At 37.9% G+C, this 72,089-nt stretch overlaps 1 protein-coding gene and 3 pseudogenes across 1 annotated transcript; all 4 read right to left on the reverse strand.

Annotated features, from left to right (window-relative positions):
• Positions 1-24: 24 nt before the first annotated feature.
• LOC126077017 (olfactory receptor 5V1) lies at positions 25-951 on the reverse strand. The gene has a single exon (XM_049885930.1). The coding sequence runs from the start codon at positions 949-951 to the stop codon at positions 25-27; it is 927 nt and encodes a 308-aa protein (XP_049741887.1).
• A 25,274-nt stretch (positions 952-26,225) lies between these two features.
• On the reverse strand, positions 26,226-27,167 carry LOC126065584 (olfactory receptor 5V1-like; annotated as a pseudogene).
• A 5,073-nt stretch (positions 27,168-32,240) lies between these two features.
• Positions 32,241-36,710, reverse strand: LOC126065637 (olfactory receptor 12D3-like; annotated as a pseudogene).
• Positions 36,711-47,360: 10,650 nt separating this feature from the next.
• Positions 47,361-48,367, reverse strand: LOC126065694 (olfactory receptor 5V1-like; annotated as a pseudogene).
• Between the last annotated feature and the right edge of the window lie 23,722 nt (positions 48,368-72,089).

Genomic DNA, 72,089 nt, shown 5'->3' on the forward strand with positions numbered 1-72,089 from the left:
ATATCAAAAGAGGGATGTTGATGGCTACCACTTCCTTCCCACGACTTTCACGGCCTCTTTGATGTCCTTATTCCTCAATGTGTAAATTATAGGGTTTAGCATGGGAGTTACAACACTGTACAATACTGAGATCAGCCTGTCTTTCTCTAATGAGTAAGATGAGATGGGCCGAGCATAGGTGAAGATGGCACTGCCATAGTAGAGAAGGACAATGACCAGATGGGAGGCACATGTAGAAAAGGCTTTTTTCCTCCCTTCTGATGATTGAATTTTCAAGATGGTAGAGATTATGTAAAGGTAGGAAAAGATGATACACAAGAAAGGAGTCCAACCAATGAAGACTCCAGTGGAAAGCAATGCCAGTTCATTGACAGATGTGTCCCCACAAGACAAAAGCAGCAAAGGCGGGATGTCACAGAAGAAATAATTAATCTGGTTGTTGTCACAGAAGGGCAGGTGGAATGTCAGTACTGTGTGCACCACTGAGTTGAGAAAACCACCAGTCCAGCATGAGGCTGCTAACTGGCTATATAGTACTTTGTTCATAATAACTGAATACCTTAAAGGTTTGCAGATTGCAATGTAACGATCATATGCCATTGCTGCCAGGAGGAGACACTCTGATCCTACAAAGAAAATGAATGCAAAAATTTGAACCACACATCCCCCATAGGAGATGCTTTTCTTCTGAGATAGGAGATGCACCATCATCTGGGGGACATTGGTGGTGGTGTAGCAGATGTCTAGAAAGGCCAAGTTCCGTAGAAAGTAATACATGGGAATGTGTAGGTGTGGATCAGCCCTAGTCACCAACATAATGAATATATTCCCTCCCAAAGTGCAGATATAAGTCAGAAAGAAGATGGTGAATAGTAAAAACTGTAATTCATTTAGGTTGCAGAATCCCAAGATGATGAATTCAGATAGAGCTGTTTGATTCTTTCCTTCCATGATGTTGCCTGGTTTCCTTTTGGGAACTGGGCAAAGGGAGGCACAGATTACAGTAATCATGTGCTGCAGTAGCAATGGTCTGAAAAACAAAAAAACAAAAATGTTAAAAACAAAAATCATCAGCATCTACATCAGATTCATACCCAGAGGAGCAGCACCCCTGCACAAACCACAGCTCCTACTTATCACCCATGTAGATGTAAATATAGCCAATGTTTCACCTCTCTTTCTCTTTCTCTCTCCCTTTTCCTATCCTGGCCTCTTTTCTGTGTAGCTATGTGAAATGGCTTTATAGAGGATAACATTGAGCTTTGCATAGAAGCATATTCGCTACGTATTTCCCTGAGTTTTTGTTCTTGCCCTCACTCTGACATTTCCAGGTTTTCCTGAATACTTCTCTGTTCAATCATGATAACTACAAGAATAGCATATCCCTGGTTCCCAGGCCAACCACTCTTAGTCACTTTACTTCAATAACAACTCATCAATATGGTCATTAGAATACTTAGTAACTTTCTTACTAAATCTTTGATAGCAAAGAGAATTGGGTCAAAAAGAATTTCACGAACTCAACGTGATCTACTATCTCAACTATCCTGAAAATTACGGAAACTCTGGTGTTATAGTGGTTAAAGAGCCACAGCTGCTAACAAAAAGGTTGGCAGTTTAAATCCACCAGGTGCTCCTTGGAAACCCTATGGGGCAGTTCTAGTCTGTCCTATGGGGTCGCTATGAGTTGGAATCAACTTCAACGGCAACAGGTTTGGAGCTTACATGTAAATCCCCAGTTCATTCTTTAGAGACGACTTTTCCAATTTCTAAATCGTTGGAAAAACAAAAGTTACCGTAGAGTCATCCTCTCACCCCCGGTTATAAATTACTTTAAAGTTGTTTTGAGAGATATGGTAGGCTCATATTTAAATGGATAAAAATGTATGGGGGCACTGTGTGACCTCTTATAACTTCACAAGGGAGAAGGAGAATCAAGATTAATGCCCAAGGCTGATTCCTATGAGGTGGAGTTCAGACATGCCTCCTATCTCCACCATCTTAACTAATTCTGACACCAACCGTCCCTTCCATGGCACTCTCTACTTCTCTGCTGGGTTCGGTAATTCATCGCAATGAATTACAGACCATACTCATGATTCTGGGCTTATTTGGGAAGTATCAAGTTACGGTTCATGCTCAGAAACACTCAAGGATACAGTTCTTCCATCAGGACAGCCTTTTCCCAGCCCTGTTTGCAAGCATGCCTCTCCCTGGCCCTAGACCTCTGCCCAAAAGCACTCAGCTTTCTTTCTCCACAGGCCAGAGAGCCCACTGCGCCATCTCCTGCTGCCGATTCTCTGCTGCTACTTTTCACTGCGTTTAGTGATAACAATTCTCTTTCTCTGTCTCCTGGTTCCAGGAGCTTCTCAGCTCAGGCATCCCAAGTCCAAAGGACGCTCTGTGACTTCTTCCTTGGTGGTGCTGGGTTCCTCCTCTCTTTCCTGCCTCTGGGGTGGTTCATTTCAAGCCTATTCGGATGGCAAAACCGACCAATCCCTTTGGGGGGCCACAATTTACATATCTACACAGTCCTGCCCAATTACTTGGGTGGGATTTATAAGACCAAGGCTAGAAAGACCACGTAAAAGCGATCCATCATCACACCGCAGATATTTCCCAACTCTATTGTCTTTGATTTTTTTTTTCTGATTAAAATTAATAGTGTTCATTTCAGAATGTTTGAAAAATATAAAATGAAAATGAGAACATTAAAAATCTTTAATATCTACACTAGAGAAAATGTTTACCTATGTTTTAGTGTATGTCTTTCTAATCAATTTTCTGTGCATATATATTCATATTGTGATCAAGTCCGATGGTGATTAAACACTCCTGAAACATAATCTTTGAGTTATATGCAATTCTTCATATGAACACAGCAAATCTTTCATATACCAGTAAAACCAGTTACCGTTGAGTTGATTGCAACTCATGGTAACCCATGTGTTTCAGAGTAGAGCTGTACTCCATATGGTTTTCAATGGCTGTTATTTTTTTGGAGGTAGATTGCCAAGTTTTCTTCTGAGGTCCCTCTGGCTGGGCTTGAACCTCCAAATTTCAGTTAGTAGCTGAGTGCTTAATTATCTGTGCCACTTTATCCCACCCTTATGGATCGATGTTTATGATGCCTTATTTATTAATTTTTGCTGCTATAAATATCAGTCAAAAGCATACTGAATTAGATTTCCTGAAATTTGGGTCAGGCGAGCTGTATTTTAATAAAATTTCTGAGAGACTCATACCAATAAAATTAGAGACCTACTGGTGTAGGCCATCAGTCTTTAAAACCCAAGAGCCATTTGGCTGATGGCTGGATTCAGTGTTTGTGTGGCCAAATCATTGTAAATGCTGCAAAAAAAGGCATGATAATCTTTGAGGACTTTCCAGGGAGCATCTCATTACTCTTTACATCAAAATCTTCTGAGATCAGTAATAATATTATATTCATTTTTCAGAGGAAAACACTGAGTCTCAGCTATAAAACATCTGGCAGAGTTTGACAGCCAGCAGGTAAAAAAGACAGCTTTATCCTCTCCGTGGGTAATATATTTTCTGTTGAGGGACTAAAAGTTTAATTTCTCTTAACTGATAACAATATACCGGTCCTAAATGATTTAGGCTCCAAAGACCAGATCCTTACGTGAAAATCAGCATTATGCGAATTAGGAGGATGACCACATCAGATCACAAAATGGAGGATGATGTATCATAACATAACTGCCAAATTAAGTCATTACATAACTGCCACATTACGTCATTACATAAGTGTCAAATTACATCATTACATAACTGCCAAACCACTGGGAATCATGGCCCAGCCAAGTTGACACATAACCTAAACCATCACAGCCAGCAGTACTTTTGATTTACACCTTGGCATTGTTACTGCCACACATACATCATTATAATGCACAATAGTCAGATAGTAGATTTTTTACTATTGTTGTAAATGCAAAATGTCGGATAATGAGAAAGTTGGTAAGTGAAGATTAGGTGTAGAATGCTCTTAAAAAAATACTTCTCTGATTTTTAATATAATTTTGGTTCATAAAATTGGATTATTTTTATTAGTTACAAACTTTTATGGCTTGTGTTCCTGTCTGTTAATGGCAAAGTGCTGTCCTTAAAATACTTTGAGAATGATTATTACTAAAAAATAGGTCTTGTACTTGAACGTGTTTGTTGGGACAATTGATTTCCAGTAGAGTTACTTATCTCCTGGCCCCGCTGTAGATAATATTATAATATTCTAGAGTTTTGTTCAAGTCAGGAAATAAAAATGCTTGATAAAATTAGAATGATTGTAGTGAAAATTCCTTGGTTTAAAATGCTGAAGTGCTAATTCAAGGAAAAAAAAAATTAGTTTTGTTACCTGGTGTTTGAGACATTATAAAAGCTAAAGAGGTAAATGAAACATGATTGAACAAATGAATGTGGGTAAGTTGTTCTGTACGCAGGTAAATAATATTCTTCATTGCATGCCCTCAGCTGCACACAAATATGCATTGGAATTCCAAATTTCGAAGAAGGTTTATTTATATCTTAATTGCTATCTTCTTTCCTTGTGAACTAGTGTGGATGCTTTCAGTGGAGAGAAGGGACATGTCAGAGAAAGATTTAAATTCTCTTAATAGGGTACTTACTAGAACCAAATGACTTCTCTGTTACAACTTTTATTCCACCAACAGAAGAATCCCCAAATCCTGTCCTTTAAACCATCTTTTTTCCCACTCCTAATTTTTTTACTTTTTTTAATGTTTCACTTCGCCTTCACTTTTTAAAAAATCTTTCCTTCTACTTTTGAAGAGGAATTAGTCCAACCCACTAACCTAACCCTTTCTACTCATTTTATCCAACAAAAATATTTTGAGAATTTCAATCAAAATCTTTCCTGAGAAAATATGAGTTCATCCAAAATGAATAGGAGTTAACTAAGCAAAAATGAGTTGGGTGCAGAAAGCTTTCTAGACAAAAAGGAGAGCTTGTGCAAATGTCCTGAGGTCAGAGGTAACATGAGACCTAAAAGGATGCCCAGGATCCTGGAATGCAAGGAGAAATGAGAGGAGGATTTTCTGGTTGGGCTGGAATCACTGAGGACCTAATAGTAATGGGAAGATATTGCAGGGATGTGAGATGTTCATGTTTGTATTCTAAAAAAAGTCTCTCTGGCAAATGTATGGACAATGAATTGGAAGAGAGCAAGATAAAACAAGCCCACTGTTCACTGTTTCGTTTGTTCACACCAGAAAAATGGTCTGGTAGTTTAGACTAGGGTCATGAGAGTTGGGTTGGAAAGAAAGGAAGGCATCCGAGAGAGATTAGGAGATACAACCTATACAATTTGGGTATGAAGTGACGGAAAGGGACATATTAAGATTAATAATTATCATTGTGGAGACAGGGTATCCAATTTTCTTGCCAGACTGTTCCTCATAAGGAAAGTTATCATATAAGTTATAGAATTCAGCTGACTCTTACAAGATCATACAATTAGCAAGTGTTGAAACTAAGAGCAAAAAAAATCCTCTTGTCTCCAAATCTACGACAATTATCTGTCAAACCAAACCCATTGCTGTCGAGTTGATTCCTACTCATAGAGACCCTATAGGACAGGGTAAAACTGCCCCATAGAGCTTCCAGGAAGCACCTAGTGGATTCAAACTGCCTACTGTTTGATTAGCAGCCGCAGCACTTAACCACTATGCCACCAGAGTTTCCCAATATCTGTCAGGTATACTCAAACTATTCTACGTGATTGATGGCTGCCTCTCATAGGCATAGCATTGTGCCAAACACAGACGAGACTACGAGTCATAATTCTCCGTGTGAAACACAGATCATTTCACACATAAATACAGAAAAACTATTCTTTCCTCTCCCTTACCCAACACCAGGAAACCTGATATAATAGAAGGAAAAAAAAAAAAGAAAATATTTTCAGGGACTTACATTATAGTAAGGTCTCCAGAATTGCTGTGACAGTCCCAGAAGGAAAGGCTCCCAGAAAATTAGGGGGAAGTTTGCCAAAAACCATTGTCATTGAGTCGATTCTAACTCATGGTGACTCCACGTGTTACAGAGTAAAACTAAGCTGTACAGGTTGTTTTGGATGTGATCTTTATGGAAGACTGCGAGGCCTTTATTCCACAACACCACTGGGTAGATTCAAACTGCCAACTTTAGGTCAGTAGCGGGATGAAAATCATTTTCATCATCCAGGGATCAGATCTAAAGGCCCCACTGACTCTTAATTAAAGCTGTTCTAAGGAAAACGGCCCTGGAAAATACAGAAAGTCTAAATTGCAATGATCCTCAAAAACGTATAATCCAATTCCTTACTTAAAACTGAAATTGCATAGCAAACATGTAAAATGAACATAAAAGGGTGCAGTAGCTACCATGCAAAGATATTAGATCCACATGAAAGACTAATTCTTGCAAGAAAGTCACACAAAATTGTTTCTGACACTATGTTCTGCAATCCAGTAGCATTTTAGTCTCTCTTTTTTAAAAACATATATAGAAAGAAATACTTTCTTTTATTTAATAAAGAATCAGCAAACTATCTGTATGAGATGAAATTGGCAACAACTTGAGAGGTTAGATAGAAAATTTAGGGGGCAGTCAGTTTACATTAAGGGGGAGAACAACTCAGAAAAACAGGGCGAGAATGGCTGCACAACCTGAGGAATGTAATCGATGTCACTGAATTGTACATGTAGAAATTGTTGAATTGGTGTATGCTCCGCTATATATTTTTAACAACAACAACAACAAAAAAAATTTTTTAAATAGAAAAAAAAGAATTAGCAAAACAGCTGATGACTGTTTTGAATATCAAAATTGCCTGCAGTGAAGGAAAATCCCTGGTTCACACATACTCAGCCTACCCCTGCCACCCAGAATGTGGAACAGACAGCTTCATTAACCCTTCCCCAGGAACCAAACAGGTCATTACAGTCCCCTCTCCCACTTACTTAGTTTCTCATCCAAAGAGCAAGACATAGAAAGTACATCTCCAAGAGCGATGGAACTACAGCAATTAAAAAATACTTACCTGTGATAGAAAATATAGCAAAAGAGCAGAAGTTACCATTCAGACACCTAAGCCTTGCTGTGGGTTTGCTTTTACGAACACAAGAAAGCAGCAGGTCCCTGGAGAATCTGTGTCTGCATCTCCCTGAGTGAGGGGCCTTCCAGCTAAGTGCCAAGGGTCTCCTCAAACCCTGAAGGCCAGTGCATGGGATTGAAGTAGGCAGTGACAATGCCTTCTGGATGCAGAAATTCCCATCTCGTGGGACTCTTCCCAGGGCCCTGAAGACACCCCACTGGGACCACTGAGCACAAGTCCTGACTTGCTACTTCTGAGTCCTGCCTCAGTCCCTGAGTATCGATTGTCCTCCAGTGGCTCATTTGCCATCACAGCTCTGCTTCAGGGAGTCTTGCATGGAATCTAAACTGCCCCAGATGAACCCTTCCTTCCTAGCCCAAATTGACCAATGAAAAGCATCCAGCAGTCCTCTAATTTCTTGCAGCTCTGCCATGTCAGGAAACCTTGTGGAATAGTGGTTAAGAGCTCCGGCTGCTAACCAAAAGGCCCGCAGTTCAAATCCACCAGGCATTCCTTGGAAACCCTAAGGGTCAGTTCTACTCTGTCCTATACGGTCGTTATGAGTCAGAATCGACTTGACGGCAAAGGGTTTGTTTTTTTGGTTTTTCTGCCTTGTCAGGGAATATCGGTCATTAGGCTCTAAAACTCCAGGGTAGACATCAAACTCTCTAACTGGTTCTCTCAGCTTAAGTTAAGGGCAAGGACCCTTATTTCCTTCTGGAGGTGGGGGAACTTTTGCAGCACACTAATACTCACCAAATAAATCTTCTTACACCACTTAATCAGCCCAATAAACGTCCACTTCTTTGAAAGCTCTGCTTAACTTGGTGACCCACCACCTTGCTTTGGATACAAATAATAGGCACATATGTTTGCTTCTAGCCTTTGAGGCCTCAGCTAGAACTGAAACACAATATTTTAACATTCTGTAAGATACACAATATTTTGAAGTGAGGGTTCTAAAAAGTTTTTTTTTTTAATAAAATTGTCTCAAGAATAAAAGTGCCTGGAGATTCTTTCTCTACCTGTCATCACTTTCATTCCCCTCTCCGTCTATGTGTTATGATCTTAAGCTATTTCAAATCAATTTAGTCTCTAATGCCACAGAATGATTTTAGAATATAATTCCATCATTCCTGAGTGCCATGCCATGTATCTAGAAGGTTTACCACTCTGGAAAGCTAATGAAAAATATAATATTTTTACAACTATCTGCCAGCCTGAAAGTGCCTGGGAGTCAGATGGGACTGTCTTAGTTATCCAGTGCTGCTAAAACAGAAATGCCTCAAGTGGATAGCTTTAACAAAAGTTTCTTCTCTCACAGCCTAGGAGGCGAGAAGCCCAATTTTGGGCTTCAGCTCCAGGGGAAGGCTTTCTCTCTGTCAGTTCTCAGGGAAGGTCCCTCTCATTAATCTTTCCCTGGTCTAGGAGCTTCTTAGTACAGGACCCCAGGTCCAAAGGACACACTCTGCTTCCATTTCTTCTTTCTTGGTGGTATAAGGTCCCTCTCTTCCCTACTTGATTAATTGAAGATACAAACTAGTTCTGTAGATTGAGTACTTCCTCATTAACATAACTGCTTCTAATCCTGCTTTGTTAACATCACAGAGTTTAGGATTTACAACACAGGATAATCACATCAGATTGTAAATGGTGGACAGCCACATAATACTGGGAATCGTGTCCTAGCCATGTTGACACACATTTTGGGGAGACACATTCAATCCATAACAGGGACCTCTCCAAAAGCAAATATTATGAGTTAGGGTAGATCAAAACCAGCTCTCAGCAAATTGTAAATTACACAAAGTTGATCTTCAAAGTCCTACCACCTTCCTCTATCGTATTTGTACCATCCTTTAAGTTTTTTTTCACTTTTTGTACACTGGGCCACATTTTACATAAAGGTTCCTTTTATACTACTAATCTTTGTGTTGCTTGATATGATCTAGTTTCCTAATTTTTGTCAATCTCATGAGTGTGAAGTTGTGGCTCATCATTGCTTCAGTTTGCATTACTTGGATTGTTAGAAATTTTGAATGTTTCCTCTCTAAGGAGATTTTTTCTCAGCCATTTGGGTATCTTTTTCTATTAATCTGCCTATATTTATGCAGACTTTGTTAAGTTTCTCGTGTTTTTCTTATTCATTTGCAGGAGTTACTTATTTATTGTAGACATCAATCATTACAAGCTTTGGTTTTACAAACGCCTTCTAGTAATCTGTATTTCAAAAAGAAATCCTTAATTGAAAAGAAATCCTTAATTTTGTCATGATACAATCCATAATTTCTTAGGTTTGGTGTTGTGTAGTTTCAGGTTTGTTTATGTAGCCTTTTCTCACTGGTAGATCACAAAGGTATTCTCTTACCCTCTTCTCTTAACTTTATAGTTTTCAATTTCGTTTCTAAAGGCATTTAGAGTTCACCTTTTTAAAAGGCGTAAGTTAGGAATTTAATTTTATTTTTTTGCCAAAATGTTGTAATCTGGTGGTTTGAAACTATCACTAAACATTCGCCATTCATTGTAGTGCCACACTTACCTAACATTAAATTTCCACGCAAATTCCATTCATAGGTTTTGTGATATATCTTAATGCCATTGAACAATTTCTTCCTTTTCTTTTCCAAAATTAGTATAGAAAATTATGAAAAATACTACTTTCATAGAATCTTTAACAGTTTGTCAAGTCCATTACATTGAATTTACAAATTATTTTGGGGAGAAATTGATACATTTTAATATCATCTCAACCAAAGGCATTGGATGGCTCTTCATTTGCCTAAATCTTTTAAGCCTTTTTAAAGAGTTTAACATTTTTTACATAGATATCTTATGTATATTTATTATATTAATTCCAGATATGATAAAGCTTTATTGTTTTGGTGAATTGTATCCTGTTCTACTACATCATTATCCAACAACTTTGGTGAGCAGTTTGCGTATTGGTTCTCTTTCTTTTTCTATACAAAGGCTCTGGATATACAGAGTTTTAGCATTTGCTTATTAACCATTACATCATATGTTTCTGTGTCTTACCTAGTAGGATTAACCAAGATTTGTGACCTACATTAAATGGTAACAGTGATAGTGGATACCCTTTTCTTATTTACGGTCTTAAAGGAGAATACATAAGTAGTTTTTTCATTATGGGTAACAATTGCCCTAATATTTTACATGTAACATCTAGTAACTCAACACAATTCTTATTTATTCCTATTTTCCTAGAGTTTTTGTAGTCATAAATACATATTGACCTTCATCAAGTGCTTTTTGTGACCAATGAGAAAAGCATAAGTTTTTTCCTAATTGTCTACTTGCAGTTAGGTGCTGTCAAGTTGTTTACAACTCATAGCAACCCCATGTGACAGAGTAGAACTGCCCCATAGGGTTTTCTTGGCTGTAATCTTTACAGAAGCAGGTCAAAAACTGGGTGGGTTTGAATTGCCAATCTTTCAATTACGAGCCGAATTCATAACCGTTTGCACTACTAGGGCTCCTTTATAATCTACAAATGTGTTAAATTATGTTGATAGGCTTTCTAATGTTGATTCAGGTTCACATTCCTTGTGTGAACGTTGTTGTTGTTATATTCTGTTGAGTTGGTTCTGACTTATAGTGACCTTATACATAACAGAATGAAATGTTGCCTGGGTCTCTGTCATCTTCACAATTGTTGCTATGTTTCAGCCCATTGTTGCAGCCACTGTGTCAGTCCATCTTGTCAAGGGTCTTCCTCTTTTTCACTGACCCTCTACTTTACCAAGCATGATGTCTTTCTTCAGGGACTGATCCCTCCTGAAAACATGTACGAAGTGAGTGAGACAGTCTTGCCATCCCTGCTTATGAGGAACATTCTGGCTGTACTTCTTCCAAGACAGATTTATTCATTCTTCTGGCAGTCCATGGCGTATTGAATATTCTTCACCAACATCATAAGTTAAACATACCAATTCTTCAGTCTTCCTTATTCATTGTCCAGCTTTGGTATTTCAAGTGTGACTACTATTTGATCATCACAATTTCAAAGTGACATTGTTGGATTCTTCTAGCTAATAATTTCTTTAGGTCATTTGCATGCATGTTCTTAAGTGAAATGAGCCTATGATTGCAATGTCCTTACTCTGTTTCAAAATCAAGGTTATACTAACTTCATGAAATGATTTAGAAAATATTTCCTCTAGGTGTATATTATGAAACAATTTGTGTAGGATAAGAATTCCTTGTTGTTTTTAAGTGTTATATGTAACTCATCTGTAGAAACTCCATTGGCCTAAATCATTTTTGGAGGGAAATTCTTTATCATTTTAAGTTATTTGATGCTTATTAATTTAGTCACATTTTATATCACTTCTTGAATCAATTTTAGCATCATATTTTTTCAGAAAGAATTTTTTTTGGCATTTCATGATTTGTCAGAAATGTTACTTTAGGCTTTCAGTTGATTAGCATATATTTATCTGTAAAGCTATTTCATTAATTTTTTATTTTTCTGATGTCCATGGTTGCTATCTCTTTAATTCTGTATTTTCTTTATTTATGTCTTTATTTTTCTTCATCGATCCTACCGAAGGTGTTCTTATTTATTTATTTGTTTTTTGAAAACTACCTTTAGATATTGATAGCTGATTTCCATTGCCTCTTATTCCTGGATATGGTAGAAATATGAGACTCCAGGAGTCCCAACATACTACTTTCTGGTCTCACTTGAAAGTCTTGAAAAATATTTTCCCCTTGAATATCAGAATTCATCACCCTAACTATTAGAGTGTCCCTTTCTTTATCTGCTGGCACAGTGGCATAAGGAGCCAAGAATGGCTGGGAGTCAGCCTCAACTTTCATTCTTCACACTCTGGTGAAATAATCCTCCCTCCTGAACTAATACATAGAATAGTCCCAAGACAGGGTTGGGAAGCCAAAACTCTGCCTAAGTGTAATAGTAAAAGAAGCCACACACACTTCCAGTCCTTTATTACAAGACCCACATCTTCTAGCTATGGGGAGAACAGCACCTCATATTGGCCCCTGGTTCAGATAAGATAGCCCATCATGTAAGAGACCACCCTAAACTTGTAAAATGTTGTCTCCCAGCTGGTACAGTGACTAAGTCTTCAATGGGCCATTCCACCATCATATAAGGCCAACTGCTTCTGGATGTAAGCCCTTTGACAAATTTTATTTGCTACAAAGCACCTTTCTTGTTAGGAGTAGTTTTATGTGGAATATTTTGACAGTGAAAAATGCATTCTATAATCCATATATTGTGATGCTAACAGAAGCATTACAGTCAAAGAAAGTAACTCTATATCCTGTCTAAAACCTGGTAAAGTAGCCAATGTTATTAACCTTATGCATAAACTGTACACCTCATCATGGCTCAGTTGTTCACAATCTCTTTGAATAAGCAGTGTGGTGACTAGGGAAAGAAGATTCCAGAAATCCACAGGATGAGTCATGTTTTTAACCTACTAACTGGGAGCCTCCTCACCAGTGGATACCATTGGAGGGAAATCAAGTGGGACTATTATCACTCACTCTCTGGGCTCATTCTGAGACGTCCAACCAGAGGATTTCTCCCAAAATCACCTTGTTTAAAATACCACAATTTTTTTCTTTTGAACTTGTTAATCATCCAGCCATACCTGAGCCTCTGCCCAAAGTAGATCTGTATTTTGGGCAATGTCTCCTCCTTGCAAATAGTACTATAAAAAACCATACCTATTGCCATCGAGTTGATTATAGTAATAGTACTATAAGATTCACTAAGAGTATTTTTCTTTTTCTCCAGCCTTCAGTGTCACTCCCAGAGTGAGGCAGTAAACCTGTAGCATTTTGCTCCTGGTTAGTGTCAGCACGTCATGTGGAGTGCTCTGTAAAAAAAAGACCCAAATGCTTTCTTCCTCAGGCTTAGAGGTGTGGTCAAGGAAGAGGCAATGCAGCATATTCGATGAGTTGATGGTATAAAAAAAAGAGAAAAGATTGCTCTAGAATAAAAGTCTTAAGATATATAATAACCAAATGCAATGGTGGAGCAAAGTGCCTAGGTGGTGCAGATGGTTAAGCACTTAACTACTAGCCATAAGGTTGGTAGTTTGAACCCATGCAGATGAATCTGGGAAGATGGACCTGGCAATCTGCTTCCCCAAAATCACAACTTTGCAAACCCTGTGGAGGAGTTCTACTCTGACACACATGGGTTCTCCATGAGTCAGAACCTACAGAATAACTTAACAACAAAAAACAACAAATGCAATAGTGGAACTAGTTTAGGTCCTAATTTAAAACAAAAAAATTAAAAAGACATTTTGAGGATTATGAGAAATTTTAATATTGACTTGGATTTGTACGTTAATGGAATTATTACTTTGGTGTGATAATGGTATTGTGGTTAAATAAAAAATGGTCTTATTTTTAGATATGCATACTAAAGTATTTAGAGGTAAAACACATGATGTCCTCAACTTTTTTAAAAAATAATTTGGCAAAAAATATATATGAAGCAAATATTGTAACATGTGCATAGTTATTAAATATAGGTATAGGTTTAAGAACAAAGGGAAGAAAGGAAAAGAATACTAAACTAAGAAAAAAGACCTGTGTGTACGTGTGTGTGTGTGTGTGTGTGTGTGTGTGTGTGCATGATATAATAATGACACTACAAATATGTGATGAAATGACAAGACTGTTTAGGAGATCAACTCCTCATACCATGAGGAGAAAAATAAGGTCATATCCTGTTTTATAATATATAAAAGTGTAGATTCCTGATGTTCAGTGATATTATTTTTAGTGTATTTACTGGCAAAAGATTTGGGAAAAAAAAAATTCATCAGCACATGATTAGTTAAATAAGCTGTGGTAGGTGCTTTTACAACCACCCTATAGGGTTTCTAAGGAGCAGCTGGTAGATTTGAACTGCCGACCTTTTGGTGAAAAGACAAGCTCTTAATCACTATGCCACCAGGGCTCCACTTTTATACAGGGAATATTATAACAGTCTTAAAAAATGAAGCCTTACAATAGAGAACCCCTGAGGGAGCAGGAGAACAGTGGGATGTAGACCTTAAATTCTAGTAAAAAGACCGGATTTAATGGTCTGACTGAGACTAGAAGGACCCTGGAGGTCATGGTCCTTAGACCTTATGTTAGCCCAAGACAGGAACCATTCCCAAATCCAACTCTTCAGACAGGGATTGGACTGGACTATGGCGTAGAAAATGATACCGGTGAAGAGTGAGCTTCTTGAATCAAGTAGACATATGAGGCTACGTGGGTAGCTCCTGTCTGGAGGGGAGATGAGAAGGCAGAGGGGGTCAGGAGCTGGCTGAATGAACATGAAAATAGAGTGGAGAGGAGTGTGCTGTCTCATTAGGGAGAGAGCAACTAGGAGTACAAAGCAAGGCGTATATAAATTTTTGTATGAGAGGCTGACTTGATTTGTAAACTCTCACTTAAAACACAATAAAAAAAATTAAAAAAAAACAAAAACAGCGACAGGAAAGACACATGTACAACAATGTTCCTTGTAGAACTATTCACAACAGCCAAAATGTAGAAACAACCGAAATGCCCATCAATAGATGAATGGATAAACAAACTGTGCTACATACATGCAATAGAATCTACAAAGCCAGAAAGATAAATGAAGTCCTCTTACATGCTACGACATGGATGGTACTCAAAGATGTTATGTTGAGTGAAACAGTCAATCACAAAAGGACAAATATTGTATGATCTCATATTAAAAAAAACATGCAAATGTATAGAGACCAAAGTTTATTAGTGGCTACCAGGGATAGGAGGGAGAGGGGAAGGGGATTATTGCTTATGGAGCACTGAACTTTTTTGGATTGAAAATTCATATTGATTATGGCTGTCCTGCACAACTAGTTAATGAAATAGATGTCAATAATTTGTAAACGTATAAAAACCCAAATTAGCAAATGTGTGATAGATATATTTACAACTACAACAAATAAAAAGAGCAGCTTCTGAGGCTACTTATATACAACCAGACACCTCAGGGACTTTGGTTTATTTGTTTGGAGGTTTAGGGTCGTAGTTTCACAGGGCATCCTAGCTAATTAGATTAATATCGTGGTTAGTGTTTCTGCTCTACCTACTAGGATGTTTTGTAGTGCCTGAGGTCTGAAAACATGAGAGCACCCATCCAAGGTACAACAATTGCTCTCTATTTGCCTGGAGCAACAGAGGAAGGACATTTAGGAATAGGAGGAGGAAATGCAAGCCTTGGCTTACTGCTTCCCAGAACAACTACCTCCCTTGCCATGAGACCAGAAGAAATGGATGGTGCCAGGCTACCATTATTGAACATTTCAGTCAAAGATTCTATAGAAGAATCCTGATCAAAAAGGGGAAAATGAAGGATAGTATTTGAAAGTATCTTGGAATACAGAATTCCTGGAAGCATTGAGGCTAGATGAATCCCTGAAACTATTGCCCTGAGATAACCTTTAAACCTTAAACCAAAATATCCCCTGTAGTCTTCTTTAAATGAAACAGTAGTTCACCTTAATAAGTAATGTCTGCCTTAAGCATTGTGGTCTTTTAAAGAACTATCTATATGAGATCAAATTGACAACAGCAACTTGAAATGTTAGAAAGGACGTAAGGGGCAGTGAGATTATGTTAATGGAGGAGAAACAATTTGGAAACAGAGGGTGAAAACGTCTGCACAACTTCAAGAATGTAATTAAAGTCACCCAGTTAGAAGAAGTGGAAATTGTTGAATTGGTGTATGTTCAGTCGTGTATGTTTTCAACAACACAAAATAAAATAAAATATTAGAAAAAAAATGAAGGCTATGGACTCTAAATTACAGCTTTAACAAACTGTTCAAGAACCTACTTTGCTTATATATTAAAAGTGCCTAGAGTGTCGCTTGGAAAAAGCACCATGATCTGGCCTCTGTCCAGTTCTCCAGCTTGGTCTTAAACCTCTCTATACCACACTATCAAGTCTCCCTAAGCTCCCACCATGCTTGACTTCTTTGAGTTTAAGTGTCAAGATCACGTACCTAATGTCTTTTGCACATCCTGATCCCTCTATCTGGAGCACTTGTTTCTTCCTCTATGCTTTCCAGTAGCTGAATTTCAACGTAATTTTCTTTCAGCTTAAGTATCAATTTTCCAAGAGACTGTCATTCACGCCCAGAAAGAGTTAGGTTCCACGGTTCCACTTCACATGGTATCATGTACTTTGTCTTTCATCATGAAACCTGAACCAAATCCATTGCCGTCAAGTTAATTCCAACAGCCCCGTAGGGTTTCCAAGGAGCAGCTGAGGGAATTGAACGGCTGATTTTTGGTTAGCAGAGGAGCTCTTAACCACTGCGCAACCAGGCTACCTCTCATAATAAGCATCCTAATAGTTATTTCTCATTCACTGCTTGCATGCTGTACTACACTGCACGTCCTACCACGCTACCTCACACTGCACCTCCTGCACATGACGGCCTGAGCTGTGTCTCTCTTGTTGTCCAATCCAGCTGGCATTCTGCCCATTAAATTTACCAGAACTGCTCCTGCCGGAATCACAAATAACCTCCAAAGTTCCACCACAGCAACTGGCATGTACTCCTGATTGAATAAATAACTGATTCTTAGGACACAAGGCAAATATTTTATTAATGATTCAGTTCTCCTCGATGACACTTTTGAAATTTAAAGTTGCACATTTGTCTGATCAATTATCTGAGAAAAAAAAGTTGTGTTACTATTAAGGCTTGAGAACTGTCATGGTTTCTTGAGGAGCATAGTCACTACCCGCTGTGCTCTTTGGGATGAAGGCAGGAGAACACAGGCAAACGGATGTAGTTGATAATGGGGTGGTGAGAGAAGGGAAGTGTGATAATCCCAGATATCATAAAGAAAATTGGAGTCCCCAGTAGCAAGTCCATCCTCTTAAGGACCAGCGGCTTGTGCAGGAGGAAGGATGTGGCCTTAAAGCTAAAACTAAGTTTTTCACACCACAGATTTTGGATGGACTCTTTCTTTCCTTCCTTGGTGCATAATAACAACTTTCCTCATCAACTAAGAATAATCCTAATATGAAATTAATCAGAAATAGAACAGGAAGCAGCTTCTTTCTCTATAACTTAGTGAAGCTATTTTGTGTAATCACTTGTTTTCTCCTTTCTCTCTCTCTCTTTCCTGTATCCTTTGAAAGGCTGTCATTTATAATTGGTTGTAGGGTCCCCGTGTAGCACAAACGGTTAAGCACTTGGCTACTAACCAAAGGAGTCCTAGTGGCCCGGTGGTTAAGAGCTATGGCTGCCAACCAAAAAGTCAGCAGTTCAAATTCACCAGGTGTTCCCATAGGGTTTCTATGAGTCAGAATCGACTAGACGGCAGCAGGTTTTGTTTTGTTTTGTTTTTAATAACCAAAAGATTAGCAGTTCAAACACACCCAGATGTAACTCAAAAGAAAGGCATGGTTATCTACGTCCAAAAGCTCACAGGTGTAAGGACCCTATGAAGCACGGTTCTACTCTGCAACACATGAGTCACCAGGAGTTGGAACTGACCCGACAGCAACTGGTTTGACTTGGTGTATTTGGTTATGATGTTCAGTAAAGCAGGGTCTTTTATCTTCTCCTAGAGAACCACTGTCCAATGGAACTTTCTTGCAATGATAGAAATGTTCTATATCATCACTGTCCAATATGATGTACACTGGCCACATCAGTTATTGATAGGGTTTCCAGATAAAATACGGGACACCAGTTAAATTTGAATTGCAGATAAACAAGTAAATTTTAGTGTACGTTTGTTCCCATGCAGTTTTGAGGACATATTTACACTAGAAATTATTTCTTGTTTATTTGAAATTCAAATCTAAAGGGTATTCTATATTTTTATTTGCTAAATCCTGCAAATAAATGTTGCCATAGTGATTAACCCTGTGTGGTGCAAAGAATTAGTGCTCAGCTGCTAACTGAAAGTTTGGTTGTTCAAAACCACCCAGAGGTACCTTGGAAAAAAGTCCTGGCAATCAGCTTCCAAAAGGTTGCAGCCATTGAAAATCCCACAGAATAGAGTTCTACTCTGACACACATGAGATCATTATGAGTCAGAACAGAAGGACAATTGGTGTGTGTATATAGCAGCTAAGGAACTGAATATCTTTACTTAATTTAAATTTAAACATGTGATTAGTGGCTGTGGGATTGGTCAATGAAATTCTAAAGCATCCTTAGCTATATTTGGCATTTTGAATTTCCATATAAAATTTAGAATCATATTTTCAGGTTCCACAAAATGGATGATTATACTCAATCATGATACATGTCACAGTGCATTAATACAGTTTATCTCTCCATTCCTGTCTTTTTAATTTACTTGCAATAATACTTTATACTTTTCCATGGAGTGGTCTTCTTCGCCTGTTGTTAAAATTATCCCAGATTTTCATACCATTTTAGCAAAATTGCCTATGTAATATTTAAAATGGTTATTATTTTTGTTTGTTTTAATTCATTTGCTAGAATCTTCAGTATACTATAGAACAGAAGTGTTGACATCAGAAAAAAAAAAAATAGGATAAGAAATTCTTGTCCCTCAACCCAAGTTGGGAGTCAAGCTTTCAACTGTTCACTATATTGAAAACCCTACGGAGCACAGTTTTACTCTGACACATACGGCGTTGCCATGAGTCAGAATCAACTCAGCGGCAACTGGTTCGGTTTGGTTTTGGTTAGTGTCACTGACTGTTTTGAGGATTCTCCTTGCTTTTTCTACCCTCTACAAGAGTTTGCTAAGACTGACATTACTTCTTTTTCAAAATTTTGATGGAATTCACCAGTGAAGCCATACACACGTGAGCTTTCTTTCTGGCATGGTTTTAACTACAGATTCATTTAATAGTTATATGACTGTTTGAATTTCTTTTTCTTCTTGTATCAGTTTTATAAATCGGGTTTTATTCAACAGATTTGTCACTTTTACCTAAATTTTTGTGAGTTATCAAAGTTACTTATAAGAGTCAGTTATTATTTTTCAGGTTTATAATCTTTAATTGGGGAAAAAGAATAGCATTAATGTGGAAATGACATAAATTATAATTTCTTGAACAACAATGTTGCTAGGTAGCTGACAGTTATAGCTTACTTTGCCAAATCCAACCCGTGGTTGAGGAATTTTTTTCAAACAGACTACAAAGATGCTGCATTAGTAGAGATTTCTTTTTAAAAATGTGTGTGCCCAGGAGCAGCCTGACATCTTTTCCCCTGTAGTTCACTGCAGATAGTGTTAACTCAACATGCATGGGCATGCCACCCCAAAACCCAGTGCCATCAAGTTGACTCCGACTCATAGCAAACCTACAGAACAGAGTAGAACTGCCCTATAGGGTTTCCAAGGCTATAAATCTTTATGGAAGCAGATTACCACATCTTTCTCCCAGGGAGTGGCTGGTGGGTTCGAACCACCAACTTTTTGATTAGTAGCCAACCATTTTAACCACTGCACCACCGGGGCTCATTATGGGCATGCCAGCCAGCCTTAAAAACTATCACTATTGGGCAAGGCACACTGAAGTATAAAAGAACTACTCTTCAAAAAAGTTACACCCATTTTTCTTTATATCATCTGTATCCTAAACTTATTTTATTTAATTTGTTTTCTTTTTAGTGAAGTAGATGAGAAAATTTATACCAATAAATTAAACGACAACCCATTTCAATAGTTTTTTTTTTTTTTTTAAATAAAACTGCCCAATTGTGCTCAACTGTCAAATTGTAGGAATGAAAAACAGGGCAGCTCAAAAAGTGTAATAATTATTTACAGATAGAACTTTAAGGAGTTCACTAAGTGCTTTCTTACATGTGAAGTAATGTAATACTCATTGTAGTTTGATCACTTGGGGATAAGGAACCCCTGGCAGCACAGTGTTAAAGCATTTGGCTGCTAATTGAGAGGTTAGCAGATTGAACCCACCAGATGCTCCTCAGGAGAAAGATGTGGCAGCCTGCTTCTGCAAGGACTTTACAGCCTTGGAAACCCTATGGAGCAGCTTTACTCCCTTCTACATTATAGGGCCGCTATGAGCTGGCAGGTGTTGGTGACCAGAATTAATTTTGCAAGAGATAAGTAAAAGATTTAAGTTTACTCTAACGGAGGGGAGAAGGAGTTGAAAGTATGACTTTATCTTGAAATCACCATCTCTACTAATTTTTCATAACTGCCTTGTCCATTTCCATCAATACCTGCTATCTTAGTTATCTAGTGCTGCTATAATACAAATACAGAAGTGAATGGCTTTGACAAGGAGAATTCATTCTCTCACAACTTAGGCGGCTAGAAGACCAAATTCAGTACGCCAGCTCTAGGGGAAGGCTTTCTGTCTCTGTCGTTTCTGCGGGAAGGTCCTTGTCATCAATCTTCCTCTGTCAAGGAGCTTCTCAGCCCAGGGATCCAGGGTCCAAAGGATACGCTATTCTCCTGGCTCTTATTTCTTGGTGGTATGTGCTCCCCATGGCTCTTTGCTTGCTTCTCTCTTTTATATCTCAAAAGAAACTGATCTAAGACACAGTCTAAATATGTAGATTGAATCCTGCTTCATTAATATAACTGCAGCTAATCTCACCTCATTAACGACATAGAGGTAGGATTTACAATGCATGGGAAAACCACATCAGATGACAAAATGGTAGACAATCACACAATACTGGGAATCATGGCCTAGCCAAGCTGACACACTATTTTGGGGGGCACAATTCAATCTGTAACACCTGCCTTTCTGATCATTTGATCTTCTTCAGCCACTAGTCTCTTTCCTAAATTTGTCATTTGTGGTGTAGTTTTGCCTCAGCAGTATCCAGCCATTATCATCCTTGCCAGAACCTCAGAATTCCTCATGGATTTGTTTTTCACTTTCTATTTTTTATTTTCTAGCCATCATGGTAAACCTTCTGTCAAATCAATGGTATATTCACCTCTTTGACCATAAATATATTTCTGCTGGTTTCCAACTGAGAGAGTGTATGAAAGTTCAAATTTCCTTTGTTGTAGTAGTTTCATCATGGATCCCTGGGTGGTGCAAACAGTTAAGTGCTTAACTATTTAACTGAAAAGTTGGTCACCCAGAGGTGCCTCAGAAGAAAAGCCTCGTGATCTGCTTCCAAAATGAGTACAGTCCTACTCTGACATAAGTTGGAATCAATTCAACAACAATTGGAGTTTGTTTGTTTTATAGGGTCATCATCATTTTTGACAGAGATAAGTCTTGCAGTCTATTCTTTGGTCATCTGATTAGCCACTGTATGAGCAGACGGAAGAAAAGAAAGAGGAGTGAGGATGACTTTACCAGGGCAGTGACTTGAATAACTGTGGGTGCCTCGATTTCTACTACCATGTGCACTGGTATTACCGAACTTAGGCAACCCTGGATCTCTGCGCCTCCTGACACCAATTCATATTTTACGTCAGCAGAATCTTTAGAGGTAGTACTTTCTTCATTTTTGATATTGATTATTTGTGCCTTCTCTCATTTTTTTTTTCTCTCATTATAATTGATCAATATTGACTGGGATTGTAAATGCTATTAACTTTTTTTAAAGAACCAACACTTTGCTTTGTAAATCTTCACTATTTTATGTTTGCTTCTTAGTTTATTAATTCCTATTCTGACCTTGTTTTATATCCTTTAATCTTTAGGTTTGTTTTCCTGTCTTTTTTCTAATTTCTTGAGATGGATATTTAGATCATTAATTTTAAGTCTTTCTCTCTAATATAGCATTGAAAGCTATAAATTCTTCACAGACTTGGCTTTAGCAGAACCCCAAAAGTGTGGAATTTTATAATGTTTTCTTTAGTGTCAAAATGCTTCCTAATTTCCAATATAATATTTATTGACCCATGTATTGTTTATTAGAATAGCTGTTAATTCCCAAATAAATATATGCGCCATGGATTGAATTGTGTTCCCCCAGAAATATGTGTCAACTTGGTTAGGCCATGATTCCCAGTATTGTGTGGTTGTTCTCCATTTTGTGGTTGTAATTCTATGCTAAGAGGATTAGGGTGGGATTGTAACACTACCCTTACACAGGTCCTCCCTGATCCAAGGTAAAGGGAGTTTCCCTGGGGTATGGTCTGCACCACCTTTTGTCTCTCAAGAGATAAAAGGAAAATGAAGCAAGCAGAGAGCTGGGGACCCCATACCACCAAGAAAGCAGCACCAGGAGCAGATCATGTACTTTGGATCCAGGGTGCCTGCACCTGAGAAAATCCTCAACAATGGGAAGAGTGAGGACAAAGATCTTCTTCCAGAGCTGATAGACAGAGAAAACCTTCCCCTGGAGCTGACGCCTTGAATTTGAATTTTCAGCCTATTTTACTATGAGGAAATAAATTTCTCTTTGTTAAAGCCATACTTGTGGCATTTCTGTTATGGCAGCACTAGATGACTAAGACAATATGTTTTATTTATTTATTTATTTATTTTTTTTGCATTACCTTTTTGTTATTGGTTACTAACTTAATTTCAATCCTTTTCACTTACCATTTTCCTGATACAATTTATAGTCAATTTTTACAAAGGATTCATGTAGCATTTCAAAAACATGTATGCTACACTATTGAATTCAATGTCCTATGATGACCACTAGTTCAGTTGTAATAACGGTGTTGTTCAAATATGACTCTTTATAGATTTTAACCTGCTTATTTTATCTGTTATTGAGAGAAGTATAATAATTTCACCATATGATGATGAATTTGTATATTTCTCATTTTGGTTATGCAAATTATTTCTTTATATACTTTGAGGCCACTTAATAGCAAGTGCATACAAATTTAGAATTGTTTATTCTTCCAGGTACATTGAAACACATATCATTTTTCAGTGAACCTCTTTGTTTCTGGTAATATCTTTTAGCCTAAAAAACTATGTCATATAGTATAAACATAGATACACATGATATCTTCTTGTTGGTATTTGAATGATATAAATTTTCCCTGCTTTTATATTCAAGCTTTTTGTGCCTTTATGTTTTAGATGTGTTTCTTGTAAACAGCATATGGTTGTTTGTTGTTTTGGATTGTTTTGTTTTTTTGTTTTCCTTCTATTGCAGTCTGGCAACTTTGGCCTTTTAATTGAAGTCCATTTACATTTAAAGTAAGGACTGACTTTAAAGCAAACAATAAAAAATAGTTTAGCTTAATTAGTAACAAATGACTGCCTTGAGCTTTTTGCTCTTCTCGGAACTATCTGTATGACATGAAATTGACAAGAGCAACGGAAAGGTTGGATAGGAAGCTTAGGGGGCAGTGAGTTTACGTTAATGGTAGAGGAATAATTCAAAAAAAGGAGGGTGAGAATCATTGCACAAATGAAGAATGAAATCAATATCACTGAATTGTACATGCAGTAATTGTTGAATTTGTGTATATTTTGCTGTGTATATTTTCAACAATAGCAATAAAGAACTGAAATTTTTCATCTATTATCTTATACTTTTTTACTTGTCTCATGTCCTATATTTCTTTCCTCCCCTTTGTTACTTTTCCTTCATTGATTCTGTATTATTTATTTTTATTTTTTTTTTTTAACCTTTATTATTTTGGAAGTTGTATACTAGTTAGCTAGTCTCTTGGTTGTTATGCTTGAAATGCTAAATTGCATCCTTGACTGATGAAAGTATAATGTTGGTATTTTGCCCTCCTTCAATAAAAATGCCTTAAAAAAAAAATCCATTGCCATTAAGTTGATTCTGACTCACTGTGACAGTATATCATTTCCAAGCCTGTAAATCTTTACAGAGGCAGATTGCCACATCTTTTCACAAGTAGTGGCTGGTGGGTTCAAATCATCAAACTTTTGGTTAGCAACCAAGCTCTTAACCACTGCATCACCAGGGTTCCTTAAAAATACCTTAAAAAAAATCATTGTGATCCAGTCGATTCCGACTCATAGCGACCCTGTAGGACAGGGTAGAACTTCCTCATAGGGTTTCAAAGGGGTGGCTAGTGGATTCGAGCTGTTTGCCTTTTGCTTAGCAGCTGAGCCCTTAACCACTGCACCACCAGAAAAAACCTTGCCTTTGCTGTCAAGCCAATTCTGACTCATAGTGACCCTATAGGACAGAGTAGACCTGTCCCATAGGGTTTCCAAGGAGTGCCTGGTAGGTTTGAACTCCCAATCTTTTGGTTAGCAAACAAAGTCTTAACCACTACATCACCAGGGCTTCCTTTGGGACCTTCTAATTCAACTTGACCCTTCCTCACTTTTAAGCCCACTGTAAAGATATAAATTCCATGAATGCTCAGCCTTCACAAAATATTATCCTTATTGCTGTTTTAGGCAGTAAACTTCTTTTAGATTTTCCACATATTCATAATTGTCAATTCCTTCCTGCAAATCTTCCCTCTGTGATCATTTTTATTCTGCCCTCTAATACTTTCTTTAATGTAAATCTGCTGGTGTGAAAACTATGAATTTTTCTTTCTCTGAAATTGTCTTTATTTAAACTTCATTCTTGAAGAACATTTTGCGAGGTATAGAATTCTAGACTCAGTTATTTTCTTTCACACATTGAAGATATCATTTTACCCTCTTTTGGATCGCATTCTATTGTTACGGTTGAAAAAGATTTTTCAAGCTTAATATGGTTCTTTTTTTTTTTTAGATTTACTTTGATTCTGGTTTTCTGAAATTTCAAAATAATTTGTCTATGAATGGAATGTGTTATTTATTATGCCTAGGATTGGTTGGGATTTTTGAAGAATGGATTATTTTTTCAGTTTTGGAAATTTTCACATGTTGCTTAAAAAAACAAAAACCAAAGCCATTACCATCAAGTCAATTCTGACCCTTTATGACAGAGTAGAACCACCCCAAAGGGTTTCCAAGGAGCATCTGGTGGATTTGAACTGCCACCTTTTTGATTAGCAGCCAATAGCAGCCGAGCTTTTAACCACTGTGCCTCCGGTACTCCAAATATTGCTTAAGTTTCTTTCTTTCTTTCTTCCTAATTCTGGGGCTAAAATTATGTTTAATTTAGAACTCACAGTACTCTCTATTCGTAGCTACAACAGAATATACTCTATTCTTCTGTCTGTGCTCTTTTCTGAAGAATGTCATCCTATTCACTTATTTTTCTCTTCAGCCATATCTAATTTGCTATTAAATCCATTCACCCAGTTCCTAATTTGGATTCTTTTGATTTTCCATTCTGAAATTTTTAATTTCTAGTTGTTGCTTTTTTTATGTTGTTGTTTTCCAAATTTGAAGTTTCATGATTGATAGTTTCTAATTCTCTGTTGGCTTTTCTAAGTCTATAATTTATCTCTATTAGCATTGTATGAATATTTGTCTTACAGTCTGTATAGGGTAATTCAGTCACTTACAGTAACTGTGGTTATGTTTCTGCTGTATTTTTTGCACTGATTCTTTTCATTTTTCATTACAACTCGTGTGTCTACTTATCCTCAATTTTATGGTGGGCATTGTGATGATGTCACTTCAGAAATAATTTTAATTTGCTTCTTCTAGGTGCCTGGACACTATCAATTTGAAATAACCTTAATCAACTTTAGGATTTGAAATCTTCTAAGTCATCCACATGTTTCAAAGCATAGCTGTAATCTAGGTAAAGACTGGCTAATTTCTGTCTCAGTCTTATAACTGGGGTGCAGCCCTTCAGATTCCCACCCATAAGCATAGTGTGTGTACTAGGGATGCCCTCTTGGGAAGCTCAGGATTCCACTGTTGACCATCTAATCTTACAAAGGTACCAATATGGTATTCACAATCTTAGTCACCTCTTCAAGATCAACAAATGTCCTAGAAAAAAAGAGCCCCAAATACCAATTTCAAAACTTTGTTTTCTCTTCTATGTCCAATCTTGGTCTCATGATTTCTAGCTTTTTATTTCACTGATTTTTTTGAATATTTTAAAAAATATTTCATGTAAATTATTTTAGCGGGGGAGTTTGTAGGAAGCAACTAGTCAATTTTTACTGGAAGTGAAAATTTATAGTTAACTTTTAATTTTATTGAAGAGTCATTAGTAAAATCAGCTCCTATAGGTAAGATGTACAGTTTTGTGATATATATGATTTTCCTCAGAAGAGTAAAGTTTGTATGTCAAATGTTAAAGAAATAGAACCTGCCACTTTCTCCCCATAGCTTTCATAGCCTCTTTAATATCCTTATTCCTCATAAAATAGATTATAGGGTTTAGCACGAGAGTTACAATGCTGTACAATACTGATATCAGTCTGTCTTTCTCCAGTGAATAAGCTGAGATGGGTCATACATATGTGAAGACAGAGCTTCCATAGTAAAGAAGGACAATGACCAGGTGGGAGGCACACGTAGAAAATGCCTTTTGCCTTCCCTCTGAAGAACTGATCCTTAAAATGGTAGACACAATATAAAAGTATGAAAGGATGATACACAAGAGAGGAGTCCAACCAACGAAGACTCCAATGGAGAGTAGCACTAGCTCATTGACAGAAGTGTCCCCACAAGACAAGATCAGCAAAGGTGGGATGTCACAGAAAAAATAATTAATCTAATTATTCCCACAGAAGGGCAGGTGGAAAGTCAGCATTGTGTGCTCCACTGAGTTGAGGAAAACACCAGCCCATGAAGAAGCTGCTAACTGGCTGTATATAGTCTTATTCATAATAATTGAATATCTTAAGAGTTTGCAGATTGCTACATAACAGTCATATGCCATTGCTGCCAAGAGCAGAGACTCTGACCCCACAAAGAAAATAAATGAAAAAATTTGAGCTATACAACACCCATAAGAAATGCTTTTCTTCTCTGTCAGAAAATGCACCATCATCTGAGGAACACTGGTGGTGGCGTAGCAGATGTCAATAAGTGCTAAGTTTTCCAGAAAAAAATACATCGGTCTGTGTAGACGTGCATCAACTTTGGCCACCAAGATAAGGAAAATATTTCTTCCCAAGGTATAGGTATAAGTTACAAGGAAGATGCTGAAAAGTAAAAATTGCAGCTCATTTAAGTTGGAGAATCCCAAGATGATAAACTCGAATGGAGCTGTTTGGTTTTCTCCTTCCATAAGGTGGCTCTGTTTTGCTTTTTGAAATTGGGAACAGGGAACCATAGATTTCTGTAATCATGTACTGCTCCAGAAATAGTCTACAAAACAAGGGGGAAAAAAAAAAACTTCACAGATAAAAGAGTAAAATTTTTTATGAACAACAATATCAGGTGTGGTTGTAAAAATTCACAATCCCATAACAAATGAACTCTGCAATCTAGCATCCAGCATAAATGTGAACACAGGCATTCACCTGTAGGTCAAATCCCTTAAAATGAACAGAACACACAGTTTTGAAATTTAAAGTAAACCATAAAAGGCTACACGCACCATAAGGACAATCTGCTAATGGGAGGAAGGAAAGGCCCATCTGCTTTGTTTTCCTGAAATGTTAGTGACTTCTGGTACTCGCTCTCGTTAAATTTTCAAGAGTTTTGTAAGCTGGTTATTAAACACAGCCATTAGTAAAAATGAAATCACATAAACTCATAATTCAATAAACTCTACTAAAAACAAAGGTAACAAATACATAAAACTCATCATTTCCTAGTCATTTTACTATTATCTATGCTGTTGGGATTACGGCTTCTATTGTAGCTATCGGAAGGCGATGGCATATGATAGCGTGTCACTGCACATCGCTTCCCAAATCTGTGTTCATGACACTACACTGCTAGCCTGAAATTGGCCGTGGTAGAAGTATTTACACCAGAGAATTTGCCAAATGTTATAAATCAGGGCTTGATTGATGGTTTCATTGACTGCCTAAGCTTAAGAAATATGAGGGAGAAAATGTTAATGATGCACATTAAACTTTAAACCGTGTCATGTCCAAAGCCATTACATTGTGAATCACCGAAAAAGCCATGAGGCAATTTTCTTCCCGTATTCGGAAACTGTTATCTGCTTTATCAAAAATGTCACTCATGTCCTGAATGAGTGCATTCCAGACACAGAACCCCTTTGATTCAATTCTGTCTCACTTATTCACATAAACAAAAGCATCAACCAACATCCATGGAATTCATCGATGAAGTGAGTGACTTATTTGTTGAACTGGATAGAATTCCAGCATTTATTCACAGCCTAATTTTGTCAAATCATAATTGGATTTCAAACATAGTTTGGTTATGGATACAAGTATTCAGCAAAAATCAACAAAAACATTCCATAAGCATCAATTATCTGTATGTAATTGACAATAAAGAGTATTGCATGTTTTATTATTACTTATAAATTGTACATTACACATTCTTCATATTAGTTAAATTTATTATAAACATTTGTGTCAGTGTGTATGTGTATTGTTAAAACATTTACTAGTCCACCATTGGCTACCGCTCTTGAAGGTACAGCCTTTCTTTCTGGCTTCCTGATTGAGTTCAGAGCAATAAGAAACTTGCCCAAGTTCACAAAGCTCATAATCACCAGTTGAACGATTCCAAGCTAATTAGGTCTGTACCCATAGTCTGAGCTCTTTCAACAACCTAAGATGACAGGTATGTCTCATCCTGCATGCCAATTCTGATCTTTTGGTAGCGACTGCATTATAACACTGTATGGATAAATTACATGGAGATACCCCAATTCATAACTCAACCTATAATATACCCCATTCTACAGTTTTTCATTCAATAGTATATTTTCTGGAACATGGATTTTTTTTTTACATACTTGCCAGAGCACAGCCTCTCTTCTTTTCTCTTTGTTGCTCTTGCTCTCACTCCCATTTCTCCCTCTCTCTTAAACACACACACACACACACACTCACACCTGAATTTTTAAGAGATATCCCTACCAAAGGAAAATTAAACTTAGATAATGAGGATACGAGCAATAAAATTAGCTTTGGAAGGTTGTCCTCTATCTTGCTACTAGCTTCTCTTGAACAACTCTTCCCAGTCATGAGGAACATGGGCCAGCCAGATCCTGGTGCTCAGGTTAATCATGCTGGTCATCATACATCAGTAGTAATCATAACTGTATCGTTAATTAAAAATATTTCATAGCTATGCTAGTAAAAAGAAAGGAGGCAAAGCACATCAGAACAAAAACTGTGACAAACTCAGCATCACCAACTACCTAATTAAATGAACACACAAATTATCTTGAAAATAGATTAACAGATTTACATTTGTGACTATATAAATATCTGCTTCCTTATTTGTTGGTGACTTTCCACATATGTTATATTGTCGTAAGAACAGGAGGTTTTGTAGAGTGTGTTTTCCAGATTGTAAAGTGTTACAGAAAGGAGAATTATTTTTTATAAATTAATACACAAAATGGAAGTGAGTGTCAACCATAGGAAGATGATTTTAATGTTTATGATATGGAAAATGTTCAAAGAGCAGGGTTAGTTTGTATTCCCCAAATTAATTGGCTTGGATTTTTTTGAGTTATAAAAGTTGTTGCTGTTAGGTGCAGTCCAGTAGAATTTCAATCACAGCGACCCCATTTGACAGAATATAACTGACCCATAATGTTTCTAGACTGTAATCTTTCTCCTGTGGAGTGGCTGGGTAGTTCAAACTGCCAACCTTTTAGTTAGTCGTCAAGTTAACCATGTGTCACCAGGGCTCCTGATTATGAGTAATATGTGTTTACTGTAGAATGGGTGGATGATATGGAAAAATAAAATATTATAGTAATCCATTATCCCACCACCAGGGAAGACTTCCCCTAGTAATTTGGTTTATGTCTTTACCTTGGCATGCATGTCAATAAATATTCTCTTGAAACATAATTTTTTAGAGTTTTATATGATTCCACTATATAGAAGTACCATACCTCTTAATCGTTGTTTTATCAAAGGTTTTGTTGTTATAATTAATATTAGAATATTATAATGAACATCTAAATGACGATAACATCTAATTTTCCTTTGGTAGGGATATCTCCTAAAAATTCAGGTGTGAGTGTGTGTGTGTGTGTGTGTGTTTAAGAGAGAGGGAGAAATGGGAGTGAGAGCAAGAGCAACAAAGAGAAAAGAAGAGAGGCTGTGCTCTGGCAAGTATGTAAAAAAAAAATCCATGTTCCAGAAAATATACTATTGAATGAAAAACTGTAGAATGGGGTATATTATAGGTTGAGTTATGAATTGGGGTATCTCCATGTAATTTATCCATACAGTGTTATAATGCAGTCTCTTCCAATAGATCAGAATTGGCATGCAGGATGAGACATACCTGTCATCTTAGGTTGTTGAAAGAGCTCAGACTATGGGTACAGACCTAATTAGCTTGGAATCATCCAACTGGTGATTATGAGCTTTGTGAACTTGGGCAAGTTTCTTATTGCTCTGAACTCAATCAGGAAGCCAGAAAGAAAGCCTGTACCTTCAAGAGCGGTAGCCAGTGGTGGGCTAGTAAATGTTTTAACAATACACATACACACTGACACAAATGTTTATAATAAATTTAACTAATATGAAGAATGTGTCATGTCCTTAGGTTCCTCTTTAAGTATTTTGTGAAAATGATTTCCTAGAGTGGGTACAAGTGACCATTTTTTGGATTTTAATGTTACTGGTCATATTATAGTCTTTTGATGTTTCACTGAAGAGAATGGCATAAGGATCATATTGGTTGATCTTAGACAATATATCAGAGATGAGAGAGGCCGAACAAGAGAGTAAGGAGACAAGAGTATTTTTCCCTATCTCTGCCACCAATTAACATTTTCATTTCAGGAAAGTCACTTAGATTTTCTGATACTCAGAGGACTCATTTATAAAATTAGGGAAATGTGCTGACTCCAGAATTCTAGGAAATTATTTTGATTATATGACAAAAATTAAATGGTCACTCTGGTTGTTCAGCATAACAAAGAATTTTAAGAAGAGATTTGATGCATTGAACACTAATGCCTGAAGGCCAGATGAGTTTTGAGATGACATCAAGGACATCATACATGAAGAAAGCAAAAGAGTATTAAAAAGAAAGGAAAAAAGAAAAGACCAAAATAAATGTCAGAAGAGGCTCTGAAACTTGCTCTTGAATGTGGAGTAGCTGAAGTGAATGGCAGAAATGATGAAGTAAAAGAGCTGAATAGAAGATTTTAAAGGGTGGCTCGAGAAGACAAAGTAAAGTATTATAATGAAATGGCAAAGACCTGGAGTTAGGAAACCAAAAGGGAAGAACACACTCAGCAATTCTCAAGCTAAAAGAACTGAAGAAAAAATTCAGGTCTTATGTTGCAATACTGAAGGATTGTATTCACAAAATATTGAAAAACACAGGAAGCATCAAAAGAAGATGAAAGGAATACATACAGTCACTTAATCAAAAAGAATTGGTCTACATTGAACCGTTTTAGGAAGTAGCATATGGTCAAGAACTGATGGTATTAAAGGAAGAGTTCCAAGCTGCATTGAAGGCATTCAGGAAAAACAAGGCTCCAGGAATTGATGGAATACCGGTTGAGATGTTTCAACAAATGGATGCAATGCTGGAAGCACTCACTCATCTATGCCAGGAAATTTGGAAGACAGCTACCTAGCCAGCTGACTGGCAGAGACCCATATTTGTGCCCATTCCAAAGAAAGGTGGCCCAACAGAATGTGGAAATTATCAAACACTATCACATGCATGTCAAATTTCACTGAAGATAATTCAAAAACAGTTACAGTAGTACATCAACAGGGAACTGCCAGAAATTCAAGCCAGATTCAGAAAAGGAGTTGGGTTGAGGGTTATCATTACTGATGTCAGATGGATCTTGACTGAAAGCAGAGGATACCAGAAAGATGTTTACCTGTGTTTTACTGACTATGAAAAGGCATTTGATGGTGTGGATCATAACAAACTATAGATAATATTGTGAAAAACGGGATTTCCAGAACACTTAATTGTACTCATGAGGAACTTGTACATAGACCAAGAAGCAGTCATTCAAAGAGAACAAGGGGATTCTGCAAATGAATAGTAATGAATAATAACTGGGCAAATATAAATGAAGAATCTATTTACCAATGGCACATATTCTAAAAGGAAAATAATATTCAAGAAATGTATTTATTATAGATGATAAAATAAGTGTCATAAAATCACATGCAATTTTCATTTGTTCTAATGTTGCTACCAGCCGTCCTTAGGCAAACAGTTTCCTTCCAAAGAGTTTCCTCAGAGCCAAGGTCACTTCCTCATTCCTAAGTGTGTATATCAGTGGATTCAGCACTGGGGTGACAGTGGTGTGTATGACAGCCACAAACTTTTCCTGTATGGCAGAGGTGGTGGAGGTAGCGGGAATGTAGACGAGGCCCACAGTTCCATAGAAGAGGCAAACCACCATGAAATGGGAGGCGCAAGTGGACAGAGCCTTGCGGAGTGCACTGCAGGTCTGGTGCTTGAACACAAGGAAGCCAATAATGTAAAAGTAGGAGAGGAGGGTCAGGAAGCAAGCTGCCATGGCTTGGCTGCAAGTGACAATGAAAATGAGCCACTGATTGAGCCTCTTGTCACCACAAGCCAATTCTAAGAGAGGCTTGACATCGCAGAAGAAGTAGTTGAGTTTCTGAGAGCCACAAAAGTTCAGGTGTGAAGTCATGACTGAATGCATCAGGGCATAAAAGAAGCCGGTGAGCCAGGTCACACCTACCAGCAGAATGCACACCTGGGGGCTCAGGATGACCTTGTAGCAGCGTGGGTAGCAAATAGCCACAAATCGGTCAAAGGCCATAATGGTCAGCAACATGGCCTCAGTAGAGCCCAGGAAGTGGAAGAAGTGTAACTGAGTGATGCAGCCTGGGAAGGAGATAGCCTTTCGAGTGGAAAGGAGGTTCAACATGAGCTTGGGTAGCGTCACCGAGGAATAGCAGATATCAAGACAAGAAAGGTTTCCCAGGAAAAATACATAGGGGAGTGGAGTCTTGGCTCTAAGATAACTATCACTAGTATGGCCCCATTTCCAAATACATTTATCAGGTATAGAATGAGCAATACCGTGAAGATTACCAGCTGCAGTTCCTGAATACAGGTCAGTCCCAGCAAAAGAAACTCATTTGCTCTAGTGATGTTCTCCACTGCTTTGGGAAGGAAACATAACAGTGACAATTAGCAAATCGGTTTCAGTCTATTTTGCAGGGTTAAGTGAAGCAAGTTTTATCTTCTGGGAGGATATCAGAATGAGCTATGGTGAGCAGAATGATTAGGAACTATGGAAATGAATTCATTTGCAACATAATTATGCGAAACAAATAAACGATAAATTCTGAGTCACTGTGATAATAGTGATCCATAGAAGTAAGGAGACTCAGAATGCTTAGTTAAACCTAAAAAGCAGTTCATACAGAACAAACTCAGATATTCAGAGATTACATGTTAAAAACAAGAGTTGGACTCAACAGTAGCATCATCTACGGCATTAAAATTAATGTATCTAATTAAAGTCTGTCAAAGACACATTTGCAAAATTTGATTTTTTTTTCTTAATGGAGGTAATAGAAACAGTTATTATTTTTGGCTACTGGCAGGAGCATGGCAGTAGCCTGGACCCAAATCTCCTCCCACTTGGCAAAAAAACAAAAAACAAAGCAAAAAAAAGTGGAGAATAAACTTTCCTACAACCTGCCTTCATTGAAACTAGAAGACATTAAATAAATACATAAATAAAGCTCATGAATTTCAAATAACATGTAGGCAGAAAAGAGGGGCTACAAATTAGCAGAACTGGCACGGGTAGTCACCACGGTGCACCACAGCAACCAGGCTGCCTGTGCAGGAAGGAACCACCTAAACTCCTGGGAAGCACTGGCAGCAGGATGATTTTGAAAACACCAGAAAATAACCAACCTTGGAAAAAAAGGGCCCCCCACTGAGTGTGATTTGCTATGGGAATATCAGGAAAGACCAAGGCAGGGTACAGGCTCTGAGGAACCGGAGAGAAAACTTGCTAACTGCAAAGAGATTAAAGGCATGGCAATGAGGAGGGGCCTTTGAGGCAAAAACCTGGCAAAACTACCCCATCCCCTCTGCCCACAGGAATCTCCTGCTAATCACTTGTCCCCCAAAATAAAACTTATTCAAATACGAACCATATATAGGAAAAACTTCTGCATCCTTATGAATGAACAAGAAGACAAAAATAAAAGATCATAATTTCTCAACAGAGGAAATTTCACCTGAAAAGGGTTGTTGTGAAGAATGGGAAAACTACAGCACCATGTTTCAAATTGCAGCTGCAACAGATTTTTTTAAATGGGCAAAGAATATACAAATACGAAAAACAGAAATGCAAATTAAAATACAATGAAATGGCATTTTGACGAAGATCAAAATGTTCATGATGACGTTATATTTGCTTGAGATGGTTATATACACAAGTGGGGATCCCAATTGATTCAACCTCTAGAGACCAATTTTCACAACTATCAAAACTGGAAACTCTCGGAGACCTTGAACTAACAATTCTACTTCTTAGAATTTGTTCTTCAGATGTATTTACACGTCAAAAATTATATATGTACCATTCATTTATATATTCATTTAAGTACTGCAAGACAAAAATGATTAGAAACAAAATGTCCAGCCATAGGGGACTGGTTAAATAATTTTCAATACAAAGAAATCTTAAAATAAATGAGGCAGCACTATATATGTTGTACTCAGAGACACACACACACAAAACACTCACAAATACATACATATAAAGCCCCAATGCAACTATACCTACTTTAAACTATATCTACTTTAAACAAAGAATGATCAAACAGATCAGAATATTAAAAGCTTTTCTAGACTGATTTGTGCCATAAGCATGCTTGTTATCTCCACCCTTAAATTTCCACAGCCTAATTTCAGAGTTTTCCCAGTCACTCTAATCCACCTTTTCAATTTCTTTCCGTCAAAAAACTCTCATTCTAATCTATCCTCTTTTGTTCTGTCTACTACCTGTACCAATTCACCCTAACCTTTGCTCCTGTCTACATATCTTGGAATAAATGCATCTTTTTGGCGCACAAGGAAATAAAGGGAATCAGGCCTGGGATGTATGGATCGTCTCCTTGAATAAAAGTAACAAGGAGATTTTCGGCTGCTCAAAGCCTCATATGACAAACAGCTTACATTTAAGCGTAGGAATAAATCTCAGAGGACTTTGCTTTCATTCCTCTACTAAATAAACGAGCTGAGTCCCCTCTTAATATCCCAGTTGTGTCCCAGGCATAGATGTCTTGGGATTTCCTCTTAATGCCCTTATTCTATTTTCCCTTTCCATACATATTAGTTTATTTCCGTTTGAGGAGAACACTGAGCTTTATTTAACAAAGAAACCGGCCTTGCATACCTAGAATGAATCCTACTTGGTCATGGTGTATAATTCATTTTATAGATTGTAAGATTCGAATTGCAAATATTTTGTTGGGAATTTTTACGTCTATGCTCATGAGAGATTGATCTATAGATTTGCTTTCTTGCCACGTCTTTATCTGGTCTTGATAATGGGAAGTCCTCTTAGAACAAGTTAGACAGTGTTCTCCTGCTTCTAGTTTCTGGGAAAAAATGCAAAGAACTTTTCCTTATAAAGTCTTGGTAAAATTCAGCAGTGAAAACATGTGGCCCTGGTGCTCTCTGTCTTGGAAGCTTATTAAATTATCAATTCATTTTTTTAACAGATGTATCCTATTCAGGTTATCTATTTCTTCTTGTGTGAGTTTTGATAGATTTCTTTGTTTTAAGAAATTAGTCTGTATTATCTTGGTTACCAAACTTGTGGGCATACAGTTGTTCATTATTCTTTCATTATCTTTTAATGTCCATGGGATCAGTATGGATGGTCTTCTTTCATTTCTCATATTAGCTATTTGTGTTTTCTCTTTTTTTCTTGGTTAGGCTGGCTAGAAGCTTATAAATTTTATTGATTTTTTTTTTCTTCAAAGAACCAGCTTTTGGTTTCATTTTTTTTTTTCAGTGATTTATGTTCTAATTTCCATCTTTTCATTTGTCCTGCTTACTTTTGATTTAATTTGTCTTCCCTTTCTAGTTTTCTATGGTGGAAGTTTAGGTTATGGGTTTTCTACCATTCTTTCCTAAAGCTTGCATTCAACGCTCTCAGTTTCTCTATGCACAGCTTTTGCTGCATCCACAATTCTGATATGTTGTCCTTCATTTTCTTTTAGTTCAAAATATTTTTGATTTCTCTTAAGATTTCTTCTTTGACTCATTTGTTATTAAGAAACCTGTTGTTTAGCCGCCACATATTTTGAGATTTTCCAACTGTTTCTGCTTTTGATTCCTAGTTTAATTTCATTGTGGTCTGAGAGCATGCTTTGTATTCATTCTATTCTTATAAAGTTGTTAGGGTGGATTTTATGGCCTAGAATGTGGCTTATCTTGGTGTTCCATGTGAGCTTGAGAAGAACACTAATTCTGCTGTTGTTAGATGAAGTATTTTATAAATGTCAATTATACCCAGTTGATTACTTGTGCAGTTCAGTTGAAGTATGTCATTACTGATTTTCTGCCTGCTGGATCTGTCGATTACTGTTAGAGAAGTATGGAAGTCTTCAAATCTAATAGTGGATTTTTCTATTTCTCCTTGCAGTTCCATGAGTTTTTGCCTCATGTATTTTGATGATTTGTTGTTAGGTGCATACCCATTGTTGTTATTGGGTGCCCTTGAGTCAATTTTCAACTAAAGACCCCGTGTGACACAGTAGAACTGCCCTATTGGGTTTTCTAGGCTGTAATCTTAATAGGTGCAGATTGCCAAGTCTTTCTCCCATGGAGTTGCTGGGTAGGTTCGAACTGGCAACCTTTGGATTAGCAGCCAAGTGCTTAAATGTTGCACAACCAGGGCTCCTTGAATACACATTAAGGATTGTTTATGTCTTCTCAAAGGGTTGATTCATTCACCATTATGTAATGCTCCTCTTTATTCCTGATAGTTTTCCTTGCTCTGCAGTTTGATTTGTCTCAGATTAATATAGCCACTGTAGGTTTCTTTTGATGAGTGTTGTGAAATGTTTTTTTTCTTCAGCCTTTTATTCTCAATCTATCTGTGTCTTTATATTTAAACTGGGTTTCTTGTAGACAACAAGGATATTCTTTTGTATCCACTCTGACAGTCTATCTTTTAATTGGTGTACTTAGACAATTTGTATTTGCACTGACTATTGGTGGCATGGTGGTTAAGTGCTATGGCTGCTAATCAAAGGGTCAGCAGTTCGAATCCTCCAGATGCTCCTTGGAAACTCTATGGGGCAGTTCTACTCTGTCCTATAGGGTCGCTATGAGTCGGAATCGACTCGACGGCACTGGGCTTGGGCATTGTTATAGTTGGATTATTATCAACCATATTTGTAACTTTTTTCTGTTCATTGCCTGTGGTCTTGTTTTATTTTATTTATTTTTTTCTCTTCAACACTTTTCTGCCTTCTTTGGTTTTAACTGAACATTTTATATGATTCTATTTTCTGTCCTTATTAGTATGTCAATTGTATTTCTTTTTAAATTTTTTCCCACGGTTGCCCTAGAGTTTGCAATATATGTTTACAAATTAACTCAAGACGACTTTCAAATAACACTATTCAACCTCAGCAATAGTGCAAGTACTTTATAGCAGAATATTCCTAATTCCCCCTCCCATCTCTTATAACATTTCTGTCATTCATTTAACTTATCCATAAGCAATAATCGTCTAATACATTGTTGAACAAACTTATCTGTTAGATCAATTAAGAATAGGAAAAAAATAAAAGATTTTATTTTACTTTCAGTTTTTCCTTCTAGAATGCTCTTCCTTTCTCTGTGTCGATCTCAGTTTTTTTTTTTACCTATATCATTATGAATAATACACACACACACATATATATCAGCTTGGATAAATGTAAGAAGCATAATGTTTAATTTTTGTTGTGTCAGATTCAGACCTTCGATATAAGGGGAATTAAAGATGAAAAGCTTACAAATGATTATATTATTAGAAAAGAAATATATTTGTAATAAAAATACCAAAATAATAGGAAATATACATATATACACATATATATGTATGTATATAAAATTTACTCTGGGAAAAAAAGAGGAATATAGAACTTTAGCACTACTTAATTTTAAAATACTGAGTATAGATGCTACAACTTTCCTATCATCTTTCTCTAACACTTTTCTTGTGTCTAATAAAACTCAAATTATTATTAGCCTGAGATCTTAAAGAAGTAAAAAAGTGAATTTAACACTCACTTGTACAATTTTATTATGAAAGCATAAACTTAAGTATGTAGCTTTCTCAAACTAAATAGAAGTAATTGGAGATGATTTAGTTACAGGTAAACTAATTAAACATAGAGTACTTATTAAACACAGACCAGTATTGAGGGACAATTATGTTATCACCTTTGAAAATTGCCCTCCAGAATTTTGGAAAGCCAGAGATGACTTATTGAATAACAGAACAGTAAAGTTTCACTTCACAAATACTACAGTATAAATATCATATATAAATACTACAGTATAAATGTAAATATCAAATATAAATACTACAGTATAAATATCAAAAAGGAAAATCCTAGAAGCCTCTGTCTAATGTTATTTTAACTAAATAGAATTCATTCTTTGGCTTAATTAAAGCAATGCAAATGGGAGACTGTTTTGCAATGGGTCTTTGTATCATTACAAAAGTGATCTGGTAGGGCAGACCAAACTCCATGTTTGAATAAGTCAATGTATATCATAATAATTATAAGCATATTATAGAGTTCAAAATGTTATAGTTTTTACATTCTGATTAGAGGCATAATATACACCTACAAAGGTTTCTAAAATTCCTCTTCCTTTTCAATAGCTGTAACTCTATTTTAACTACAAAACAGACTGTGAATATCAACAAATCCCAAGATTGGCAGGCAAGACCACAAGGCTTCTCCTGATTCGTGTAGCTGCAGGGGCTGGCGAACCCAAGATCGTCAGGCTGGAAAGTAGGGCTCTACTCACAAGCTGTGAAGATCTACAGATCCCAAGATTGGCAGATAAGTTGATTGCTCAAGACCCAAGAACCAGAGGTCAGACAGACAGGAGGCAGCTGAAGGATCCAGAGAGGGCAAAAAGCAGAACATCTGCTTATATTCAGGTGCAGGCCGCACCTCCAAGGAAACTCCCTTTCAACTGACTGACTACTCACAGCAGATCCCATCATGGAGGTGATCACATGTAAATGTTGAGAATCACGGCCCAGCCAGGTTGGCACACAATCTTAACCGTCACAAATGGTAACATCAACAAATTGCTGAAGGTTCGGTATGGACTAGCTTGAGAATCAGAAACTTATATGGGGCCCAGTCTGGGAGGGGGAGGGAACCACATTTTTGTGGGTTTTACCGCCAGGGGCCCCACTAGATTCTCACAGTAAAGATCAGAGGAAAAATCCCCTCTTGTTTGGTTAGGGGGAATGGAAAAGTAACTCTTTTGAAATAAGCCAGAGCATTTTTTATATCAAAGGTCTTCTCTTAGGGAAACTACTTTACCAAGGCCCTATCCAAAAGGAGAAAGGAAAATGCCCAATCAACTCCAGCCAACTCTAGCCTTTCTGTCTCACCTAGGGAGAGAAAAACTGAGAAGTACTTACAAAAGTCACATCCCAGGGCTACAGGCCTCTTGAAAGGCTCAGACCTAATCATAAAAATATAGAGTGCTTCTCCTCCTCCCACACCTAACTACCACATTAACAAGACTACTACGTAATAACAATATTTCACAGTTGGAAGAACTTCAAGGCTTAGACTCTACTTAAGAAAGAGCTTCTAAGGAATTTCAAAGACAGCCAGGGAAACAAAAATCAAGGACACTAGAGGAAACTGAAGTCTCTGAAATCTACAATTCCCCAAAAAACCTATTGCTGCCATGTTGATCCTGACTCATAACGACTCTACAGGACAGAGTAGAACTGCCCCACAGGGTTTCCAAAGAGCAGAGATAGTCCAGTTCAATATTACTCTCTGCAGCTCTACCCAAGGAAGATGCAAAAACAAACAAACAAACAAACATGTTGCCAACAAGTTGACTCTAAAGGACAGTGTAGAATTGCCGCTTGGGGTTTCCAAGGAACTGGCTGGTGGATTCAAACTCCCGATTTTTTTGTTAGCATCCAAGCTCTTAACTACTGTGCCACCAGGGCTGCTTCTAAGAGTGACAGAGTCTAATAATAATTTCTTTCCAAGTCTTCAATGCTCTTTTAATACCCTTCATCCTCAAGTTACACGACACCAAGCATTCTGAAAAAAAGATATATTGGCAAAAGCTTCTGACATGGAACCAATTGGCATTTCTACACACACTTATTCACACTACCACATTCAAAGACTGATACAGGAAAAATGGGTTTTCAACAATTACCATAGGTAAATTGTTTAAAACAAAAAGCATTTCCTCAAAATTTTGCTGTTACTAGAAAGAAAGTGGAGTAGCTGGGCGACACTAATGGCTAAGCACTCAACTACTAAACAAAAGGTTGGCAATCCAGTATTCCCAAAAATACCTTGGAAGAAAGGTCTGGTGATCTATTTCCAAAAAGATCACAGCCAGTAAAAACACTATGGAGTTGCCATGAGTTGGAATTGACTTGACACCAACTGGTGTGTGTGGTGAGAAAGAATGTGGTGTGAAAAATCTTCCTCAGAGTTTTTTTTTAAGCAATTGTATTTATTTTGTTGTTGTTGTTGAGAACACATATACTCAGCAAATCACACAGCAATTGAACATTTTTTACATGTACAATTTAGTGACATTTATTGCATTCTCTAAGTTGTGCAGTTATTCTCACCCTCCTTTTCTGAATTGTTCTTCTTCCACTAACACAAACTCACTGCCACCTAAGGTTCCTATCTAATCTTTCCAGTTGCTGTTGTCAATTTGATCGCATATAGATAGCTCTTAAAAAAGCATAATGCTCAAGGCAGACTTTTGTTACTAGTTAAGCTAAACTATTGTTAGGTTTTAAGACAACTTCAGGGGGTAGTTTTGGTTTAAGGTTTAAAGATTGCCTCAGGGCAATAGTTTCAGGGGTTTATCCAAACTTCATGGCTCCAGGAAGTCTGAAGACCATGAGAATTTGAAATTCCACTCTGCATTTACGTCTCCGCACTTTATTTATTGTGCTTTAGGTGAATATTTGCAGATCAAATTAGTTTCTCTTCAACAATTTGTTTTCATATTGTTTTGTAACATTGGTTGCAATCACCACAATGCATCAACACTCTCTCCTTCTTCACTCCAGTTTCCTGATTTCCATTCACCCTGTTTTCCTGCCCCTTCAAACATTCTTGTCTTTGCTTTTGGGCAGGCTTTGCCCTTTTGGTCTCATTTACATGATTGAGTTAAGAAGCACGTTCCTGGGGGCCAAGATGAGGGAGTAGTCAGACACTTCTGGTGATCTCTCTTACAAAAAGACACAAAAAAACAAGTGAAATGATTATACATGAGACAAACTAGGAGACCTGAACATCAAGGCAAAGTTAGAAAATGGACTGAGTGGCAGGGGGAGGGAGAGATGGATCAGAAGCAGTGTGGAGTTACTGGACCTGAATAGCCCAGAACCCTCAGGCACCATTCCCTGGTGCAACCACCGTGGGGCTAGTGGTAGTGTTCCTGATGCGGTTTCCTCAGGGACAGACAGCAAGCTGCACAGCCTTCTCATACCTCTGGAACCACAGAAGAACAGTGCTTTTGGCAAAAGCTAAGTTCTTGCATTTATTTTACCACGCCCCCAGCCCCCAAGCCAGCTTCAGTAGCTGACAGTTTCCCTGGGTTCTGACATACATCCTTCTGAGCCATTCTCCCAGGCTTGGAGAAGGAATAAATTCACAATTGGGGGAAAAGATAATCTGCCAGCTCCACTAATCTGGGAAGCTCAAGACAGAAATGGCTTCTCTCCAGGCACAAATGGTCCACAGACTTTGAATATCTTTCCCTCCTGCATAGGTCTGTGTTGGCCCATTTTAGGAGAATAGGCCCTTGTTGGCAGACTGCAACTGTTTTAGCTGTGCAATGGAGAGGTGGGTTTTTGATGTTTGACATCGCTTTGCCTGTTAAACAGGGTCCTCACCTACCCACATCAGGGGCCTAAGGACTGGTAGCTCCTCCCATGTCACCTAACCACGAGAGGCAGGGGTCCAAGGATAAGTGGTACCTCCCAGTCCTTACAAACAAAAGCATTGGGTGTCCATGGTCTGCTGTACAACCCCCCCACCTGTGTTCTCTGGGGAACAGGGATCCACTTTCCTCACAGACACTCAGGGGAGAGTTGTCAGCTCCCTGCCTTGTTCAGAGCATGACCCCCCTGCTGCAACCAGATTCCTGTACCTACACCAATCGCACCTGCCCCTCTAAGACTGTAGGACTGTGCCTGTGCCACACACTTGAAGAACAACTACCTGGACACCTAAGCTGAATCCATACAAGAAAAGTGCATGCACTCCAGGATTCCTATAGCTGGTAACAGCTCTAGCCATCTGGTGACAGGACGTTAGAGCTTCAAAGAGAAAAATAATCAAGCTAGCTCACTCAAGCAGTCTATCTGGGCATAACAACAACAACAAAAAAAAAGCAAGAAACTAGGATACAGTAAGCAAACATATAATAAACTAATACAATAAATTATAGATGTTTCGTAGACAACAGTCAATATCAAATCACATAAAGAAGTAGACCAACAAGCTCTCAAAACAAAGAATCAAGGAATCTTCCAGAGAAAGGTTTTTTTCCTGGAATTACCAAATGCAGAATACAACAGGCTAATGTACAGAATTCTTCAAGACATAGGAATAAGATCAGGCAAAATGCAGAAAAAGCCAAAGAATACACAGACAAAGCAGCTGAAGAAATTGAAAAGGTTATTCAAGAACAAAATGAAATATTTAATAAGCTGCAAGAATCCATAAAGACAGCAATCAGAAATTCAGAAGATTAACAATAAAATTACAGAATTAGACAACTCAGAAGAAAGAGGAGCAGAAATGAGGAGAAGAGCAAAAAGGAAAAAAAAAGGGGGGGGGACAGGAGAATAAAATAAAACTGGATAAAAATTTGGAAAAAAAAATAAATAAAGTAAAGAAAAGCCCCCACGGGTCCCACTGGTGTGGCCATGAAGAACAGAGCAGAGGCTCCCAGGCTGCGCAGTATAGCCTGGCTTCAGGGGGTATATATGTCACACAGCACCAGGTATTCAGGAGACAGAAAAAGAAAGTAAATATTGACAGATGAGAAATGAGGAAAGACAGAAAGGGAAAAAGAGAGGAAAAAGAAAGAAAGAAAGAAAAAGAAATGCCCCCAGGGATCCTGCCTACGTGGCTGTGCAGATTGGGGAAGTGGCTCCTAAACCATACAGTACAGCTGACTAGAAGTGGCTCCCAAGTGCGAAAAGAGAAAATAAACAAGCAAAGAAACAAAACAGAACAAAGCAAAACAAAAAAAGCCCCAGGGATCCCACCAGCATGGTGTTGCAGGCCAGGGGAGGGGTTCCCCAGTCAAACGTGTCTTCACAGCCTGTCAAGAAGAAGCAAAGATGGCACACGCATGTTTTTGAGGGAAAGGAGGGGAAGGTTGTGGGAGGCACGCAAGAAACCAAAAGGAATGGAGGGAAGCAACACCAGCTCAGGGACCTGGCAGAGGGGTGAATCCAAGCTGCCCAGGGCAGAAGCCTTTGCCTCCCGGCCAAGAGACTGCAGCTAGTGGGAAGCACAGAAGCTTGAAAGGGGAGGAGAAGAGTGAGGGGGATGGGTTAGGAAAGCATATAACACTCTTACTGGGAACTCTTTCTCCTGCTAGAAGCTTCATGAAGCTGCTTTCCCATACTCCCTGTCTGCTGATCTGATAAGTAGGTGGGGCAAATCCAAGTGGCACAAATTCTACACTTCCTGGCCAGCCAAGCCACTGCAGCCAGCCAGGAAGCTTAGACGTAGAGCAGTGGGGACAGCATGCGGGGTGGGAAAGCATGTAACGCTGCTTACTAGGTGCTCTATCTCCTGCTGGGAACTCCATAAAGCTGCTTTCCTGTGCTCCCTGTCAGCGGACCTCCCTCCGACAGGAGTCCAAAATGGTGAATCCGTGCTGCGTTAGGTAATAAGGAACTTCTACATGTATCTCTCCTCACTCTCTGTCCTGTCAGTTTCTTATTTCATTTGGTGTTTGGCTGAGTTCTTTATCTCTTCCTTTGACACTCTGGGTTCTAGGAATGACGTTTGTCTCTGTTTTACTTAGTTTTTCGTTTTTTTGCTGTGGAGCTATGGGGTGGTGTTTCTGTCTATGCTGCCATGTTAGCTGGAAGTCTATTTCTAGGTTTTTAAGGAAGTGACATAACATTTTCCAAAATTGTTGTACCATTTTGCATTCCTATCAGCAGTGCATAAGAGTTCCAGTCTCCCCACAGCCTCTCCGATATTTGTTATTTTCTGGTTTTTTGCTCTGTCACAATAATGTTGGGGTAGACGGTCTTTCATTGCAGTCTCAGTCTGCATTTCTCTAATAGCTAGTGATTGCAGCATTTTCTCCAGTATCTGTTAGTTGCCTGAATGTCTTCTTTGGTGAAGAATCTGCTCATATACTTTGCTCATTTTTTAACTGGATTATTTGTCTTTTTATTGTAGAGGTGTTGGATTTTCCTATAGATTTTAGAGATTAGACCTTTGTCAGTTATGTCATAGCCAATTTTTTTTTCCCAGTCTGTAGGTTCTCTTTTCACTCTTTTGGTGAAGTCTTTTGATGAGCATAAATGTTTAATTTTTAGAAGATTCTGGTTATCTAGCTTATCTTCTGTGTTTGTGTATTGTTCTTTATGGTTTGTATCCTATTTAGGCCATATATTAAGGCCCCTAGCTTTGACCCTATTTTTTCTTCCGTGGCCTTTACAGTTTTTGGTTTTATATTTAGGTCTTTGATCCGTTTGAATTACTTTTCGTGTATGGTGTGAGGTATGGGTAAGTAAAATATGTTAATAAAAAAGACTACAACTGTCTGATCAACTAAAGAACAAATGAAACTAGAGAAGTTTACTTCAACTTAAAATTAAAATAAACTTTATAACCAACAAAATCATGCTCCCCCCTCTCTGCTCCATTCATCTATTCAACAAACATAATGTCCTAGAATAATATCTTACAGTGAATAAAATATCAAACTAAGGGATGTAGGGAATATAAAATGTATAGGTTTCTGGGAGATGCAAACGATTGTCGCTCAGCTACAAACCTAAAGTTGGTGGTTTGAATCCATCAAGTGGCACCACAGAAGAAAGATCTGCTTTCCTAACAATTACCGTCAAGAAAACGCTATGGAACAGTTCTACTCTGTAACACATAGAATTTAGCACTCACACGTCCCAGAGAGAAAACTATTACATGTCTCCATGCAAGGCCACACTAGGGGTTCCACTCAGAGACAAAGCAACTACAAGCTGGAATTGTAGTAGTGGGCATGTATAGGCCAAATAGGGTTGAGTCTCGGAGTTTATGTGTGCTGAAGTCTTATTGGTCAATTAAAAAGATTTCTAGTGCATTAGTGCAGGAAAAAGGAGAAATTTTATCTCAGGGAATCATGGGGCATGGTCAGGAAGGTTAACAGTGGCTGTTAATAGACTGGGTTACAAGATAGTAATCAGTTTTTATCACAGGGTACCACATAGGGCATGGCCCAGAGGGCTGGTTAGAGACAAATATTGAGAGACCTTGTGACAAAATACTAATGGCCGTGTCAGAAAGCACATGAAAGGAAAACGAGGAAGAATTAATGAATGCTGAGCCAGCAAACTATGTAAGCCACAAATTGGCCTTATGACAGGGAGACAATAGGAATAAGGACAAGAAGATGGTACTGAGAGAGCTGGGAGGGAAGATACTAGGTCTTTTATCTCCTTCCAGGCTCTGGACCTCTTTTGTCCTACCTGTCTTTCAATCTCTGAAATTCTTGCATTGTGGGTTATTTATTTCCCGTTCTTGTCATCTGTAAGTCTTTTTTTCTTTAACATTTTTCTCCCTTTCTGCATTTCTTTCTCTCTTGCACCACTGTGTCTTCTCATCCTCCTTCATAACTGTTCCTTACATGGTACATAACATAAAAGCAGTGATTTAGTGCTTTTCTTTTTAGTAGATGTAATTCCAACTCTTTTTTTCTAAATTTAGTTATTATGTAGTAGAACTTTTATTCTCCAAAAAAAATATGCTGCTTTTCTATGTATTTTCCGCTGTTTTTTTTCCTAAATATTTAGAAGATAATTTTGTAAAGTTAAGATACCTTACAAAATAGTAACATGTCCTATGGACTTATTCTTGGAAAAATTCTTTTAGGAAATTCCACCTTTTAGATAGAGTAAGTAAGGCTGGTAGAATTGAAAAACTATGACTGTATTCCTTCCTACATGAAGATAAACTACCTTTGGCCTATGCAGTAGATAATAAAACTAAAATTAATTGCCAGCATATATGGAGATGCACCATCACTTCATAATTCATATACTTCTGTCAAAATCAGTATATATGTATACATATATAATTATGTAAATATGTGTGAATTTAACTTACTGATGATTATGCTTTATTAAGAAGAACATCTTATGTACATTGGACATGTTATCAGGTGGGACCAGTCCCTGGAGAAGGACATCATGCTTGGTAAAGTGCAGGATCATCAAAAAATAGGAAGAGATGGATTAACACAGTGACTGCAACAATGACCAGAAATGCAGCAACAATGACCAGAAATGTAGCAACAATTTTGAGAATGGTTCAAGCCCTGGCAGTGTTTCTTTATGTTGCACATACAGCCATTATGAGTCACAACTGACTTGATGGCACTTGACAGCAGTAAAGAAAGGTCAGAAGCATGACTTAAATATACAGAAATATGATTAACATATAAGATAATCATGAGGAGAAAGTCTTTCACTTGTCCTCAACATACAGGGAATAATATGGAAAAGGAAGGAAAGTGTCAAGAGATGAAGCCCATCAAACAAATATTGCTCTTTTGGATAGAGAATTCAGGAATGGAAAGGATCCATAAGAAGGCAGCATCTAAAAGGAGTAAAGAAGTCAGCATCTTTGTCTCTCGCCACAGGACCAACAAAAGCTCAAGAATACGTACACGAAGTTTGAGTGTGCCAACTGTTCAATATCTGTCTCATCATTGCAATCAACTTATAAATTGAATGTCACTAGAAATAGCCAGCTGGTAAAAAGCAAATTTTCTAATAAAAGAATATTGATCACAGGTAAGTGAAGGTTATATCTCAAAAGAGGGAGCTTGATGGCTGCCACTCTCTTCCCACAACTTTCACGACCTCTTTGATGTCCTTATTCCTCAATGTGCAAATTATAGGGTTTAGCATGGGAGTTACAACACTGTACAATACTGAGATCAGCCTGTCTTTCTCCAACGAGTAGGATGAGATGGGCCTTGCGTACGTGAAGTTGGTGCTGCCATAGTAGAGAAGGACAATGACCAGGTGGGAGGCACATGTAGAAAAGGCCTTTTTCCTCCCTTCTGATGATTGAATTTTCAAGATGGTGGAGATTATGTAAAGGTAGGAAAAGATGATACACAAGAAAGGTGTCCAGCCAATGAAGGCTCCAGTGGAAAGCAATGCCAATTCATTAACAGATGTGTCCCCACAAGACAAAAGCAGCAAAGGGGGATGTCACCGAAGAAATAATTAATCTGGTTGTTGCCACAGAAGGGCAGGTAGAATGTCAATACTGTGTGCACCACTGAGTTGAGAAAACCACCAGTCTAGCCTGAGGCTGCTAATTGGCTATATAGTACTTTTTTCATAATAACTGAATACCTTAAAGGTTTGCAGATTGCAATGTAACAATCATATGCCATTGCTGCCAGGAGGAGACACTCTGATCCTACAAAGAAAATGAATGCAAAGAGTTGAATCACGCATCCCCCATAGGAGATGCTTTTCTTCTGAGATAGAAGATGCACCATCATCTGGGGGATATCAGTGGTGATGTAGCTGATGTCAAGAAAGGCCAGGTTCCCTAGGAAGTAATACATGGGAATGTGTAGGTGTGGATCAGCCATAATCACCAAATTAATGACTATATTTCCTCCCAAAGTACAGATATAAGTCAGAACGAAGATGGTTAATAGTAAAAACTATAATTCTTTTAGGTTGCAGAATCCCAAGATGATGAATTCAGATACAGCTGTTTGATTCTTTCCTTCCGTGATGTTGCCTGGTTTCCATTTGGGAACTGGGCAAATAGAGGTGCAGATTACAGTAATCATGTGCGTCAGTAGCAATGGTCTGCAAAACAAAAAAACAGAAATGTGAAAAATAAAACTCATCGCCATCTACATCGGATTCAAACCCAGAGGAGCAGCACCCCTGCACAAACCACAGCTCCTACTTATCACCCATGTAGATGTAAATACAGCCAATGTTTCACGTCTCTTTCTCTTCCCCTCTCCCTTTTTCCCTTCCTGACCTCTTTTCTGTGTAGCTATGTTAAATGGCTTTATAGAGGATAACATTGAACTTTGCATAACGGCATATTAGCTATGTATTTCCCTGAGTTTGTGTTCTTGCCCTAACTCTGACATTTCCAGGTTTTCCTGAATACTTCTCTGTTCAATCATGATAACTATGAGAATAGCATACCTCTGGGGCCCAGGCCAACCACTCTTAGGCACTTCACTTCAATAACAACTCATATTATCAGTATCGTCATTAGAATATTTAGTAACTCTCTTATTAAGACTCTGATGGCAAAGAGAATTGGGCCAAACAGAATGTCATGAACTCAACATGATCTAATATCTCAACTATCCTTGAAAATTAAAGAAATCCTGGTGTCATAGTGGTTAAAGAGCTACAGCTGCTAACCAAAAAGTCGGCAGTTGGAATCCACCAGGTGCTCCTTGGAAACCCTATGGGGGCAGTTCTAATCTGTCCTATAGGGTTGCAGTGAGTCAGAATCAACTTGACTGCAACGGTTTTGGAGTTTACATGTAAATTCTGAGTTCATTCTTTACGTATGACTTTTCCAATTCCTAAATTGTTAGAAAAACAAAAATTACGGGAGAGTTTTTTTTTCTCCCCATGACCACAGAGTGCTTTAGAGTAAAGTTGTTTTGAGAGATATGGTAGGTTCACATTTAAATGGTGTAAAAATGGCATGGGGGCACTGTATGACCTCTTCTAACTTCCCAACGGAGAAGGAGACTCAAGATCAACAGCTCAGGGCTGATTCCTATGAGGCAGAGGTCAAACATGCCTCCTCTTTCTGCCATCTTTACTAATTCTGACACTAACCATTCCTTCTCTGGCACTCTACTTCTCTGCTGGGTTCAATAATTCATTGCAATGAATTACGGACCATACTCACGATAATCAGTTTTATTAGGGAAGTATCAAGTCACAATTCAGGCTCAAAAACACTTAAGGATACAGTTCTTCCATCAGGAGAGCATCTTCCCAGCGCTGCTCGCAAACATGCCTCTCTCTGGCGCTATGCCTCTGCCCAAAAGCACTCAGCTTTCTCTCTCCATTGGCCAGAAAGCCCACTGCACTGTCTCCTGCTCTCAAATCTCTGCTATTGGGTCTCTGCTGCCACTTCTCACTGCCTTTACTGTTACAGTTCTCTCTCACTGTCTCCTAGTTCCAGGAGCTTCTCAGTGCAGGAACTCCAGGTCCAAAGGATGATCTGGCTATTCTTCTTTTGTGTTGGTGGATTCATCTCTTTCCTGCCTCTGGGATGGGTCATTTCAAGCCCAGTGGGATCCTTTGGTTGGCCACAATTAACAAATCTGCACAGTCCTGCCCAATTTCTTGGGTGAAAGTTACAAGACCATGCCTAGAAAGACCCCACGAAATTGATCCATCACACTGCAGATGGTATTTCCCAACTTTATTGTCTGATTAAAATTAATAGTGTTTTTTCAGAATATTTGAAAAATATAGAAACGAAAATAAGAACATTAAAAAGCCTTAACATCTACACTAGAGAAAATGTCTACTAATGTTTAAGTGTATGTCTTTCTAATCTATTTGCTATGCATATGTATTCAAAATGGGGATCAGAATGTACATGACGTTTTAACCTCCTTCTTCCTTAAGCACCATATTGTCATCACTTCCAATGGCAATTAATATACTCCTGAAACATGATCTTTGAGTTATATACAATTCTTCGTATGAACACAGAAAACTTTTCATATACCAGTAAAACCAGTTACCATTGAGTTGATTCCAACTCATGGCAACCAATGTGTTTCAGAGCAGAACTATACTCCATAGGGCTTTCAATGGCTGTGATCTTTTTTGGAAGTAGATTGCCAGGCCTTTCTTCCAAGGTCCCTCTGGGTGGACTTGAACCTCCAACCTTTCAGTTAGTGGCTGAGTGCTTAATTGTCTGTGCCACCATATCCTACCATTATCGATGGATATTTAAAAAAAAAAAATTTTTTTGATACTTACAATGTCTTATTTATTACTTTTTGCTATTATGAACTTCAGTCATAAGCATACTGAATTAGATTTCCTGAAATTTGGGTCAGGATAGTTGTATTTTAATAAATTTTCCAAGAGACTCATACCAATAAAATTAGAGACCTACTGATGTAGACCATAAGTCTTTAAAACCCAGGAGCCATTTGGCTGATGGCTGGATTCAGTGTTTGTGAGGCCAAATCACTGTAAATGCTACAGAGAAGGGTATGATAAACTCTGAGGACTTTCCAGACAGCATCTTAATTACTCATTACATCAATCCTATGAGATCAGTAATAATATTATTCTCATTTTTAGAGGAAAACACTGAGTCTGAGCTATACAAATATCTGGCAGAGGTTCACAGTCAGCAGGTGAAAGAGCTTTATCCTCTCCAGGCATAACATATTATCCACTGAGTGACTAAAAGTTTACTTTCTCTTAACTGATAACAATATACCCACTCCTCACTTATCAACATGATTAAGTACAAAAGGCCAGGTCATTATGTGAAAATCAGCTTTATGCAGAAAGGGAATGATTACATCAGATCACAAAATGGAGGATGATGCATAATAACATGACTCATAACGTAATTGCTAAATTAAATCATTACATAACTGTCAAGCCACTGAGAATCACAGTCCAGCCAAGTTGACACATAACCTTAACCATCACAGCCAGCATTACTTCTGCCTCACACTTCACCACTCACTACTGCCAGATATACGTCATTATCGTGCAAAATAGATAGTAGATTTTCTACTATTGTTGTAAATGTGAAATATTAGATAATGAGAAAGATGGTAAGTGAAGATTAGGTGTAGAATGCTCTTAAATACTTCTCTGATTTTTAAAATAATTTTGGTTCATAAAATTGGATTATTTTAGTTACTTACAAACTTTTATGGCTTGTGTTCTTGTCTCTTAATGGCAAGGTGCTTTAACACAGTACTTTGATGGTAATTATTACTAAAAATTAGGTCTTTTACCTGAATAATCCTAAAAATGAACAGGAATTAACTAAGCAAAAATCAGTTGGGTGCAGAAAACTTTCCAGACAAAAAGGAGAGCCTGTGCAAATGTCCTGAGGTCAGATGTAACGTGAGCCCTAAAGGGGTGCCCAGAAGCCTGGAATGCAGGGAGAAATGAGAGGAGGATTTTCTGGAAGGGTTGGAATCACTGAGGACCTGATAGTAGTGGGAAGATATTGCAAGGATGTGAGATGTTCATATTCTAAAAAAGATTTCTCTGGCAAATGTATGGACAATGAATTGGAAGAGAACAAGACAAAACAAGCCCACTGAGTTCCCTATTTTGGTTATTCACACCAAAAAATGGTTTGGTAGTTAAGACTAGAGTGGTGAGAGTTGGGTTGAAAAGAAATGAAGTCATTTGAGAGATATTAGGAGATAAAATCTATACAATTTGGGTGTGAAGTCAGGGAAAGGGATGTATTAAGATTAATAAACATTGTGAAGACAGGGTATCCAATTTTCTTGCCAGATTATTCTTCATAAGAAAAGTTATCCTGCTGACAACTGTCCCCCAACACAAATACAGCTCATTAGGAGATGGTGAGGTGGTAACAGCAGGCCAGACCTCCGAACAGAGTAAAGGAGGAAACAGCACCCCTTTGCAGTGTCTCACACGCATTCAGAGAAAAAAACACTTTTGTCACCTAGGATGCCAACCAAGTCTCCTCTACCCTGTGAGTCTTCCTCTTTCCTTCAAAACGTAACTTTTCTGTGTTCCAACCCCGGAGTAGCTGTCATGTGGTAAAGTGACCAGATGAAATAATTTAAACAATTACCATCCTACTCCTCTAAGATTATTTGCCTTGGAACAAGAATTTTTTTTTTTTTTTTTTTTAAGAATACCCTCTATCATTTCAGTGATTTATATTAATTCATCTTGTATGCATTTCTTCCCGCCCCTTTTCTACCTGCCAGTCTTCATTTTCTTCAAAGCTCAGCTCAAAAGCCATCTTTCCCCACATCTCTTTTTCTTCCTGAAAAATCTACAGCCCTTCATTTAGATCTCAGCTATGGCACTTAACACACAATTTGTGTGACTTGGATCACCTATTTGGTCATAAATCTTTGGGGATACTTACCCTGTTTAATCATCTATTTCTTAATAGATTAGTAAATACTCGCATACATAATAGAGTAATATTTAGTAATGGATCACTACTGTTGTAGTGTTAAACACTTAGAGCAGATTGTCCAAGAAAAAAAATAGATTTCTTCCCTTGTTACATCTCATAATGCTGTAGAACTTAGGAAAAGCATTTCCACCTAACATATTATATTTATACTCATAGCAATCATATAAGTTACAGAGCTCAGCTGATCTCACAAGATTACACAATTAACAAGCGTTGAAACTAAGAGTAAAAAAATATTCTTCTCTCTCCAGATCTAGAACAATATCTGCTAAAATTATACAAAGTTGATGGCTGCCTCTCATAGGCATAGCATTGTGCCAAACACAGAGCAGACTATGAGGCATAATTCTCTTTGTGAGGCACAGATATCTTCACACATAAATACAGAAAAACTGCCCTTTCATCCCTTACCCATCACCAGAAAACCTGATACAATAGAATGGAAAAAAGTGAAAATATTTTCAGGGACTCGCATTATAATAAGATCTTCAGAATGGCTGTGAAGATCCCAGAAGGAAAGACTCCCAGAAGATGAAGGAGGATGTTTGCCTTCCTTCTAAGGAAACTTCCTTCTAAGGCAATGAAACCCATTGCTGTTGAGCTTATTCTAACTCATGGTGACTTCATGTGTTACAAAGTAGAATAGAGTGCCATAGGTTTTTTTTTGGATGTGATCTTTACAGAAGCAGGCTGCCAGGCCTCTCTTGACAACACTACTGGGTAGGTTCAAACTGCCAACTTTCCAGTCAGCAGAGGGACGCAAACCATTTGCGTTATCCAGGGACCCTATCTAAGGGACTCACTGCCACTTTATTAAAGGGTGTTCTAAAAAAAAGGACTTGGAAAATGCAGAAACTCTAAATTGCAATGATCCTCAAAAATATACTGTCCAATCCTTTACTTATAACTGAAATTGCATAGCAAATACATAAAATAAATATAATAAGGGCTCCATAGCTAGAACACAAAGATATTAGAGTCATATGAATGACTAATTCTTGTTAGAAACTCACACAAAAGTGTGTTTATGATACTCTGCAATCCAATGGCATTTTAGTCTCTCTTAAAATATATATATAGAAAGAAATACACTATCTTTTATTCAATAATCAGCAAAATAACTCTATGAGATCAAAAGGACAACTTGAAAGTTTAGATAGGAAACTTAGGGGGTGGTGAGTTTATGTTAAGGGGGAGAGCAACTCAGAGAAAAAGTGAGAATGGCTGCACAACTTGAAGAATGTAATCAACGTCACTGAATTGTACATGTAGAAATTGTTGGATTGGTGCATGTCCTGTTGTATATTTTTAACAACAACAAAAATAAAATATACTATTTTAGAAAAATAGGAAAAAAAATTAGTGAATCAGCTGATGACCATTCTGAATGATATCACAATTGCCTGCAATAAGGGAAACTCCCTGGTTCACACACACTCAGCCTACCCCTGCCACCCAGAACGTGGAACAGACAGCTTGATTAACCCTTCCCCAGGAACCAAACAAGTCATTACATTTTTCTCTCCCACTTATTTAGTTTCTCATCCAAAGTGCAAAGCATAGAAAGTATACCTCCTAGAGCAATGAAACCATAGCTAAGCGATTAAAAAATATTTAACCTGTGATAGAAGATATAGCAAAAGAGCAGAAGTTACCATTCAGGCATCTAAACCTTGTTGTGAGTTTGCTTTTATGAATGCAAGAAAGTGGCAGGTAATAGTCTCTGGAGGGTCTGTGCCTGCATCTCCCTGAGAGAGGGGCCTTGGGGCTGAGCATCAAGGGTCTCCTCAAACCTTGAAGGCCAGTGCATGGGATTGGAGTGGGCAATGACAATGCCTTCTGGATGCAGAAATCCACACATCTCGTGGGACCCTTCCCAGGGCCATGGAGACACTCCACTGGGACCACTGAGCACAAGTCCTGACTGCCACTTCTGATTCCTGCCTCAGTCCCTGAGCATTGATTGTCCTCCAGTGGCTCTGTTGCCATCATAGCTCTGCTTCAGGAAGTCTTGTATGGAATCAAAACTTCTCCAGATGAACCCTTCCTTTCCTGGCCCACACTGACCAAAGAAAAACATCCTCCAGTCCTCTAATTTCTTGCTGCTCTGCCATGTCAGGAAACCCTGGCAGTGCAGTGGTTAAGAGCTTTGGCTGGTAACCAAAAGGTCCACAGTTCAAATCTACCAGGTGCTCCTTGGATAACGCTGTGGGGCAGTTCTACTCTGTCCTATAGGGCTGTTCTGAGTCAGAATCACCTCAGCTGTAAGGGGTTTGGTTATTTCATTTTCCTGTCATGTCAGGGCATATCAGTCATTGGGGTCTAAATCTCCAGGGTAGACATCAAACTCTCTAACTGGTTCTTTCAGCTTAAGTTAAGGGGAAGGACCCTCATTTCCTTACGGAGGTGGGGGAAACTTTTGCAGCACACCAATTCTCACCAAAGAAATCCTCTTCAACCACCTATCAATCCCATAAAGGTCCACTTCTTTGCAAGCTAAATCTAACGTTGTGACCCACCACCTTGCTTTTGGATAAAAATAATAGGCACATATAGATTTGCTTCTAGTCTTTGAGTCCTTAGCTAGAATGGAAACAATATTTTAACATTCTGTAAGATACACAATATTTTGAAGTGGGGGTTCTAAAAAGTTTTTTCTTTCTCTTTTTTAATAAAATTGGATCAAGAATACAAGTATTCAGAGATTATTTCTCCACCATCATCACTTTCATTCCTCCCTCCCTCCACATTTATTTCTACTCAATTTACTCCCTAATACCACAGAATGATTTAAGAATGTAATTCCATCTTTACTGAATGACATGTATCTAGGAAGGTTTACACTCTGGAAAACTAAAGAAAAATAAAGGTTTTTACAACTATCTCCTGGCCTGGAAGTGCTTGGGAGTCAAATGGGACTGTTTTAGTTATCTAGTGCTGCTATAAAAGAAATATCACAAGTAGGTGGCTTTAACAGAAGTTTCTCCTCTCACAGTCTAGGAGGTTAGAAGCCCAAATGTTGGGGTCCAGCTCCAGGGGAAGGCTTTCTCTCTCTCAGTTACCTTCTCAATTTCTTCTTTTGTTATGGGTCTATTTGGAGTCTAACTCTGTTTGTGTTAGTTTAGGTAGGAAGTATGTTTCTAGGAATTCATTCATTTCTTCTAAGTTTTCAAATTTGTTAGAGTAAAATTTTTCATAGTAATCTGATATAAGTCTTTTAATTTCAGTTGGGTCTGTTGTAATATCACCCATCTCATTTCTTATTTGGGTTATTTGCTTCCTCTCCTGTTTTTCTTTTGTCAGTTTGGCCAGTGGTTTATCAATTCTGTTGATTTTTTCGAAGAACCAGCTTTTGGTCTTGTTAATTCCTTCAATTGTTTTTCTGTTTTCTATTTCATTTAGATCTGCTCTAATTTTTTTTTATTTGTTTTCTTCTGGTGCCTGAGGGTTTCTTTTGTTGTTCTCTTTCTATTTGTTCAAGTTGTAGGGATAATTCTTTAATTTGGGCCCTTTCTTCTTTTTGGATGTGTCAATTTATTGCTATAAGTTGACCTCTGAACATTGCTTTTGCTGTGTCCCAAAGGTTCTGATAGGAAGTGTTTTCATTCTCATTGGATTCTATGAATTTCTTTATTCCACCCTTAATGTCTTCTATAATCCAGTCTTTTTTGATCAGGGTATTGTTCAGTTTCCAAGTGTTTGATTTCTTTTCCCTGCTTTTCCTGTTATTGATTTCCACTTTTATGGCCTTATGGTCAGAGAAGATGCTTTGTAATACTTCAATGTTTTGGATTCTGCTAAGGCCTGCTTTATGACCTAATATGTGGTCTATCCTAGAGAATGTTCCACGTGCACCAGAAAAGAAAGTACACTTGGCTGCTGTTGGGTGGATTGTTCTGTATATGTCTATGAGATCAAGTTGGTTGATTGTGGCATTTAGATCTTCCATGTCTTTATTGAGCTTCTTTCTGGATGTCCTGTCCTTCACTGAAAGTGATGTGTTGAAGTCTCCTATTATTATTGTGAAGCTGTCTCTCTCACTTTTCAATGCTGATACAGTTTCTTTTATGTATCTTGCAGCCCTGTCATTGGGTCCCTAAATATTTAATATCATTATATCTTCTTGGTATATTGTCCCTTTAATCATTATATAGTATTCTTCCTTATCCTTTATGATAGATTTAACTTTAAAGTCTATTTTTTCAGAAATTAATATTGCCACTTCTGCTCTTTTTTGATTGTTGTTTGCTTGATATATTTTTTCCATCCTCTGAGTTTTAGTTTGTTTGTGTCTCTAAGTCTAGGGTGTGTCTCTTGTAGGCAGCATATAGAGGGATTGTGTTTTTTAATCCATTCTGCCAGTCTCTGTCTCTTTATTGGTGCATTTAGTTCATTTACATTCAGTGTAATTATGGATAGGTACGAATTTAGTGCTATCATTTTGATGTCTTTTTTTGTGTGTTGCTGAGAGTTTCTTTTTATGTGCTGAGTAGATTATCTTTTTATGTGCTGAGTAGATTATTTATTGTCCTTTCTTCTTATTCTTTGTTGTTGCTTTTGTTTCTGCTGAATCTCTTTTTTTCTTGTATTTTATTTTGATGTGTAGGATAGTTTGTCTCCTTTGTGGTTACCTTATTACTTACTCTTATTTTTTCTAAATTTAACCTAACTTTTATTTCTTTGTATCACTTTGTCTTCCTCTCCGTATGGAAGATCTATGACTACATTTCTTAGTCCACCTTTATTGTTTTAATGTTCTCTTCTTTTACAGAATAACATCACTGTTTCCCTTTTTTGAGCTTTTTTTAATCTTGATTTATTTCTGTGAGTTCCTTGTCTAGGTAGACTTCTGATTGTTCTCCCCAGTGTTCTAGTTTTGGATTGATACCTGGTATTATTGATTTTCTAAGTAAAGAACTCCCTTTAGTATTTCTTGTAGTTTTGGTTAGGTTTTTACGAATTCCGTAAACTTCTCTTTATCTGGGAATGTCCTAATTTCAAATTCATATTTGAGAGACAGTTTTGCTGGATATAAGATTCTTGGCTGGCAATTTTTTCATTGCCTTCTTGCCTTCTTGGTTTCTGCCAAGTAATCCAAGCTTATTCTTATTGACTCTCCTTTGTAGGTGACTTTTCATTTATCCCTACCTGCTCTTAAAATTCTCTCTTTATCTTTGGTTTTGGCAAGTTTGATTATAATATGTCTCAGTGAGTTTCTTTTAAAATCTACCTTATGCAGAGTTCAATGAGCATCTTGGATAGATATCTTCTCATCTTTCATGATGTCAGGGAAGTTTTCTGACAATAGATCTTCAACAATTCTCTCTGTATTTTCTGCTATCCCTCCCTGTTCTGGTACTCCAATCACTCGTAGGTTATTTCTCTTGATACAGTCCCGCATGATTCTTAAGGTTTCTTCATTTTTAAATTTCTTTTATCTGATTTTTCTTCAAATATATTAGTGCCAAGTGCTTTATCTTCAAGTTCAGGAATTCTGCCTTCCACTTGCTCAATTCTACTCCTCTGACTTTCTATTGAGTTGTCTACTTCTGTAATTTTATTGTTAATCTTCTGAATTTCTAATTGCTGTCTGTCTATGGATTTTTCCAGCTTATTAAATTTTTCATCATGTTCCTGAATAATCTTTTTAATTTCTTCAACTGCTTTATCTGTGTGTTCCTTGGCTTGTTCTGCCTATTGCCTCATTTCCTTCCTGATGCCTTAAAGGGTTGTGTATATTAATTGCTTGTATTCTGCCTCTGGTAATTCCAGGAAGGCACTGCTGTCTTGAAGATCCCTTGATTCTTTGTTTTGAGAGTTTGTTGAGGCGGTCATGGTCTGTTTCTTTATATGACTTGATATTGACTGTTGTCTCCAAGCCATCTATAAGTTATTGTATTAGTTTATTTTGTGTTTGCTCACTGTGTTGTAGCTTCTTGCTTTGTTTTGTTCTAATATGCTGAAATGGGTTTCTTGAGTGAGCTTGCTTGATTATTTTCACCTTTGGAGCTCTGACATCCTGTCTCCAGATGGCTAGAGCTGTTATCAGGTATATCAGTCTAGGAGTCCATTCACTTCTCTTGTGTGAATTTGGCTCAGGTATCCAAGTAGCTGATCATCAAGTGTGTGGTGCAGGCCCTGTCCTGCAGTCTTAGAGGTGCAGGGGTGAATGGTGTAGGTACTGGTATCTGATTACAGCAGAGGTCACACTCTGAACAAGGCAGAGGGTGAAGAATCCTCCCCTATGTGTCTCTGAGGAAAGCGTGTCCCTGTTCACTAGAACATACAGATGGGTGGATTCTGCAGACAGACCATGGGCACCCAATGTTTTTGGGTGTAAGGACTGGGAGCTACCAGTTATCCTTGGACCACTGTCCCAGGTGGCCAAGTGGCCTTAGTGGAGTCACCAGTCCTTAGGCCCCTGATGTGGGTAGGTGAGGACCCTGTTTAATAGGCAAAGCGATGCCAAACATCAAACACCCGCCTCTCCACCGCACAGCTGAAATGGTTGGAGTCTGCCAACAAGGGCCTGTTCTCCTGAAATAGGCCCACACAGGTCCATACAGGGGGAAATGTACTCAAAGTCCACAGACTCTCTATGTCTGGACAGGAGCCACTTCTGTCCTGAGCTTCCTTGGTTAGTGGAGATGGCAAATTATCTTTTCCCCCAGTTGCAAATTTATTCCTTCTCCAAGGCCAGGAGGATGGCTCTAGGTGCTCAACAGGGTTTATGTCAGTCCCAGGGAATTCAGCTACTGAAGCTGGCTTGGCGGGGGGGGTACAGTGAAATATATGCAAGTACTTAACATTTGCCTAGAGTGCCGTTCTTCTCTGGTTCTGGAGGTGTGAGTAGGCTGTGTGCCTGGCTACTTCTCCCTGAGGAAACTGCAGCCGAATGCTAGTACCAGCCCACTGACACCCCTCCCAGGAATGGTGCCTGAGGGCTCCCTGCGATTCAAGTCCAGTAAGTCCTGTCTGCTTCTGAACTGTCTCTTCCTCCCCCTGCTCTCAGTTGGTTTTCTTAGCTTGCCTTTGATGTTCAGAGCTCCTAGCTTGTCATAAATATATTTGTTTCACTTGTTTTTTCAGACTTTGTTGTAAAAGGGCTCGCGGGAAATGTTTGTCTCTTCTACCATCTTGGCTACACCTTCTAGATTTCTTTTGAAATTTAATGTTGCACATGTGTCTGATCAATTATGTGAAAAAAAGTTGTATTACTATTAAAGCTTGAGAACTCTCATGGTTTCTTGAGGAGTATAGTTACTATGTGCTGTACTCTTTGGGATGAAGGCAGGAGAACATAGTCTATTTGGACGTAGTTGATATGGGTGTGGAGAAAGGGAAGTGTGATAATTTCAGATATCATAAAGAAAATTGGAGGCTCCAGTAGCAAGTCCATCCTGTCAAAGACCAGTGGCTGGTTTGGAGGAAGGATGTGGCCTTAAAGCTAAACCTAATTTTTTTCATATGACAGGTTTTGAATGGACTCTTTCTGTCCTTCCTTGGTGCATAATAACAACTTTCTTCATCAATTAAGAATAACCCTAATACAAAATTAGGAAATTAATCAGAAATAGAACAGAAAGCAACTTCTTTCACTATAGATTAGAGATTTCTTATTACTTATTTTGTGTAATCACTTGTTTTTTCCTCTTTCTCTCTCTCTTTTCTATACTCTTTGAAAGGCTATCACTTATAATTGGCTGTAGGGTCCCTGGGTAGTGCAAATGTTTAAGCTCTTGGCTACTAACCAAAGGAGCCCTGGTAGTGCAGTGGTTAAACGCTATGGCTGCCAATCAAAATGTCGGCAGTTGAAATTCACCAGCTGCTCCTATGGAGATGTTATGAGTCTGAATAGACCTGATGGCAGCAGGTTTTTTTTTTTTAATAACAAAAAGGTTCGCAGTTCAAACAGAGCCAGATGTGCCTCAGAAGAAAGGCCTCGTAATCTGCTTCTAAAAGGTCACAGCTATGAGAACCTTGTGGAGTACAGTAGTACTCTGCAACACATGGGTCACCAGGAGTTGGAATTGACCCGACAGCAACTGGTTTGACTTGGTATAGTTGGTTATGATGTTCAGTAAAGCAAGTTCTTTAATCTTCTTCTCCTAGAGAACCACTGTCCAACAGAAATTTCTGCAATGATGGAAATGTTCTGTATCTTCACTGTCCAATATGATATCCATTGGCCACATCAGTTATTGATAGTGTTTCCAGATAAAATGCAGGACACCAGGTAAATTTGAAGTGCAGATAAACAAGTAAATTTTAGTATACATATGTCCCCATGCAGTTTTGGGGACATATTTACACTGAAAATTATTCCCTGTTTATTTGATATTCAAATTTAACTGGTGGGTCCTATAAGTTTATTTTCTAAATCTTCCAAATAAATGTAGTTATAGTGACTAAGCCTGGGTGGTGCAAAGAGTTAAGTGCTCAGCTGCTAACTGAAAGGTTGGTAGTTCAAATCCACCCAGAGGCATCTTGGAAGAAAGTCTTGACAATCAGCTTCTGAAAGGCCACAGTCATGGAAAAGCCTACAGAGCACAGTTCTACTCAGACACACATGAGGTCATCATGAGTCAGAACAGATTCAATGGCAATGGGTGTGTGTACATAGCCACAAAGGAACTGAATATTTTTACTTAATTCAAATTTAAACATGTGATTAGTGGCTATGGTATTTGTCAATAAAGTATCCTTAGCTATATTTGGCGTTTTGAATTTCTGTATAAAATTTAGAATCATATTTTCAGGTTCCACAAAATGGCTGAGATTTTTATAGGAATCATATTCAATCATGTTAAATATTAAAGTGCATTAAAATGGTTTCTCTCTCCACTTAATACCTTTTTAGTTTACTTACAATATTATTTATACTTTTCCTTGGAGTGGTCTTCTTCACCTATTGTTAAAATTATCCTAGATTTTCATACCATTTTAGCATAATTACCTACCTAATCTTTAAGATGGTTATTATTTTTGTACTAATTCATTTGCTACAATCTTCAGTATACTGTAGAACAGAAGTGTTTATAGCAGAAATTCTTACAATTAAAAAAAAAGGCTAAGAAATTTTTATCTTTCAACCCAAGCCAGAAGTTAAGCTTTCAACGTTTTACTATTCCTAAAACACTGCGGCGCACAGTTTTACTCTGGCAAACATAGGGTTATCATGAGTCTGAATCCACTCAACAGTAACTGGTTTGGTTTGGTTTGGTTTTGGTTAGGTCACTGATTGTTTTGAGGATTCTCCTTGCTTTTTCTATCCTCTAAAAGACTTTGGAAAGACTGACATTTCTTTTTTAAAATTTTGATGGAATTCACCAGGGAAGCCATCTCCCACTCTGAGCTTTCTTTGTGAAATAGTGTTAATTACAAATTCAATTCATTTAATTGTTATATGACTGTTCAAGTTCCTCTTTCTTCTTGTGTCAGTTTTGTAAGTTGGGTTTTTTATTCAATGAATTTGTCATTTTTATCTAAATTTTTATGAGTTCTCAAAGTTATTCATAATAGTCACTTGTTATCTTTTTAGGTTTATATCCCTTATCTGAGGAAAAAGAATAGTATTAATTTGGAAATAACATAAATTATAATTTCTTGAACAACAATGTTGCTAGGCAGCTGATGTTTACGGCCTACTTTGCTGAATCCAACTCATGATTGAGGAAACTTTTTTAAAACAGACGACAAAGATGATGCATTAGTAGAGGTTTATTTTTTTTAAAATGTGTGGTTCCAGTAGCAACCTGACATCTTTTCCTCTGTAGGTCATGGCAGGCAATGTTAACCCAACATTAGATGGGCATTCCACCCCAAAACACACTGTTGTCGATTCCAACTCATAGCAATTCTCTAGGACAGAGTAGAACTGCCCTACAGACTTTTCAAAGCCGTAAATCTTTTTTTTTTTTTTTTTTTAGATTTTTCATTGTACTTTAGCTGAAGGCTTACAGAACAAACTAGTTTCTCATCCATTAGTACACACATTGTTCTATGACATTGGTTAACGACCAAACGATATATCAACACTTTCCCTTCTCAACCCTGGGTTCCCTATTACCACCTGTCCTGTTCCCTCTCTCTTCAAGTCCCTGCCCCATGGCTAGTGTGCCCCTTTAGTCTTGTTTTGTTCCAATGGCCTGTTCAATCTTTGGCTGAAGGGTGAACCTCAGGAGTGGCCTCATTACTGAGCTGAAAGTGTACCCGGGGGCCATGCTCTCAGGGTTTCTCCAGTCTCTGTCAGGCCAACAAGTCTGGTCTTTCTTTTTGAGTTAGCATTTTGTTCTACATTTTTATCCAGCTCTGCCTGGGACCCTGTATTGTGGTCACTGTCAGAGCAGTTATTGGTGGTAGCCGGGCACCATCAAGTTGTACTGGACTCAGTCTTGTGGAGGCCGTGGTAGATGTGGTCCATTAGTCCTTTGCACTAATCCTTCCCTTGTATCTGTAGTTTTCTTCATTCTTCCTTGCTCCCGAAGGGGTGAGATCAGAGGAGTATCCTAGATGACCACTCATGTTGTTGTTGTTGTTAGGTGCCGTTGAGTCTGTTCTGACTCATAGTGACCCTATGCACAACAGAACAAAACACAGCATGGTCCTGTGCCATCCTTAACAATCGTTATGGTTGAGCTCATTGTTGCGGCCACTGTGTCAATCCACCTCGTTGAGGGTCTTCTTCTTTTCCGCTGACCCTGTACTCTGCCAAGCATGATGTCCTTCTCCAGGGACTGATCCCTCCTGACAACATATCCAAAGTATATAGGACACAGTCTTGCCATTCTTGCCTGTAAGGAGCATTCTGGCCACACTTCTTCCAAGACAGATTTGTTTGTTCTTTTGGCAGTCCATGGTGTATTCAATATTCTTCGCCAACACCACAATTCAAAGGCGTCAACTCTTCTTCAGTCTTCCTTATTCATTGTCCAGCTTTCACATGCATATGACGTTAATGAAAATACCATGGCTTGGGTCAGGTGCACCTTAGTCTTCAGGGCGACATCTTTGCTCTTCAATACTTTGAAGAGGTCCTTTGCAGCAGATTTGCCCAATGCAATGTGTCTTTTGATTTCTTGACTGCTGCTTCCATGGCTGTTGATTGTGGATCCAAGTAAAATGAAATCCTTGACTACTTCAATCTTTTCTCGGTTTATCGTGATGTTGCTCATTGGTCCAGTTGTGAGGATTTTTGTTTTCTTTATGTTGGGGTATCATCCATACTGAAGGCTGTGGTCTTTGATCTTCATTAGCAAGTGCTTCAAGTCCTCTTCACATGCAGCAAGCAAGGTTGTGTCATCTGCATAATGCAGGTTGTTAATGAGTCTTCCTCCAATCCTGATGCCCTGATCTTCTTCATATAGTCCAGCTTCTCGTATTATTTGTTCAGCATACAGATTAAATAGGTATGGTGAAAGAATACAACCCTGACACACACCTTTCCTGACTTTAAACCAAACAATATCCCCTTGTTCTGTCCTAACAACTGCCTCTTGATCTATGTAAGAGTTCCTCATGAGCACAATTAAGTGCTCTGGAGTTCCCATTCTTCACAGTGTTATCCATAATTTGTTATGATCCACACAGTTGAATGCCTCTGCATAGTCAATAAAACACAGGTAAACATCCTTCTGGTATTCTCTGCTTTCAGCCAGGATCCATATGATATCAGCAATGATATCTCTGGTTCCACGGCCTCTTCTGAAACCAGCGTGAATTTCTGGCAGTTCCCTGTGGATATACTGCTGCAGCCGTTTTTGAATGATCTTCAGCAAAATTTTGCTTGCGTGTGATATTAATGATATTGTTCTATAATTTGCACATTCGATTGGATCACCTTTCTTGGGAATAGGCATAAAGATGGATTTCTTCCTGTCAGTTGGCCAGGAAGCTGTCTTCCATATTTCTTGGCATAGACGAGTGAGCACCTCCAACATTGCATCTGTTTGTGGAAACATCTCAATTGATATTCCATCAATTCCTGGAGCCTTGTTTTTCACCAATGCCTTCAGAGCAGCTTGGACTTCTTCCTTCAGTACCATTGGTTTCTGATCATACGCCACCTCTTGAAATGGTTGAATATCGATTAATTCTTTTTGGTAGAATGACTCTTTGTATTCCTTCCATCTTCTTTTGATGTTTCCTGCGTCATTTAATATTTTCCCCATGGAATCCTTTACTATTGCAACTCGAGGATTGAATTTTTTCTTCAGTTTTTTCAGCTTGAGAAAAGCCGAGCGTGTTCTTCCCTTTTGGTTTTCCATCTCCAGCTCTTTGCACATGTCATTATAATACTTTACTTTGTCTTCTAGAGAGGGCCTTTGAAAACTTCTGTTCAGTTCTTTCACTTCATCGATTCTTCCTTTTGCTTTAGCTGCTCGACGCTCAAGAGTAAGTTTCAGAGTCTCCTCTGACATCCATCTTGGTCTTTTCTTTCTTTCCTGTCTTTTCAGCGACGTCTTGGTTTCTTCATGGATGATGTCCTTGATGTCATTCCACAACTCCTCTGGTCTTCGGTCACTGGTGTTCGATGAGTCAAATCTATTCTTGAGATGGTCGCTAAATTCAGGTAGGGTATACTCAAGGTCATATTTTGGCTCTCGTGGACTTGCTCTGTTTTTCTTCAGTTTCACCTTGAACTTACATATGAGCAACTGATGGTCTGTTCTACAGTCGGCCCCTAGCCTTGTTCTGACTAATGATATTGAGCTTTTCCATCGTCTTTTTCCACAGGTGTAGTCAATTTGATTTCTGTGTGTTCCATTTGGCGAGGTTATGTGTATAGTCGCCGTTTATGTTGGTGAAAGAAGATATTTGCAATGAAGAAGTTGTTCGTCTTGCAAAATTCTATCACTCAATTTCCGGTGTTGTTGCTATCACCAAGGCCATATTTTCCAACTACTCATCCTTCTTTGTTTCCAACTTTCCCATTCCAGTCACCAGTAATTATCAGTGCATCTTGATTGCAATTTCAGACTGCAGCAGCTGATAAAAATGTCCTATTTCTTCATCTTTGGCCCTAGTGGTTGGTGCGTAAATTTGAATAATACTCGTATTAATTAGTCTTTCTTGTAGGCGTATGGATATTATCCTATCACTGACAGCGTTGTACTTCAGGATAGATTTTGAAACGTTCTCTTTGACGATGAATGCAATGCCATTCCTCTTCAAGTTGTCATTCCCAGCATAGTAGACTATATGATTGTCCAATTCAAAATGGCCAATACCAGTCCATTTCAGCTCACTAATGCCTAGGATATTGATGTTTATGTGTTCCATTTCATTTCTGACGATTTTGCAATTTTCCTAGATTAATACTTCTTACATTTCAGGTGCCGATTATTAATGGATGTTTGCAGCTGTTTCTTCTCATTTTGAGTCATGCCACATCAGCAAATGAAGGTCCCGAAAGCTTTACTCCATCCACGTCATTTAGGTCGACTCTACTTTGAGGAGGCAGCTCTTCCACAGTCATCTTTTGAGTGCCTTCCGACCTGGGGGGCTCATCTTCCAGCACTATATCAGACAATGTTCCTCTGCTATTCATAAGGCTTTCACTGACTAATGCTTTTCAGAAGTAGGCTGCCAGGTCCTTCTTCCTAGTCTGTCTTAGTCTGGAAGCTCAGCTGAAACCTGTCCTCCATGGGTGACCCTGCTGGTATCTGAATACCGGTGGCATATCTTCCAGCATCACAGCAACACACAAGCCCCCACAGTACAACAAACTGACAGACACGTGGGGGAGATGACCACTCATAGGCTTTTAAAACCCTGGACACTACTCACCAAAGTTGAATGTAGAACATTTTCTTTATAAACTATGTTTTGTCAATTGAGCTAGATGTTCCCCAAAACCATTGTCCCCACAGCCCTCAGTCAAGGCTGTAAATCTTTATGGAAGCAGATTGCAACATCTTTCTCCCAGGGAGCAGCTGGTGAGTTTGAACTGCCAACTTTTTGGTTAGCAGCCAACCACTTTAACTACTGTACCACGAGGACTCCTTATGGGCATGCCAGCCAAGCTTAGAAACTATCATTATTGGGCCAGGCACACTGAGATACAAAAGAGCTACTCTGCCAAAAAAAAAAAAAAAAAGGTTACATTCATTTTACTTTATATCATCTTGGTCCTAAACCATTTTTTTTTAGTGAAGCATATGTGAAAACTTATACCACAAATTAAATTACAACCCATTCAAAGAGTTTTTTTTCTTTTTTAATTTTTATTAAAACTGTTCTATTGTGCTCAACTGTCAAATTGTAGGAATGAAAAACAGGGCAGCTCAAAAAGTAATTATTTACAAATATAATTTTAAGGAGTTCTCTAAGTACTTTCTTACACTTAAGTAGTGTAATACTCATTGTAGTTTGATCATTTGGGGATAAGGAACTCCTGGTGGCACAGTGGTTAAAGCGTTAGGCTGCTAACTGAAAGGTCAGTGGTTCAAATCCACCAGCTGTTCTGTGAGAGAAAGATGTGGCAGTCTGCTTCCACAAGGACTTCACAGCCTTGGAAACCCTACGGGGCAGTTCTACTCTTATAGGGTCTCTATGAGTTGGCCTTATAGGGTCTCTATGAGTTGGCCAAACAATACATGCAGGTAGTTTGTGTGTTTGGACCAGAATTAATTTTGCAAGAGATAAGTAAAAGATTTAATTTTATTTTAGTGGAGAGGAGAAGGAGTTGAAAGTGTGACTTTATTTTCAAATCATCATCTCTGCTAATTCTTCATAGCTGCCTTGTCCATTTCAATCAATACCTGTTGTCTTAGTTATATAGTCCTGCTATAGCATAAATACCACAAGTAAATGGCTTGAACAAGGAGAAATTTATTCTCTCACAACTTAGGAGGCAAGAAGTCCAAATTCAGGGTGCCAGCTCTAGAGGAAAGCTTCCTCTCTGTCAGTTCTGGGGCAAGGTCCTTGTCATCAATCTTCGCCAGCTGAGGATCTTCCCAGCTCAGTGACCCCAGATCCAAAGGACACGCTATTCTCCTGGCTCTTATTTCTTGGTGGTATGAAGCCCCATGTCTCTCTGCTCACTTTTCTCTTTTATATCGTAAAAGAGACTGATTTAAAACACAATTTAATCTTGTAGATTGAATTCTGCTTCATTAATATAACTTCCACTAATCCTACCTCATTAACATCATAGAGGTAGGATTTACAACACATAGGAAAACCATATCAGATTACAAAATGGTAGACAATCACACAATACTGGGAATCATGGCTTAACGAAGTTGACACACAATTTTGGGGAGCACAATAAAATCCATAACACCTGCCTTTCTGTTTGCTTGTTCTTCTCCTTCAGCCCCTAAATTTGTCATTTGTGATGTAGTTGTGCCTCAGCAGTATCTAAACATTATGACCCTTTTCAGAACCACAGAAATTCTCATGGATTTTTTTTTTCACTTTGCATTTTTTATTTTCTAGCCATCATGGTAAACATTCTGTCAAATCAATGGTAGGTTCACCTCTTTGGCTATAAGTATACTTTTGCCTGTTTCCGACAGAGAGAGTGTATGAAAGTTCAAATTTCCTTTGTTGTAATAGTGTCATCATGGAGTCCCTGGGTGGTGCAAACAGTTAAGTGCTTGACTATTAACTGAAATGTTGGTCACCCAAAGGTGCTTCAGAAGAAAAGCCTGGTGATCTGCTTCCAAAATGAGTACAGTCCTACTCTGACATGAGTTGGAACCAACTCAACAGCAACTGGGTTTTGGTTGATTGTTTGTTTTATAGTGATATCATCATTTTTGACAGAGATGAATCTTGCAATCTGTTCTTTGGTCATCTCACCAGCCACTGCATGTGCAGAGGGAAGAAAAGAAAGAGGAGTGAGGATAACTTTACCAGCCCAGTGGCTTCAATAATACTGTGTGCCTCCATTTCTACTACCATGAGCACTGGTATTACCCAACGTAGACGAACCTGCATCTCTGAGTCTCCTGACACCAATTCATATTTTACGTCAAGAGAATCTTTAGAGGTAGTGCTTTCTTCATTTTTTGATTTTTTGTGCCTTCTCTCGTTATAATTGATCAATATTGCCTGGAATTGTAAATGTTATTAACTTTTTAAAGAACCAACACTTCGCTTTGTAAATCTTCACTATTGTATGTTTGCTTCATAGTTTATTAATTCCCGCTCTTATCTTTATTGTTTAAAATTCTTTACTTTAATCTTTAGATTTGTTTTTCTTTCTTTTTTCTAATTTCTTGAGATGGATATTTAGATCATTAATTTTAAGTCTTTCTTTCTCTCTAATATAGCATTGAAAGCTATAAATTCCTCACAGACATGGCTTTAGCAGAATCCCAAAAGTGAGAAATTTTATAATTTATCTTTAATGTCAAAATGCTTCTTAATTTCCAATATGATATTTATTGATCCATGTGTTGTTTATTAGTATAGCTGTTAATTCCCTAATAAATATATGCCTCACGAATTGAATTGTGTTTCCCCAAAAATATGTGTCAACTTAGTTAGGCCATGATTCCCAGTACTGTGTGGTTGTCCTTCATCTTGTGATTGTAATTCTATGTTAAGAGGATTAGGGTAGGATTGTAACACTACCCTGACTCAGGTCACCTCCCTGATCCAAGGTAAAGGGAGTTTCCCTTTGGGCGTGGTCTGCACCACCTTTTATCTCTCAAGAGATAAAAGGAAAGGGAAGCACGCAGAGAGTTGGGGACCCCATACCACCATGAAAGCAGCACCAGGAGCAGAGTGTGTCCTTTGGACTTGGGGTCCCTACACCTGAGAAGCTCCTCAACCATGGGAAGATGGAGGACTAAGATCTTCTTCCAGAGCTGATAGAGGGAGAAAACCTTCCACTGGAGCTGACGCCTTGAACATGAATTTTCAGCCTGCTTTTCTTTGAGGAAATAAATTTCTATCTGTTAAAGCCATACTTGTGGTATTTCTGTTATGGCAGCACTGGATGACTAAGACAATATGGTTTTGTTTTGTTTTTGTTTTCATTACCTTTTTTTTATTGATTACTAACTTAATTTCAATCCTTTTCACTTACCAAGACATTTTCCTGATACGATTTATAGTCAATTTTTACAAATGTTCCGCGTAGGATTTGAAAAACACATATTCTGCACTAGTGGTCCTATGATGACCACTAATTCAGTTGTAATAATGGTGTTGTTCAAATATGAGTCTTTATTGATTTTAATCTGCTTATTTTATCAGTTACTGAGAGAAGTGTAATAATTTCACCATATGATGATGAATTTGTATATTTCTCATTTTGGTTATGCAAATCATTTCTTTATATACTTTGAGGCACAAATTTAGAATTGTTTCTTCTTCCAGGCACATTGAAACACATATCAATTTTACGCAAACCTCTTCCTCTCTGGTAATACCTTTTAGCCTAAAAAACTATTTTGTATAGTATAAATATAGATACACAAGATATCTTCTTGTTAGTGTTTGCATGATATAACTTTTCCATGCTTTTACATTCAAGCTTTCTGTGCCTTTACGTTTTGGATGTGTGTCTTATAAACAGCATATGGTTGTTTGTTGTTTTGGATTTTTGTTTCTTTCTTTTCCTTCTATTCCAGTCTGACGACGTTGGCCTTTTAATTGAAGGTCATTTACGTTTAAAGTAAGGACTGACTTTAAACCAAACAATAGTTTAGCTTAATTAGTAACAAATATCTGCCTTGAGCTTTTTGCTCTTCTCCGAACTACCTGTATGACATCAAATTGACAAGAGCAGTGGAAATGTTGGATAGGAAGCTTAGGAGGCGGTGAGTTTATATTAATGGTAGAGGAATAATTCAAAAAAAGGGGGGTGAGAATGGTTGCACAACTTGAAAAATGTAATCAATATCACTGAATTTTACATGCAGTAATTGTTGAATTTGTGTATATTTTGCTGTGTATATTTTCAACAACAGCAATAAAGAACTGAAATATTTGATCTACTATCTTCTTTTATATTTTTTTACTTGCCTCATATCCTGTATTTCTTTCCTCCCCTGTGTTAATTTTCCTTTGATTGATTCTGTATTATTTATTTTTTCTTCTTCTTTTTTTTTTTAATCTCTATCAGTTTGGAAGTTATATACTAGTTAGCTAGTCTCTTGGTTGTTATGCCTGAAATGATAAATTGCATCCTTGACTAATGAAGATCTAATGTTGGTATTTTACCCTCCTTCAATAAAAACACCTTAAAAATAAAAAAATTCATTGCCGTTAAGTTGATTCTGACTCACAGTGACACTATAGGACAGAGTAGAACTGTCCCATAGGGTTTTCAAGCCTGTACATCTTTACAGAAGCAGACTGCCACATCTTTCTCCCATGAAGTGGCTGCTAAGTTCAAACCATCAACCTTTTGGTTAGCAGCCAAGCTCTTAACTATTGCATCACCATGGCTCCTTAAAAATACTTAAAAAAAAAAAAAAAATTGTAGTCCAGTAGATTCTGACTCATAGTGATCCTATAGGACAGGGTAGAACTTTCTCATACAGTTTCAAAGGGGCGGCTGGTGGATTCGAATTGTTGACCTTTTTGTTAGCAGCCGAGCCCTTAACCACTGCACCACCAGAAAAAATCTTGCCTTTTCTGTCGAGCCAATTCTGACTCCTAGTGACCCTAGAGGACAGAGTAGACCTGTCCCATAGGGTTTCCGAGGAGTGCCTGGTAGATTTGAACTGCCAAACTTTTGGTTAGCAGCTGAACTCTTAACCACTACTTCCCCAGGGTTTCCATCAGGACTCTCTGATTTAACTTAACCCCTCCTCACTTTTAAGCTATTGTAAAGATAAGAATCCCATGAATACTCAGCCTTCACAAAATATTATCTTTATTGCTGTTTTATGCACTAAACTTCCCTTATTTATGCACATATTCATAATTGTCAATTCTCATCATTGCTTCCTGCAAATCTTCCATCTGTGATCATTTTTATTCTGCCCTCCAATACTTTCTTTAATGTAAATCTGCTAGTGGTGAAAAGTATGAATTTTTCTTTCTCTGAAATTGTCTTTATTTAAACTTCATTCTTGAAGAACATTTTGCTAGGTATACAATTCTAGACTCAGTTATTTTCTTTCACGCATTGAAGATATCATTTTACTCTCTTATGGATTGTATTCTATTGTTACTGTTGAAAAAGATTGTTTTTGAAGCTTAACATGGTTCTTTATTTTTAAATTTACTTTGGTTCTGGTTTTCTGAAATTTCAAAATAATTTGTCTATGAATGGGATTTGTTATTTGTTATGCCTAGGATTGGTTGGGATTTTTGAAGAATGGATTATTTTTTCAGTTTTGGAAATTTTCAAATATTGCTTAAAAAACAAAAACTGAAGCCAC

This window comes from Elephas maximus, chromosome 1 (genome assembly GCF_024166365.1).
Source record: "Elephas maximus indicus isolate mEleMax1 chromosome 1, mEleMax1 primary haplotype, whole genome shotgun sequence".
In the NCBI taxonomy this organism is placed as follows: Eukaryota; Metazoa; Chordata; class Mammalia; order Proboscidea; family Elephantidae; genus Elephas; species Elephas maximus.

Excerpts from the sequence above, each read along its gene's own strand:
- LOC126077017 (XM_049885930.1), bottom strand. The coding sequence starts at position 951 with ATGGAAGGAAAGAATCAAACAGCTCTATCTGAATTCATCATCTTGGGA.